This window comes from Fukomys damarensis, unplaced genomic scaffold (assembly GCF_012274545.1).
Source record: "Fukomys damarensis isolate Sample0158 unplaced genomic scaffold, DMR_v1.0_HiC HiC_scaffold_33, whole genome shotgun sequence".
NCBI classification, from domain to species: Eukaryota; Metazoa; Chordata; class Mammalia; order Rodentia; family Bathyergidae; genus Fukomys; species Fukomys damarensis.
Window position 1 is genome coordinate 40,939,030 of NW_022900945.1, and position 70,948 is coordinate 41,009,977.

A 70,948-nucleotide genomic window follows, 5' to 3' on the forward strand; every position below is an offset into this window, starting at 1 on the left:
TTCATGTGGGCCTGTCGTCTCATTCATTCCTGCAGCATCATTGAGGACTCCATGGTGAGGCAGGGAGCCCCATTGGGTGGGAATCTCTAGCAGGGGGAGCCAGAATCCTTTTTGCTTTCCACAGGTATGGCTGTATCCCATCTGTTGGGTCTTCAGGATCCTGTCTCTACTCAGTTTCTCAGATACCTGTAGGGCATCCTCTCCTGACTTGGTGCACGCCCAGGGTCGGGACCATCTTTCTTAGTTTAACCTTCTCTTCTGTGAAACTGTGAGTTAAAGCTCTACTTTTATACTTGTTAATTTTACTGTTTGTGCCTCTTCTCACTTGACAAATCGTTGTCTGTGAATCTCCCTGTGTTCAGCTCTCTGTTTTACCATTCTAAGCCTGTGACTTAGTCAATTCCTAGAGAACTCTTCAAAGATGAGCCTGTGGCAGGCAAAACCTCCATCTGCTGCAGGGATAATGTAACAGGTTGTAGTTGTGATCTGGGTTTTTATCATCTAATGGGATGGTTCATTTTATGTGTCATTTGGACTGCACTGAGGCCTCCCCAGATAGCTGGTAAGAGATTTTGTCTGGGTGCATCTGTGAGGCTGTTTCTAGAGGAGGTGAGAAGTGGAGTCCTTAAAGAAGATCCACCTTTACCACTGGGGTCAACATCATCCAGTGGACCCCACTGGGACTAAAATTCAGAGGAAGGTTGAATGGCAGGGATGCCCATCATTTACACTGCACTCCTTGTTATCTGGCTTTCATCTGGGACTTCCCTCAGCATCCCTCCACCTCTACTCTATGTCTCCCCCGGCCAGCTGACTTGGTCTCCGCACACTGGAGGCTTCCTGACTTCTCCTAATTGCAGAAGGTAGATTATGGGATTCTTCCACCTCTGTGTTGTAAATCAAACATATATAGATAGCTATAAAATATGCCTATAGCTTCCTTAGATTCTGTTTCTTAGAGAACCCTGACCAATGCACAATATAAATAAGCACACAAATTAGCGAATAACCACACATAACATACTAGGACATGTACATTTAATGGGAGGCTATTTCTTATTTGAAATGAACTGGTGGAGATACTTTAAAATACAGTTCCAAGAAGGATGGGGTTTAGGCATCTTTTGAAGTTAAGATATCTCCCTTTCTCTTGGTAATTCTCTCTGTTCGTCATCAGTATTTTAAGGACTTCTGAAGGGAAATCATCTATTGGCCTGTATATTTTTCTGATTTCCTGTCCATGAGGGTGTATGGGTTGCTTTTAAGGGTGGGTAAACAGTGGGAAAGGAGCTGGTGCTGTGGTGATTTCCACCACCTATTTCTATGACAACAGCAAGTGTTAGGTACTTACATATTCCATTCTGGATTTTCCAATAGTGTTATTAAATACAGAGGTGGCTCTAGTCAGGTCATTGTAATTTGGAGGTGGCTTGGAGTTTCAGGTACACTCTTCTCAGGTATGGTACATACCTTTCAAAGAGAAGTTCTGTTCCTCCTGTCTGGCCCTACCCCAAAACTCTTGAAGAATTACTATATAGGGGCTAGGCTCAGACTGCCTAGACCTGGAACAGGGTACTGACTGCTTGGGAGGCCAGCCATTTGGCTACCACAGTCACACCGCTTCATACCCTGTACCCTGGAAGACTGATTCTCTGCTTAATTCTCTTTTTGTCATTTCTGTCCTGCAGCCTGATGCCACAGGGGCTGTCCTCAAGGTAAGACTGTTTCTAGGTCCCTCTGCAGCAGCCTCTCACCCTCTAGTTTCCAGGGGAGCCAGTGTCTGCTCTGGACTCCCTCCTGCTAGCCAGCTTTTCTAGGGCACTGTTTTTCCATTTGTAGTTTTTGAGCCTCTTGTGGATCATAAACTAGGGTTCTTAACCTTGGGCCTGATGCCAATTTGGACCATGCAGTTGTAGGTGTTTAGTGGCAGACCTAACTTCTGCCTAGGCGATGCCAGTAGCAATTCCCAGTTGTGACAATTTCCAAAGCTCTGACTATTGCCAAATATCCCCAGAGAGGCAGAAATTGCCTTCTGTTTCAGATCAGTGTATTGGATGGAGACTTAGAGCAGAAGAATAACTAATAATTAATAATACTGGATGCTACTCATGCAAACCAGATGAAATTTTAAAATAACATTTTAATTTCAACTAGTAATATATGTAGGCATGTTCTGGAATGTGTGATAAATGTACTTCTTTTCTTTCTAACTTTTTATTTTAACATAAGACTCAGAAATTTTGTAAAATGAGTACAAGGCACTTCTGTATTTCTCAGCTGTCCACTGTGTTCACATTGCCCTTTTCCTCCATCCTCCCCGCTTCCCACCTCAACTTTCCCACCCCCTTGATTTTGACAGTGGTCTTCTGCTGTGGTAAACATGTACATGGGACACATGTATCTTCACATCTTTCACTCATTTAAAGAAGTCTATCTATGCACCTCTTTGCCAAATGTCATTTTCGTTGTTGCAGTACTGGGCATTGAACTCACCACTGAGCTACATTCCCAGCTCTTTTTATTTTTTGATTTTAAGATAGCATCTGGGTATGTTGCCTGTGCTGGGCTTGAACTTGGGATCCTCCTGCCTCAGCCTCTTACTAGGTTGGATTACAAGTGTGTACCACCTCATCTAGCTTTCCCCAAGTGTCTTTCTCAACAATTTCCCATATGACCATCCAGCCAGATCATCAGCTGCAGCCTTCAATCTACCTGAGTCTTCAATCTATCAATAGCATAGACCAACACTGAGCCTCCAAAATGGCATCATTCCCCAGGGTTATTAGCCAGGGTCCAGGTGGTGGGTTGATTATATCGGACCACTTTCATCAGCAAAGGGGAAACATTTGTCCTTACTGGAATAGGTACTTATTCTGGGTATGAATTTGGTTTCCATCCACGTAATCTTTCTTCCAAAACTACTATCTTTGGAGTTACAGAATGTGTATGCATTATCATGCTATTTCATACAGCACTGATTCTGACTAAGAAATTTGCTTCACGACCAAAGAAGTACAGCACTAGTCCTCCCATGTCCCCCAGCATCCTGAAGTAGCTGGCTTGACATGCTGGAACAGCCTTTTAATGATGCAGTTACAGTGCCAGCTAGCTGACAATACCTTGCAGTGTTCTTCAGAAGTCTGTGCTCTGAGTCAGCGTCCAGCATATGGTACCATTTCTCTAAAGCTGTGACAAACCCATAGTGACCCATGAGCAAAACTTCTGCTCCCTGTTCCTACAAATTTACGCTCTGCTGGCCGAGAAGTCTTAGTTCCACAGAGATTGGGGGATGTGTGCTTCTACAAGGGGGCACAACAATGATTATATCGAAATGGAAGATCCCTCCCTAGCCATTTTGGGCTCCTCATGCCTCTGAGTCAATAGGCTAAGCAGGGAGTTATGGTGTTGGTGGGGGTGACTGATCCAGATTTGTTCCAATTTACCAAGGGAAAGCTGGACTACTCAACAACAACAGAGATAAAGAGGAGTATGTATGAACTGTAGGAGATCCCGTAGGATACCACCTCGTATGATCACGCCCTATTATTAAGGTCAGTGGGAAACTCCTATAACCTAATTGAGGCAGAATGAAAAATGACCCAGGAATGATGGGATCAAGACAGGCTGAAGCACCCTTGGCCTTGGGGCATATAAAACAGATAGCAGAAAGTAGTTAAAAGGGGTAATCAAAATATGCAGTTAATGCTCAAATTAAAAAACTCATGAAAGTAAAAGACACATTGCCATCAGTCCCTTTTGAAACAATTCCCCCTCACTCAAACATACTTAGATCATCATTCTTGTCACTTTCTCAAGTGGTTTTGGAAGTCCTCTTTTGTATCTTTATGAGATATGAAAAAAATTATGGTAAAAGCTGCTGCCGAGTGTCATTCAACCAGAAGGCAGACTTGGAAAACATTAAGACGTGTCTTTGTTAACCTTATTCACTAGACCTGGCATCATGCGAATTCTGGCTTCTTCTTCAAATGCAAAATGGACATGAGAAGTAAACATTTTGAATCTATTAAGGACATCAAGGCAGCCAAGACAGCAGAACAAAAGACGAAAAACAACTTCTAGAACTGCTTCAGAAAGTGGCAAGAATGATAGAATAAGTGTGTTTGAAGTGAAGGTGAATATTTAGAAGAATAATGACAATGTGTATTTTACTGTAACACATTTTCAATCACACTTTATATATATATACATATATGTGTATGTATATATATGTATATGTATATATATGTATATATATATATATATATATATACTGTATACAACCATATGATAAGTTACAGAAGCAAAGATTATACATTTTATCCCTTATTTCCACTTCAGTTTCTCATACCTTTGAAACAATGGATATTAGAAAATAGGAAGAAAAGGCTCAAATGGGAAGGGGAACAAGGGAAGCTGGAGGAAAAAAGGAAAGCAGTGACAAGAAAAAAGGTGAAAATAGAAACAATGGAAACAAAGTTTTTGTATATAGGAAGAGAGGGAGGGTCAAGGGAGGGGAAAAAAAAAGAAGAGGAAGGCTATATCCTGTACAGGAACAAATTATCTACAATGAGTGTTAGTGTACCAATAAATGTTTTTCTTCAAAAAATAAAAATAAATTAATTCAATTAAGTAATTAAAAAAACAAGTGAAGTGCTACTGACAGGATGTTCTTGTGGAGTTTGTACTATGGGTCCCAGATGACACAGGGACTTCACAGGACATTTGAGTCCCTCTATCATACCACAGCCAAATACAGGTCAGGAACCAGGGCACATCAGAATCCAGGGACCTCGACAGCTGGAGGCCTTGCCCTGGCTTGGGTGTGGTCCTGTGTGGAGTCCTCAAGCGACTCCTCTGATCTTCCAGTTTAGCTCACACTCCAGCCGTGCCCACTGCCCGCATAGCCCCTGTGCTGCTGAGCACGACAATCTCTAGCGGCGGCGGGGGGGAGGTTGTAGTGGGGGTATCTTTGATACCATGTCTCCCACTCTATCTGGTTCTTGCATTTAGAGACACAAATTGGGGTAAAATTCTAATTGGCTAATTTGTGTAACCTTTAGCCAGATAACTGAAGTGCCCAGTTGCCCCAAATTCCCTAAAGGAAAACACGGAGACCACACAGTCTGTGTTTGCCCCTTGACTTGGGACTGTTCTCATTTCACTGACTCTATTCCTGTACACGGACTCCTCCTTTCTCATAAAGCATCAAAGAACTTTCTGACTTGCCAGTGTCCTCTTCTTCCAGTGATGGCCACTGAATTAAATCTCAGGTGGGGACACCCCTCTCAGGCGTGAGCCAGGCGGCCTGAGCCTCCCAGGGCCCACACTACCGAGCCTGTGAGGAGGGGCAGGGGTGGGTCAGCTGCGTTCTTCCACGGTCGGCGGCTGTCCAACTCCTTGTGAACTCAGCAGAAAGACTAGCTTCAGGGATCCGCGGTCAGATCTGAGGAAGAAGGGGGCCGAGCCCTGCTTTTGGCTTTTGAGTGTCCAGACTTTGCCCCCTGGACAGGATCCCAGGACAGACTCCTACTGCACTCGGTTTCTGGGATAGGAACCGCCCACGCGACTTCCGGGTTAGGGGCTCTCGGGGGCGGGAGGAACTTCCCAAGTCAAAACTGGCGGGGCGGGGCGGGGCGGGGCGGGGCGGATCCTACGGCGAGTCCCCGCCCCTGGCCTCCCGCTCAGCTCACTAAAAGGGCGGTCCTGAGCTGCTGAGCCCTGTCTGCTTAGTCCAGGGCTCCAGCACCATGCCCATGATACTGGGTTACTGGAACTTACGCGGGGTGAGTGGGGGAGGGAAGAGGTACCCGGGGCGGGGGTGTGAAGAACAGCTGTCGCAGATTGTAGCAATGGCATCTTCAGGGTTTGCTGGAGTCCTCTTCATTCTCTTTCAGCTCTCACGTGCCTCCTCGCGTGTGAGCCCGTGTTCCTGTTTGTGCGCGCGCGCACTCTCGAGAGTGCATCTAAAATGGGTGTTCCTGGAGTGTGGGGACTCCCCTGGAGCAAGTGAAGTCCCATGTCAAGGTCTTGTCTCTGATCTCTGCCTCACCATCTCTCCCAGATAGCTCATCCGGTCCGCCTGATCTTGGAATACACAAACTCCAGCTATGAAGAGAAGCAATACTCCATGGGAGACGGTAATGGCACCCTCCTGCCCTAACTCTTGTCCAGTGCTGCTGATTAGCACCCAGCAACCCCTTTCTGAAACCTTAACGGGTATAGAATTTGGCCTCATGACTCAGAACGCTGGAGTGGAGTTCTGGGTCCCTGTCTGTTTCCGAGCGTTGGGCTTCCTATTAGAGCTTGTGAAAATATTTTTGAAAGCCTTGATGGTGTAAGATCCTCAGCCCTCAATACTGATCTCCCCTTGAGGCTCCAAACCAGGGCATATTAAACTGCTGGCTCGGATTCCAGGTCTGCTCCTTGCTGGGTGCTGGGTGCCTACCAGGGAAGAAGGGTTAGGCACCTGAGAGATTTGCGTTCACTTCATCTTCTCCATTACAGCTCCTGAGTGTGACAGAAGCCAGTGGCTGAAGGAGAAGTTCAAGCTGGGCCTGGACTTTCCCAATGTAGGTGAGGGGTTGAGGTGGTTTGGGGAAAGTAAAGTCTTTGCTGACTCATCTCAGCATAGAATCTCTAGGATCAGAACTCCTGCTGAGCTACCCTCATTCCTGGTGTCTACCTTGTCTTTCTAAAATGTTCTGTGTCCCACTCATTCACTCATTCTGCAGTATATCTATGCAGGGCTTGCCCTGGGGAAGCTCACTGAGAGCCGGCTCTCATGTCTGCCCTAACTCAGGGAAGGGGTGCTGGGACGTGGTGTCTCAGCTGACCTTTCTTGGCTGTCCATGCAGCTGCCCTACTTAATCGATGGGCCTCACAAGATCACCCAGAGCAACGCCATCCTGCGCTACATTGCCCGCAAACACAACCTGTGTGAGTAGGGCTGGCTGCTGGGAGTGGGGAGACAGTGGCCATCCCCCTGGGCTTGGCTGGGGTCAGAGGCTGAGGGTGAGTCTCTGTTGTGTGGGCTGCAGGTGGGCAGACAGAAGAGGAGAGGATTCGTGTGGACATTTTGGAGAACCAGTGTATGGACACCCGCATGCAGCTCATCATCCTCTGCCACAGCCCTGATTTTGTGAGTTCCCCATGGATCTGGAGGAGACAGGGTTTGGAACAGGAGTTAAACTTTTGTGTTCACATCTACTCTGGGTTTATGTGACAGTTCAACTCTGTAATCGTATATCGATTCTCCAAGGTTTCCTAGCCTACCATTAAACTGACCCTCATAACCCCAATCTGTGGTCCAGTAAACACTGGGAATCGCTCCCCTCATTCTGTGATACAGATTAGATTTCCCAGCGTGGATATTCTGTCCTTGATTTGAGTGTACATTCTAAAATCCCTTTCTTCTCTCTGTCCTTTAACATCTGCCATCAGCTGTCCCTCCCAGATTTGCACACTATAAGGCTGTGTCTTGAGTACACACTCTAATCTTGAAAAAAAGCAGTACAGTATGAGGGAACAGAAAGCAGCCTGGTGCTCAGATATCTGTCAGACTCTTTCCCCAGTGCTGTGTCCTTGTCACCAGCATGCTCAGAAGATTTTCCTAATGGGCAGCTTAGTGTCTTCCAGAAGACCTTTGTCCCTCTTCTGCCTCTTTTTTCCACCCCCTTTCCTTACTGTGTATTGAAATCAGGGCCTTGTACAAAAATGGCTTGGTTCAGGAATGCTTCTATTTGGAAACAATTTAGTTTGCAAACAAAAGCATTCTGAAAAGTTTGCTTGTGTTCCCAAACTCCATGTTGGCTGACAAATAAGACTTCAGACATCTTCCCCACACAAACACATACACAGCCATCTTCCATAAAATCATAAAACAAATTAATCTTATAAACTGAGAAACCACTACACTTGCTAGACGAGTGCTCCTGAACTATATCCCAGTCCTTAAAATTTCTTTTTTTTTTTTTTTTTTTTAATTTCAAGACAGAGTCTTGCTAAGTAGCTCAGGTTGTCCTTGAACTTGCAATCTTCCTTCGCCTCCACATAGCTGGGATGATAAACTTATGCCACCAGGCCCAGCTTCCCTGCTTTTAACCTCAAATACTCCGTAGCCTTGTATACACAGCTCAAATGTCCGTTTTGTGCTTGTGCCCTCTCACTAGGTAGGACTTTGTCTCATCTCTTAATCTGTTGCTATTTGCTTCTTTGCTCAGGCACTCCACCATCTGACTCACGGAACCTGGTGTGGATCACTGGTGACAGGTTCAGGAACACTTGTATTTCTGTGTGATTTCCCATCACTCCCACCAAGTGGGAGTCTAGTAAACAGTGATGCATTAGATGGAGGCTGTGACACTGCCCCAAGGCCCAATTTCAGGGAATATAGTTGCTCACCTCTGGGCAGCAAGGGCCATGCATAGAACTGGCAAGTCTGGCCTCTCAGGGAAGGAACTTGTATCTGAGGATCATGACACCTGACTTCTGTCCCCAGGAGAAAAAGAAGCCCGAGTTCTTGGAGGGCCTCCCTGAAAAGATGAAGCTCTTCTCACAGTTCCTGGGGAAGCAGCCTTGGTTTGTAGGGAGCAAGGTAATGTGGAGGGAGATGGGGAGCAGAAGTTGTCATTCTCCCTAGGTTATGAGCTTCCAGCCCACTCACTGTTGACTCTCTGCAGATCACCTTTGTGGACTTCCTCGTTTATGATGTCCTTGACGTGCACCGTATGTTTGACCCCAAGTGCCTGGAAGCATTTCCTAACTTGAAAGACTTCATGTCCCGCTTTGAGGTGACGCTCTTGACCCTTCTCACTCTTGTGCCCTTTTCTCCTTACCCCTTTCCCTCATTCCTTTCTAGTGCTACAGGTGACCTGAGAAATAACTAATAGGTATCAGTACTGAGCACTGACTATATATGCCAGAGCCTGTGCTCAGAATTTTACATCAATTGTATCAAATTAATCATTGCAACAACCTACAAGGCTGATAGAATTACCAGCTCCACTGCACAGATATGGGAACTGAGGCTAGAGAATAAGTCATTTTTTCCAGGTCTCAGCACCAATGGAGGCTGTGTGGGGTCTTTTTTGAACCCTGGCTTCTAAGGGCAACAGTAGCCATCCCTGTGTCGTGCACAAAGAAAATCCCCAGGCCGTGTGCAGCCTGGGTTTCCAGCCCAGCAGCCTGTGTGGGAGGGAGAGCATGTGAGGTGTGAGCAGCTTGTACTGGGAGGGCTGGGGCAAGGCCGGATGGATGGGAAACACAAACATGCAGACTATTCATACCTGATCAGCCCAGCACTGTGGTCAGTCAGATTCCCAACTGTGGAAGCACTGAAACCCTGTGGTTGTAGTTGGTGCTGGATTGAGTACCCACATGGGCACCCCTGGTGGGTGATTTGGTCTTAAATTGTTCTGTTAGGTGTCCTATCTCTATCCTTTCATCCTTTTCCTCTTCCTCTTCAATATCTCAAGTGTTCTTTCTGTAAAATGGGGTCATACTCCCATTTCCACTGATATTCTCGACATCTTCCTTGATTAAGCTTGATATGAACCCACTGGCACATGCAGAAAAGACCCTCTGCCCAGTCCACCCAGAGACTGAGTTAAGAAAGAAGGGCAGGCATTCTGGACATGGGTGCATGTGGCACACTGTGGGTACTGTGGAGCATAGCTTGCCCCTGGCTCGCAGCTGATCGGGTCCCGCAGAACCCACTTGTTTGTCACCATAAAATCTATCTTATTAGAGACTTGGGAATTTGAGCCATTAATGCAACGGGTTTTTAGCTTGAAATCTGCTTGTTTTCTACATGTGAAAAGTACTGAGTTTTCTCAGCTAGTTGTCATTGGCTCTGGTTCTTGTCCAGACTGAGTGTCCTTGAGGATTGTTCAAGAGCTGGCTTGGAGGTGGGAAGAAAGTGCTGGAGGAACAGATGTGAGAACTGTAGCCTGAGCTTCAGTCCTGCTGGGCCTGGCCTGTTAAAAGTACAGGCAACTGTGGGTTTCTATGAATCCTTTGAAATTAGCTAGGAACTCAGTCTACTAGAAGGAAGGCACATAATACAACCAGGCTTATATAGCTCTGTCCAAATACAGGCGGGGAGGCTTGCCGGGGCAGCACATATACCAGTAGAAGGCAGGAGATAGGGTAGGTTGGTCAAGGTAATTCTGTTATTGACAATAGGAAAAATCTGGACTTTTTTGCCCTTAGAGGATTGATTGGAACCTTGCTCAGCCTTTCTTTTTGGATCCTGTTCCCCTGTCTCCTTTCATTCAGAATTTGCTGATTGGGCTCTGATCCAGTCTGCGCTCAAATATTCTTGGAACCTTAGCTATGCTAGATCCTTCGTCTGTTTGCAAATACAGGCAGGAAGGAGCTTCCTTGTATGAAAAGAAAATACTTGTGCAGAGAGAGAAAGACAGAACCTCCAGCAGGGAAGGCAGAACGAGAGTGCAGTGGAAGAGCTTAGAGTTGCAGAGACAAGGCCAAGTTGCATCCAGCCATGTCCCACTTACTAGCTGTGTACTCACGAGGAAATCACTGAGCCTCTCTGTACCTCAGGTTCCTTCCTGATAAAAGGTGACGGTAGGCCTGATCTTGCAAGGTTGTTAAGTGATTTTCTCAAACTATGTTGTAATTTCTAGTACATATAAATTCACCGTAGCTGGGTATGGTGGCGCACGCCTGTAATCCCAGCACTTGGGAGGCTGAGGCAGGAGGATCACTGTGAGTTTGAGACCAGCCTGGGCTACATAGTGAGTTCCAGGTCAACTACATAGTGAGACCCTGTCTCAACCCCCGCCCCTCAAATTCACCTTTTACAGTGTTCAACCTCCCAGTAGTGACAGGAAATTGAACAGTTCACTCACCAGAGCTGGAGATCTTAGGGCACTGTGTTGTGCTCTAGCCTTTAAGCCTGTGTGGAAGAGCTGTTCCTGGTTAAGGGCTGCTCAAGTTTAATGGAGCAGCAGACCTGAGCTCTGGTTTTCTCTTTTCTTTGCTCAGGGCCTGGAGAAGATCACTACTTACATGAAGTCCAGCCGCTTCCTTCCAAAACCTTTGTTTTCAAAGATGGCAGTGTGGGGCAACAAGTAGGACCCTGCAATTCCAGGATGGAAGGATATGCCATGCCTCTTTGTCCCTACCCTGGGGCATAGCTGGCCTCCTGCATCCATGCATCAGTTTTCTCTTCCCTCTATCCTTTCTACTCTTTTCTCCTCTGCAAGGCCTTTTCAGCTCCCTTTCTTCTGCCACCCCCCCAATTCATGCCTTTTATGTTTCACCTCCCCACTTTACTTTATGGAAGTTCCCTTCTCCCCTTCTTTGTGCCTGACCTGAAACTGATCAGACAGTCCTTCATTCTGATTTGAGGAGGCTGTCTGACACCATGTTCTACCTGTCTGGTTTGGAACCTGGTGTCCCCATTGTGTTGGGTTCCCTGGCTCTGTTTAATCTTCAATAAAACCTAAAAAAATAATTGCTGTGATTTTTTCTTATTTCCTTTGCCTCCCTAGACTCACCCATTGTCATTGCTAATTTGAAGGAATTGTCCTCTGATTTTGGTAGTAGTGGGTTCACAGGGCAAGTGGGATTTTGAGAATTTTTGGTTCCAGTTCTGACATGCAGAGGAGAAAACCCCAGAAGGCTCTGTGGAGAATAAAGGGACTGCTCTGGGCCCACAACTCTCATTCACTACCACAACATTACTGAGGCTTCTGTGGTGAGGCAGGGCTGCATGTCCTAGTCCCTAGGGACCAAGGGAGATTTCCCCCATTAGTCACAGAGCATAGTGATGTGGCCTCTGAGCTCCCACCTTCATCTGCAGAGCATGTCGCTTCTCTGATTTAACCCAGATGAGATGACCTCTGCCTGTTCTCCACCCCTACTCTACCCCTCACCCTGGTGAATTAATACCTTTATGAACATTTGCTAAAGATGAGTTCACACCTTGTAATCTCAAGAGCTACACAATTCCTCAAATTTTCTTCTTTTGCTGCATTTCAACTTGCCCTTTAATTTTTAAATCCATTTCATTTCTAAGCTCCACTTACCTGTCTTGGTGTATTTATTATGCTTTCTAAACTCCTTTAAACAAGATAGTCTTCTGCCCTACAGGACAGTGTTCTGGTAGGTTAATGTCCTTCTGAAGGGTACACCATTGATCCCAGAGAACAGAGTGACTTCAAAGGCCATTTGAGCTCCCAAATGTACCAAGACAATACATGAACCAGGGCAACCAGGCCAGAATGCAGAGACCTGGACATCTGGTCTTATCCTGGTCCAGCCAGCCCAGGCTGTGGTCCTGTGTGGAATCCTCCAAGATCTACTCTAGACACCCTCCTGTCTTGCCATGGAAGCAGGAGATATGTCTGGCCCCGTGGATCCCAAATCTTCCACTCTAGCTCACACTCTAGCTGTGCCACTATACTTGCAGCTAGTCAGCAGGATTGTCTTGCTATATTGTAGTATATTGTGGAGAAGTTCAAACACCCTGTCCTCTATTGTGTCTGATTCTTGGATTTGGATTTGTTAATGTAGTTCTAGGAGAAAACCCCTGGTTGGAACCTTCCAACACTGGTCCCAGAACACCCAATCCAGAAGATGAACAGCGACGAAAGTCAGGAAAAGCTTTAATCAGTGAGGCTTTGCCACTGGGAAGGACAGCTAAAGAGGCTCAAGGTCTGTAAAGACTGACAAAATTGTGGTGTTATAGAAAAGAAGAACAAAGGCAAGGGTTGGGATTTGCATGGCTGGGGGTTTGCATGGCTGGCAGAGTGGGTGATCCTGGTCTAGCAGGTCTGGTTAATCATTGTCTCAGGGCTGGTTGTGCAGATGAAGTCCTTATGGCCCGAGGGGACCATCTGGTTCCCTTGAGATGATTGTCCCTGCTTAGGACAGGGCTGGGGGTCAGCCTGTATTCAGTCATGGAATCATTGCTTGCTCATGGTGGGGGGTGATCTCATGATGGAGAGTTTGGTCTGGGAGGCTCCGCTTTTGTTGGAATCCAAGGTGATGGCAAGATTGGAGTAAGGACTGGAGATTTCTTAGTGCTGCCCCAAGGTGTCTGGAACAGGATATCATAAAACTTGGAAATTGAATGTCCCTGAAAACCTTGCTATAGCTTCCTCTCATCTTGGTACCTTCAGTCATGAAGGAGGAGCAAGATAGGTTAGGTAAATATAAGGCTAATAAACCCTGTATTACCAATTTGCAGACAGACCTTAAGCGATTAACCTGCCCATGGGGATAGCTGATCAAGAAACTGACACAGAACCGGATATAAAATGAAGGTACAGATGACAAACTTTATCTGGCTTTTAGTTGTCCACTGGGCATCTTCAGGCCCAACCTGTAAGTCTCTGTTACAGATTCACACACACACACACACACACACAAAGAATTAAAGACAACAAAACACTAATTGTGTAATTTGCATAATCTTTATCCAGCTCTCTCTCTCTGAAGTGCTCAGGCTCTCAGATTTTTCTAAGGGAAATGTGGAGAATATGTGCGCCCCTGGTGGTGGTGGCGGGGAGTCCTGGAGTCCCCATTTTACTGACACTTGTTTCCGCAGACCCTGGGCTGTCATGGATCGCACAGCTATCACGTTGGCGAGTCCTGTTTTTCTAGTCATGGGCCCTGAATTAAAGTATCAGATTGGGCGTCCCGCTTTTTGGTTGGCCCTGACCTCCCAGAACCCGCAGGGCTGCAGCAGGTAAGGGATGAAGACAGAGATGCAAAGGGGAAAAGGAGGGAGAACAGCTTTGTTCTTTCACCATCTGGGCCAGTCTCCAAGGGCAAGGGCAGCTTCCTGTGTAGCCAGCAGGATGGGGGCGAGGATCCGCCAGCGATACTGGGAGGCCCAACAGCTGAGCCCTGCTTTGGATTCTGGTTTCTGGGACCCCAGACCCGAGGTTTAACTCGCGTCCTCCTTGCCAGGACGGCTCACTCCGAATTGAGCCTTCTGGGTAGGCTGGAGCGGGGGCGGGGCGGGGCGCAGAGAAATAGGAGCGGAAACCAGGCCCCGCCCCTTCTTGCTCCTTGCGCTGTTAAAAGCAGGAGTTCTGTCTGGAAGAGCCCTGTCTGCGGGTCCATAGTGCCACCACCATGCCCGTGACATTGGGTTACTGGGATATCCGCGGGGTGAGCTAGGGGTCCGCCTGATGGGTGGGAGGGCGATTGGGTGGAGAGAAACAGAGCAGCTGGCAGACAAGATTTAGGACATGGATACTTTTCAGGACACGCTAGAGCCTTCTGCTTGTCCCACACGAGGCCTTTACAAGCTTTGAGGGTGCGTTTGTGTGTGTGCGTGCGTGTGTGTGTGTGTGTGTGTGTGTGTGTGTGTTAGGAGGAAGAGGGGTTCTCGTGGAGGAAGTGAAGGTCACAGTGTGAGTCCCTGCACCTGTAATTTCTTTCACGGGTTATCTTTCCCAGCTGGCTCACGCCATCCGCCTGCTCCTGGAGTACACAGACACCAGCTATGAGGAGAAGAGATACACCGTGGGGGACGGTAAGGGCACCCTCCTGCCCAGAAACCCCTGCCCAATCCTGATGACTGGTGCCCAGCAGCCCGTGCCCTGGTCATGTGCGGCAGATGGCCCTAGACCTCTTTGAAGGTGCTGTCTGGTCACCTAAGGCAGGTCTGTGGGAGTGGAGTGCTAGGATACCCTTTAGCAGGTGCCTAAAACTTTTGCAAGTCCTAGTCCTGTTGGGTCCACAGCCCTTACATGCACACTTAACCTTGCATCCTTGGAATGAAGGGCTCAGTGGTTCAGATTCAAGCTGTACAGTCTCAGGGTTCTTTCCCCTGACTCCTTGCGAGAGTACCATAGGAAGCAGCAGTGGACCCAAGAGAGGTTTGTTTTCACTTCGTCTTCTCCACCACAGCTCCCGACTATGACAGAAGCCAGTGGCTGAATGAGAAGTTCAAGCTGGGCCTGGACTTTCCCAATGTAAGTGAGGGGTTGGGATAGTTTGGGGAAAGTACAGTCTTCCCTACCTCCTCCCAGCAGAGAATCCTAGGATTAGAACTCCTGCTCAACTACTCTCATTCCTAGTAGTCTACGCTGTCTATGATGGTGGCTATCCCACTTCATTCACTTTTTTTACTGTATATTTCTGTAGGCTTGCCCTGGGCAAGTGCACTGAGTGCCAGGTCTCACGTCTGCCCTAACTCAGGGAAGGGGTGCTGGGACGCTGTGTCTCAGCTGACCTTTCTTGGCTGTCCATGCAGCTGCCCTACTTAATCGATGGGACTCACAAGCTCACCCAGAGCAACGCCATCATGCGCTACATTGCCCGCAAGCACAATCTGTGTGAGTAGGGTTACTTGGGAGGGGTCGGGGGGTGGCCATCCTGCTGCACTTAGCTGGCGTGAGATGCTGAGGGAGAGTCTGTTTTATGGGCTGCAGGTGGGGAGACAGAAGAGGAGAGGATTCGTGTGGACATTTTGGAGAACCAAGTTATGGATGTCCGCTTTCAGCTTGCCATGGTCTGCTACAACCCTGATTTTGTGAGTTCCCCCATGGAGCTGGATCAGTTATGATCTTCATCAGGGGTTAAACTTTTGCATTCATAGCCACACTTGTCCTATTCAGCATTTGATCTCTTTGGTGGTACTGATTCTTCTAGGTTTTCTACCTTACACTTATAACCCCAAAATTGCGTCAAATAAATGCTGTGAATCAATCTCCACGAATCCTAGGGTACAGTCCAGACTCCCCCTTTGGACAATTTGTTTCATTACCAAAGTTATGTTTTCAAAATTCTTTCCCTCTTTGACCCTTATGTCGGCCGTGGACCCCTTCTGAGTACACCATTTGCCTGCTCCTTAATTCAGTGACTCAAACCTTGAGACAGAAAAGCCCAATATATGGGAATGCAATGCACCCTGTTCTTCAGACATCTACTCAATACTTTCTCCAGTGCTATGTCCTTGATTAATCAGGACGTTTTCCTAGTCGATACCTTAGGGTCAGCCAGAGGGCCTCTGTCTCCTTCCCGCTTCCTTTCAACATGAAAAACACCGGACTTCACCCACATTACTCAAATATCCATTCCATTCAGCCATCCACTAGGTAGAATTTCTTTTTTCTCTCTCCTGTATTCTTTGCCTGCCTGAATCTACCAGGCATCTGGGTCCAGAGGCTACCATGTCCTCATGGCAGTCCTGGGTCTGACCTACAGGATCTGACTTGGACCTAAATGGTGATAGATTCAGACACAGAAATGATTCCCGTGGGATGCCTGTCAATCAATTCTAAGAGGAGAATCTTGTATCCGTTGGAATCTACTAAGTGCTAAAGTACTCAACTGAAGCCTGTATCCTGACTCAGTCTGAGTGTTAGGGAAGATGGTTGCTCACTCCTGGACAGCTGGGGCCATGCAAGGCATTGGTGAGCCTGACCTCCTCTGGCAGGGAACTTGTATCTGGTGATGGTGACACCCGATTTTTGCCCCAGGAGAAAAAGAAGCCAGAGTTCTTGGAGGGCCTCCCTGACAAGATGAAGCTCTTTTCACAGTTCCTGGGGGAGCATCCTTGGTTTGCAGGGAACAAGGTAAAGGGAACAGAAATGGGGAAGAGACATTGTTATTCCTCCCACGTTATAAGCTTCCAGCCCACTCACTGTCAATGCTCTGCAGATCACCTTCGTGGATTTCCTTGCTTATGATGTCCTTGACCAGCACCGTATGTTTGAACCAAAGTGCCTGGAGGCCTTCCCTAACCTGAAGGACTTCATATCCCGCTTTGAGGTGATGCCTCTGATCTCATTCTTGTGTTTCCTTTTCTCCTTGTCCCCTTTCCTAATGCTTTCTTGGTTCTGGAGGTGACATAAAGAATAGTTAGTATCGACTGAACACTAACTCTATATGCCACGACTTGTGCCCAGCATGTATATACCTTGTGTCAAATTTATCATTATAACATAGCTACAAGGCTAATAGAATTACCAGCCCTGCTGCACACATAAGGGAACTAAGATTGCAGAGGGTAAGGCATTTGCTGAAAGTCCCAGTGTCAGTGGAGGTTGTGCTGGGCTCCCAGTCAGCCTTTGGCTTCTAGGGGGCAACTGAGGGAGGTGGTTCTTCCTGTTTTGTGCTCTGAGAAGGAGCTTCGGGCCCTTGTGCAGCCTGGGTTTCCAGCCCAGCGCCTTTTGCAGGAGGGAGAGCGTGTGAGGAGCGTGTGCGGCTGGCGTTAGGAGGGCTGGGACAGGGCTGCGTGGATGCGATACACCGAGATGCAGACGCTATGGACATCTGATCTGCAGAGCACTTTGCCCTGTCAGACCTCCAACTGGGCAGCACTGAGACCCCGTGGGTTGTAGCTGGTGCTGGACTAAGTACACATACGGGCGCCCTGTTGGAGGCTTTGTCTTGACCCACTCTGTGGTTGGGGACATTCCTCCTGGCCCTTCTCCTTCCCCTGCTTTCTTCTAATGCCCCGATTTTCCACTTGTGAAGTGGGCAGTACACTAGGTTGTCCTAGTCTTCACTGACTCTCCACTTCCTCTGTATGAGGCTCAGAGGGAGATGCAGAGACCCCTCAGCCCTATCCTGGGACTCAGTGTAGCCGAGGACAGCAGGCATGCCGGATTGTGGGGTACACGTGTCACCATCTGGACCTCACCTCCTAGCTAATCGTGTGTCACCCAGAGTCCACCTGTGTGACCTGAGCAAGCCTATTTCATTAGAGGCTTGGGGACTTGAGGCCTTAGTCTAACTGGTTTTTCAAGAGTCTGCTTTCCTCTTGCACCCCGCATGGAGTGGTGTGCTTTCTCAGCTGGTTCTCATCAGCTCTGGTTCTGGTTCAGGCAGAGTGGCCTTGAAGATTGTGCAAGAGCTGGCATGATTGTGGGGAAGGGTGGGAGGGAGCAGAGTGCTGACATCTGAAGCCAGCTGTGCCTTACTTGTGAGCTGGAAACTCTGGATCTCTGAATCCTTTAGATTTAGCTGGTCCACCTTTCCTGAGAAGATGGCACACAGCACATCTGAATGAATTCAATGTATATTGTGCTGTACCACGGCTAGAGAGGAAGTATTTTGGGGCTTGGTGTAATTTGGATCAGGTGTCAAGTGTAGCCGTTTCAGCTTTCTAATTTAGGTGAGTGTTTAGGCATGGTTGGTCCTTTCATTGCGGGTCCTCTTCCCCTTCTCCGTTTACATCCAGGATTTGCTGAGTCACTGGGTGAGATCTGGGCTCTTCTCCAAGATACACAGGCATATTCTCAGCCCCTTTGTTTTGCTAGATCCTTCTTCTGTATCATTGAAGGCAAGCACTAGCCTCAATATGAAAAAGGAGAGTTTCTGCAGATCAGGAGGGGGTAACAGAGCCTCTTGGGTGGATAAGCGGGGAGTATAGCGGAGAGAGCATAGAACTGGAGAGACAGAGCCTAGCTAGCTTCGCCCAGCCTTTTGTCTCTTAGTAGCTATGGGAGGATGAGGAAATTGTGTTCATTAGTTTCCCTCTGACATATGGTGATGGCAGGATCTATCTTGCTGGGTAGTTGGGTGAATTTTCTACATCTATATTTTAATCTTTAATGGATATTCTTGGTGTGGGTTACTGGAACTTAGGGGGGCTGCAGACCTGAGCTTTAACTTTCTCTTTCCATTCAAAGGGCCTGAAGAAGATCTCAGCCTACATGAAGTCCAGCCGCTTCCTTCCATGTCCTATGTTTCTAAAAATGGCCAAGTGGGGCAACAAATAGGACCATGTGATACCACAACACAGAAGGGGATCCATTGTTGCACCTGCTGGCCAAGGGGCCTGGATGCAGCTGGCTCCCTGAATATCAGTTCTGTCTTCTCAGTACGTTTTTCTTCTTTCCACTCCTTTCTTTTCTGAAGGCCTTATTGGCTCCCTTTCAATACTGCTCCTGGATGTACTTCTGCAAAGTTGCCTTCCTTTTCCCTTCCCGAAATCCAACCATATTTTTCATGCTCTGTTTTGAGAAGCCCACCTGACACTGAGCTTCCCAGAACTACCTGAACGATCAGTACTGCCTGCTACTGTCTGGTGTGTAAGACCGAGCTCTCAGTGCTGTGGCTATCCAACCCCTGGTTTTCCTTGATCTGGATATTCCTCTTCTGTGTTTTCAGGATGTTTCTCCATTAACATCTCCCACTCTACTGCAGTTGGTGTATGTGTCCAACTCAGTCATCAGTTTCTTGAGGAGAGGATCCAGACCATGTTGGACACTTTCTCTGATATGTATGACATTGCCTGACATAAATCAACGTTCAGGAAATTTGGAAACTTGAAAGAATTGCTCTCAAGGAAGTCTTAGTGGGCCTGCACAGCCAATATTAGAATTTAGAGCTCTGGGAATAGCTATGTTATAGTCTGAGGAGGTACAGAATAAGGTGCAAAAGATTTCACATGGCCAGGTATTGGAGTCTGAGCTACTTGCTGTCTGTCACATGAGCATTAAGAGGCTCCAGCTGCCTTGGAACAGAGTGACTGGAGATGTGCAGGCCTAGGTTGCTGGGTAGCAGTGCAGTTTGGGGCTGTGACATTTTAGATCAGGTCAGCCATAAAGGAGAAGGATTAATTGGAGAAGCATCTGGTGAGCAGCTTCCTGAAGCAGCAGTTCTACCATGGATTCTGGCCTCGGTCAGGCACTGACTAAGTTGTAGCTAGTAACAGGAAGCAGATTTGAGGAGAGTCCTAATGAGCATTTCTCCATATGATCAATTGCCTCCTGCAGTTAAGAAATGGGAGAGCAATAGGTGTGATGTTCAGGGTCACTGTAAAATAAATGATTAATAAAAATATAAAAAACAATGTCATGAAAGCTAAAAGTTCATGAATCTGATAAGATAGAAATTACTTAAACCAACAGTTGTTAAATTTTAACTTAAAGATAGACATGATAAAATATGTAGAAAAAATAGACGTTAACATGAAACTCTGATAAAAGTTAAGCAGATAAATACAACTATTAAACCAGAGTAAAACAGATTCAGATCTATAGCAGAGGTCAGCAAACATTTTCCACAGTGGGCCAATCCTTTATAGTCCCTCATAATTCTTCTACTGGATTGTCCTCATAATTCTTCTAGTAAATGGTTATGGCTGTGCCCCAAACAGAGCTTTATTTACAAACCAAACAACTGATTCAAATATGGGCAAACAATTTGAATAGATATTTCTCCGGAGAAGATATACAAACGCCAATAAGCAGATGAAAAGTTGCTCAACATCGCTACTAATTAGAGAAATAGAAATCATTCCTTTCTGGAATTGAGCATTTCTGGTGAGAAGGTTTGTTCCAGTATGACTTGAATTCACTTGTAGACCTTTCTTTACTGAGGTTTTTCCAGACAAGAGTAGCATTTGAGTTAGTAAAGAGGATAGCCATCATCAATGTGAGTAGGCATCGTACAATCAGTCAGGGTCCTTACAAAAATAGAGAAGAGGTGGATTTGCTCTTTCTTTGCGGCATCTCTCTTCTCTTCTGGAATATCTGCACTCCTGGTTTTCTGGCCTGAAGATATAATTCGGAATTTACACCATCACACCTCAATCCTATCTTCATTCTCAGACCTATGGATTCATACATAGTACAGCACAGGCTTTCTTTGCTTCACTAGCTTGTAGATGGCACATCGCAGGATTTCTCCATCTTTGTAATCACAGGAGCCAGTTGCTAATATAGGTATGTGTGTATACATACTGTATAAGCAAAATAATGTATCTAAATCATTTTTTGTTTGCATGTAGAACTGTGTCTAGTATACCTAGCAGAAACATATACAAATTGACTAGAATAATCATGAGTGAACTGGTAAAGGCCAATCCAAACAGGAAATGCTAGAGGATACTCATTTATTTGGAGACATTTTCTGTTTGGGAGGGATTGGCTAAAATGTCTTATAATAAAACATCTTTCCTTATGGTAAATCTCCTTGCTCACTATCAATATTTTAATCTTTCTGTAAAAACACATAATCTCTCTGACTGCACATTTTGCCTATTCATGTGCACGAGGGTGTCTGGGAAGCTGTGAAGGGTGGGTGAACAGTGGGAAAGGAGCTGTGTCTTGTTGACCTTCATCATTTCTGTCCATGGCCATGGAACAATTTAGGCGCTTAATATATTCAACTTGTGGACAGTGCCAGGAAGGAGGGCATTTAATGCAAGAAGAGTCCCAGTCAAGCCATTTTAAGTTGGCAGAGACCAGTGGGAGTTTTCTGCACATATTTTTCAGTCATGTCGTACCTTTAAGAACATAAGTTGAGTTTATTCTTCCTGGCTGTACCCCAGCAGCTCTCAAAGAATCACTACACCAGGGCTAGGATTAGGCTGTTTGGCCTTGGAACAGGATTGCATGGGAGGCCAGCTGTGTGACCACCAGAGTCACATCCTCCCTAATCTGTACCCTGGAACACTGGCTGCCCAGCCCGTCCACCCGATCACCAAGTTCTCTGCCCAAGTGTCTCTCTCTCTTTCCTGATCTGTACCTGATGCCACAGTGGCTGCCTTGAGAGTCTGATGGCTTCTGGGACCCCCTGCAGCAGCCCTTTCTGCTTCCTTGTTTCCAAACAATGGCCGCTCTGGTCTTCTGCCTGCTAGCCAACATTTCTAGGACAATATTTTTCCAATTACAGCATTTGGCCCCTTCTTAGTCACTTTCTCCTCCTGGGACACATTACCTAACACTCACAATGTAATGTAAGAGAGGTTTGTTTTGGCTCAGTTTCAACAATTCCGGTCCATGTTTGGTAGGTTTAAACATGGTAACTTGGCTCTTCTGACCAGGCTCCACTTCCAACAACACACTTAGCTCTGAATTAATCCCGGAATGAGTAAAATGCTCCATGATCCAATCCTCTTAAAAAAAAAAACCCCACATTGAATTGGATCTTACTTTTCTCAGCTTTTTGGGAATGGAGGATGTGCTCTGTTGTCTCATGGAAGCAGGTTTGAATGGGCCAAGGGTGCACTATAATCAGGCCCTGCCTTTTTCTGCCCAGCTAGCTTCATAAAGTCAGAGCCCATTCATGATGGTGGCTGACTTCTGAGTCTACACCTCCCAGCAGTATGTAGTTCAGGCTGTCCTTGAACTCATGGCAGTCCTCCTGCCTCAGCCTCTCGAGTGCTGGGATTACAGGTGTGTGCCACCACACCTGGAAAATCCGTATATATTTATATATTTTACATCATATCTATTTCTCTAGTGAACACTCATGATACACTGAGATTGAACAATCTGAAAAATAAATTAAAAAGCATTCTAGCCCGGGGTGGTGGCACATGCCTGTAATCCCAGCACTCAGGAGGCTGAGGCAGGAGGATTGCTGTGAGTTTGAGACAGCCTGGTCTACGTAGTGAGTTCCAGGTCAGTCTCAACTACATAGGGAGACTCTCAATAAAAAGATAAAAGCATTCTCATCTATAATACCTACAAAAATAAAATTATATTTGAAATTATATTTTTCATTTGTAATATTTGTAATACCTACAAAAAGTAAAACATCTAAAAATAGGCTTGACAAGAGGTGAAATATCATTATAATGAAAATAATACAACACGAATGATAGAAATTGAAAACACACATGCACAAATGGAAAGGCATTTCGTGCTCATAAAATGGAAAAATTAATATCATTAAAATGCCTTTATATAAACTATATAAAAATCAGTCATTAAAATATCTGCCAAAATGCTGCCATTCTTCACAGAAATGGAAAAATCAATCCAAAAAGTGATATGAAACCACTAAAGACCTTTATACCAATCCTGAAAAATAAGAACAAGGCTGGAGGTATCACTCTACTTTGTGATAAACTACTGTACTACAAAGCCATAATAATCAAACAGCATGGTATTGTCATAAAAATAGATACAATGATCAATGAATCAGAATAGAGACCAAAGTAATAACCAACTATTTATTTATTTATTTTTTTGGTACTGGTGATCAAACTCGGGTCCTTGTGCTTGTGAGGCAGGCGGTGAAACCACTGAGCTAAATCCCCAGCCTGTCAACTAATTTTTAACACAGGTTCCAAGAACACAGAATGGGGGAAAGGAGAATAAATGTGCTGGTAAAACTGGAAATCCATTCTTTTTACTCTAATAGCTTAAAAAAACCTTTTTGTGCATTTTAAAAATTGGTACATGCTTGCCAGACATAACGGTCACATTCATTATGGGAATTTGTACCTGTTCATAAAGAAAGTAATCAATAGAGCGGAGAGACAACTGATGGGATGTGAAAGAAATATATGTAAACTATTAAACCAAAACAAACCCAAATACTCTTGATTTAAAAATAGGCAAAAATATGAATACAGATTCTCAGAAAACATACAAATGATCCATGGGATATGAAAGATGTTCAGTATCTTTTATATACCTATAGTTATCTGGTTGTACAGTTACCAGGGAAATGAAAAATCAAAACCATAATGGGATACCACCTCATCCCATGTAGAATGGCTATTATTAAAAAAAAGAGGAAAAAACTTGCCAGCACAGATGTGCAGAAATGGAACTCTTATACATTGTTTACAGGAATGTAAACTAGTACAGCGATTTTAGGAAACTGTGGAAATTCCTCAAGAAATTAAAACCATTATATAATCCAGCAATTCCTCTACAGACTCTTTTTTTCAAAGGAAATGAAATCAATATTTTGAAGAGATATTGGCATTCTTATGTTCTAGCAGCCCTATTCACAATATCCAAGATACAGAATCAACCAAAGTGCCCATCAGCACATGAATGGGTAAAGAAAATATAGTACATACGCACAATGGAATATTACTCAGCCATAAAAAGATGAAATCCTGTCATTTGTGGTACTATGGATGAACCTGGGTGTTATTATGCTAAGTAAAATAAGCCCAGCACAGAAAGACAAGTACTGCATGATTGGATTTGTTTGTGGAATCAAAAAGAAAAAAAAAAGCTAATCTCACAGAAATACAGAGTAATGTTTAGCAGAGCCTAGAGGAAAGATGAGTGTGGACTGATTGAGAATACAATGGGTACAAAATTACATCTAAATAAGAGGAATAAGCTTTAGCATTTTATTGCATAATAGGCTGATATTATTTCACACTTATACAGGATGTGTCAAAGTAAAGAGAAAAGTGATTTAGAATGTGCTCAACAAAGAAACGATCAATATTTGAAGAGATGGATATGCTAAAAACCCTGATTTGATTATAGAATGATATATCAAACATCTCATGATACCCTATAAATATGTACAATTAGTATGTATCAGTTGCAAATAAAACTTTTTAAAAATGTAAAAAAATAGTAAGCTTAAAATGTTAAAGAATAGAATAAAGCAATTTCAGGATTCATTTCATGTGGTTAATGCAAGTCTTAGGTGATGAATTAATTAATAATATATGTATGTAGATTGTGGATCACATAGTATGTGTATTTTTATAATTTTTTATTTTGATATAATAACAGACATTGGGAAAATTTGAAACAAGAGTGTAAGGAGCCCCTACATACCCTAATTGTTTGCTGTGTCTGTTGCAGAAGGAATCGGTAAGTGACACACAGAGAGGCAGCAGAATGGAAGTAAAATAACAAATTTACTCATTGATGAGGGTCGATCACACATAAGCTGTGCCTGGATTGACAACGCACTGGGTTACAACTCCTCCTTTTATAGGGTTTCACAGCCTTGACTTTATTTGAGTGGTCACATTTCATTCTCACAGTTCAAATCACGGTCACAGGATAGTTAACTTTCAATCCAGATATACTTCCTTGTAGCTAGTTGAGTTTACCTTTGAGATTCGCCTAGTTATCTATCCTAGCCCATAGGAAGGGGTGTTCAGAGTCAGGGGAGCAAATGTTAGCAATGGGTTCTTTCATCTCGACACTTTTGTGATCGTGTGGCTCCAGTCTCTTCAGAGCTCAAGGTCTTGCTGCGTCCTGTTATCTCAGGGTGGGACCAAATGCCTCATTCAGAAATTAGCGCCTTCAGTGCCTGGTAGTTCTGAGCTAAACAAAGCAAACTGCTGTTAGAGATGGCAGAAGCCATTTTACATTGTAACGCTTTATAGGTTTTTGTTATTTATAAAAGTTTTCCCTATCATTTCCACATGCCCTTCTCTTCCCTCTCCCTCTCTGTTCTCCAATCTGTCTCATTGTCTGACTCTAGCCTTAGCTGCAGTGTGCAAGTACAAATGCAGTTATAATTAAAACTTCATGTTCTTTCCCTAAGGTGCAAGGCCTTGTTCTGGATTACACCCCATAAGGGACAGTGATTTACAATCACCTGTACTCTGTTGGTTCCCCAGGCTAGGTCTTTTATGCTGGGCTTATGTGGAGTTGATGACAGTGACAGTTTATGTAACATTTTCCTTTTTGGAAAGCTGTGAAATGTCAGGCCTCAAATTTGTGAAGAGCAAGTGTACTTTTGTCTTATTATTGTTCTTTGTGATGCAATATGACCTCCATCAGATCTTAATTTCTTTCAATTATTTTTATTTTTTTGTGTGTTTGTTCTACTTGGTTGTACAATTAACATGTAGATAGGAAAAAGTGCTCCTTTAATCAGAGGAGTCATATGTACTAATTTTAAAAATTCTTTCTTAGGTCTGATTTTTATTAATTTCAGTTTCTTTTTTTGTTTTTGTTGTTGGAATAATGCTCTGTCATTACAGGCAATATTTTTGGAACTTCAACTATTGGGGTCATAAGCATATTGGTGAAAGTTTCAATATTTTCTCCTTGTTTTTTTTTTTTTATAATTTTTATCTTAAATTTTGTTGATACTCAGTTTATTTTTTTTTTTTTTTTTTTTTTTTTTTTTTGTACCAAGGATCAAATTTAGCACCTTGTGCTTGCGAGGCAGGCACGTTGCCACTGAGCTAAAGCCCCAGCCCTGATACTCAGCTTTCTGAAAATGAGTTTATATTACCATGTTCATATCTGAGACATGTAGGAAACTTTTTTCTTAAAACCATTTTGGCAGCATCTTGTAAATAGTGATTTTAATTTTTTTTACATTTAAGGTATTGTTTCTTTTCTGGGTCTGCTAAGTTTATTCAGATAGTAATTCTTAGTAACTTTTCTCTCATTGCTGAGACAAAATATGACTCCCAAAATTAAAGGAGGAAAGGCTTATTTAGCTCAGTTTATAGAGGTTTCAGTCCATAATTGGCAGGGTGGCATGGCGTACAAACATCAAAGAGCAGAAACAGTTCATGGTTGGCAGAAGGTAGCAAAGCAACAAGGATGACCACAACTCTTTCTGTCCCTTATATCTTATCCAGGCTACTTGGGCTGGGTAGCACTCACACCCTTAATCCTAGTGCCCTTGATCCTTGCCTAGCATTGTACCATGAATCAATCTGAGAGTCACACAGTCTAGATCCAGATACTGCTGAAAGAGCCCCACCTATGACTGCTTGAGGCTTTTGGGGGACATCTAAACATAAGCCATAACATTTTGCCCAGGCCCCACAAAGACTCATGCACATCCCTTTATGCGAAAGGCATTTAGTCCATCTCTAAGAGTTGCTACAGTCCTAACAGTTGTATTGTTGAAAAGTCCAAGTCCAAAGTCTCCTCTGAGATTTAAGGCAAATTCTTAGCTGCAGGAACCCATACAAATGAAAACAAAGTTAAACACTTGCAACATTCAATGGCACAAGATAGACATTTCCATTCCAAAAGTTTCCAACAAGGGGATAGCAAGGAATAGGAACAAGACAAGACCAAAACCCAGCGGGGCAAACATTAAGCCTCACAGTTCTACTTCCAGCATCCCTGGTAACCTGTGGCAAGTTGTGACCTCCAAAGGGCTTGGGTGGCTCTGTCACTATGGCACAGTCAGTGGTTATAACTCCCATGGCTTCTCTCTGGGGCTGGCTCTGCTCTCTCCTTGCAGTTTTCCTCAGATGACCCAGGTTCCTGACCTCCAAATTTCTGGGGTCTCTATTGTACCTTTCGCCTCACACTCACAGCTTCACCTACTACCCTTTCAGGGGCACACTGCCCAGCCTCCCAGGCTTTCTTCTGAAATCTAGGTGGAAGCCTGACCCCACAACTCTTGCATTCTGTATGCACCTAAAACCAGCACCATGTGGATGATGCCAAGGTCTTCTGCCAGCTGGAGCAGTAGCCAGGCTTCCTTCTCTCTTGGCTGTAGAGGTCAAGTGCCTAGGAACCAAATCCCCAGGAAAACTTCTCCAGGGTACCACCATTCTGGAAACTGGCCCTCTGGGGCTCTCTTCTTAAAGCAGTCTTTTGCCTTTGCAACTCTAGGCTGCAAAGGCTGGAGTTCTATTGGTTCTTGTAATGTCCTCAGGCCATCTTTTCTATTGTCTTCTGAAACACTTGGCTTTTTCTTGCTAGTCTCTTCAGCAACCAATTTCTCCTCTGTTCCATCTTTGTAGGCTGCAAGTTTACTGGAGCTTCTTTTTTAGCTAAACTCTCAAAATTTTGAATCACTCTGCTGGGCTCTCTGCTCTTGATTCTCAGCATAAATCTGGCTAAAAGCCCCCCACAGTAGCCATGCCACCACCTCAACATTAGACTGCCTGGAAATTTCTTCTGCAAGGTTAGTCTGCAACCCTTATTATCAGTCTCAGGCAAAGTCTCTGGACAGGAGCAAAATGCAGACAAACTTTCTGCCAAGACATAACATACATTGTCTGGAGTCCAACAGCCAGTGCAGTCCTTCTTCCCGCTGGAAACCTCCTGAGCCCAGTCTTCACTGGCAGCATATCTATCAGCATTCTGGTCCTCTGAGCTCTGATCAGAATCTCTCATCAAATACAGCCTAAGGCATTCTAATTCTACTTTTCAGCTGGCATCTCCAACCCTTTCTTAACTCTTCCCCTTCCCACAAGCCAGCTCCAAAGGCTCCTAAATCACATGGTAGGGTATAGTCACAGCAACGACCCCGCTTCTCTGGTACCAAATTCTGTCTTAGTTACTTTTCTCCCATTGCTGACATAAAATACTCAACATGCAAAGTTAAAGGGGAAAAGGTTTATTTAGCTCACAGATTGTAGCGGTTTCAGTTCATAATGGGCTGGCTCCAAGACAGGGTGGCATGGCACACAGCATCTAATAGGAGATCAGTTTAGAGTGGGCAGAAGACAGCAAAGCAGCAAGGGACCACTGTAGCACTTTCTGTCCCTTATATCTTATCCAGGCTACTCAGGACGGGTAGCACTCACACCCTTAATCCTAGTGCCCTTGAGCCTAGCATTGCACCATGACTCAATCCGAGAGTTACACACACACACACACACACACACTCTAGATCTAGGCACAGCTGAAAGAGCCCCACCTATGACTGCTTGAGGCTTTGAGGGGACATCTAGACACAAGCCATAACACAGTGCTTAAGAAATTTTGAAAAGATTTCCTGAAAGGAGGGCACATTTTAATTTGCCTATTATTTATTTCTAATAAGTTGTATTTTTAAAAGAAAAATTCTGATTTAATTTTATGTAGAGTTTCTGTGAATTTTCCTTGAAGGTGTTAGATATTAGCTGCAGAGCTTAAAGGGATTATGGAATCCAGCCCAGAGGTCATCATCGATAAGCTCTTGGCCAGAATGACCAATATATGTTGATTACCCGGCCGAGTATTTCTTTAAACAATGAAAACTGGCCCACATTGTTGGAACTAAGCACATGAATATCAAGTGTATCAGGCAGCACTGAATGAATTTCTGCAGTCACCAATGGCTACAATCCCTTGCTTCAGACCACTGCCCAGTGTCCCTAATCCCAACCACTTCCTCTTGCTTTTCAGAAATCCATGTCACCCTTCAGATGATCCTCAGGGGGGCCTGCCTTGGGAGCCTGCTGGTGCAGCCCTTGCCCTGCCTCTGAGAGGTGCTCTCCTCCTCTGAAAGGCCCTGTTCTCTGGGCTCCACCTTCCCAGCTCCTCAGTGTCCTTGTCCTGGCTAGCAAGACCTCCTTGTCTTGTGCTTGACTCTCTACCTCCATTCCTTTCAGGGTATAAAGACATAAGGATGTGTTTCACTTTCCTGAAGTTCCCATCTGACTTCTTGTCTCTAACAGCTAACTACAGTGAACTTGAAGGACTCTTTTTCACAGGACCTGTGGCATGATCTCTTTTTTTTTTTCCAATAAAGAAGGGACCAGATGAAAAGGATGAAAAGGAATGTACAATACGTGTACTATGTCTTTCAAAATTATTATTTTAATTTATGCTACTTTTAAAAAAGTTTCCTCCTGATGGAATCTATATTTCTTTTGAAATTCAAGGTGTATATAATTAAAAATAGCAAACCCTTTAGGGTTAGAACAATACCAGTTCAGAGGTCCAGGAGCTGTGCGAGGGCATGGCTCTATTGCATCTCTGTGGACAAATCTGCAGGGAAAGTAACTTGAGGTCAGAGGCTGCTTCCTGAGCCTGGTCATAGTGTCTGGAGGCCTGAGCCTGGAGGCTGATCCTGTCTGAATTGGTGGGGGGCATATGCAACAGGGACTACACTATGCTAGCTACCGGGAAGTGGTCTCTGAACTGACCATCTGATTTCTATTAATTATTGTGGATAAATTTCGATTTATTGTTATGGATAATTATTTTGGTGCACTAGTCTCAGGCCGAGGCACCCCTTATAGGCCTCACCCAGGAACTCTAACTCTAGGGGTGAAGACTGAGCAACGCCAGGAAGGGAAGGAAGGGAAAGAAGAGACAACCACACTGATTTCAACAGCCAGCTGTAGCCAAGGGCAGTTGTCAGCTCCTAGAGGACCCAGCTAGTTGGGTAAGGGAGCCACTGCCCAGGCCGGAGAGCAGAAGAACCCAGCTAGTCCTACTTTGGCTTCTGGGCGCCCAAACCTGGCTCCTGGAATCCTCCCGCCTAAGACAGCAATAATTCCTGCTTTTCCTAGTGACCTTGGCTCAAGCTAGGGCGCCCCGGGTTGGCTGGAATTGAGGGCAAAAATTTTACCCCCTTTTCCAAGTCAGTCCCTTTAATTTTAACAATGGTAGTAGAAAAAGGAAATGTCCATAACTTAAAGGAACTCCCATAACTAACTCAAAGTCAAGTTTAAAAAAATCCTTTCCACTTAAAGAAAGAAGGCACCATAAAAAATTTCAGGAATTGTTTATAGAAGTGTGTTCAATATACTCTGACCCTTTTGATTTTAATATTTGAATCCAAATCTGTCACATATTTAACAACTCATTTGTTTACAACAAAAGAAAATATATTTTATTTTCCCAAGTATATTAAACCGTTTGTCTTTCATCAGTTAGAAACTCAACTGGCTTTAACTAAATGCTAATGAAGAGGAACATAGATTATACAAATTCTTTTACATTAAAACAAATTACATAGACGTGTATACAAGCAAGCCAAATATATATGCACATATGCTACTTATACAACAAAGTCTGAGGAATTTAAACTCCTGGATCACATAATACCTTAGCTAAACTTTTTACCCATAGAATAATTCCTTGGGAGTAGATATCAGATGAAATAAAAACTTTTGTTAGAGAATTTAGGCCCTTTAATTAATGTTATTTTCTTCTTGGGTTTTCTCTCAAAAGATAAGTTGTTTACTTTTTGTATTTATAAACATCAGACTTTCAAGCCGTTTCACTACAGTTTTCTGAAAAAAAATTCATTTCTTCAGGTCTTTACACATACCTGGCTGGGAGAGGCATTAGCTAGGAGCTTTTCTGTTTCTTCCTTCAAAACAAACCCAGCAGGCCCTGGGTGTTCCTGTACCAGGGACCTCACAGCACGGCTACACAGTGAAGGCTGGTATTTTCCCTCCAACCCCAGGAACCCAGAAGAGGCTCTAGGGCATTCCTGCTACCATCTGAACTGACAATTTGATTCCAGAATACTCTCTAGCTTTCAAATCAAACAAATTTCTCCCATATATTATCTTTTGGTACAACTCCTGCAGTTTGTTCTGATGAAAACAATTCCTAAGGCATAGGACAGATGTGTCTTGTTGATTGTGGGACTGAATTAATAGCTACCAGGTTTTAGCACTTGACAGTAATTCTGAATAAATATTTCTAGATATACCACATGGTCTGCAACTTCAAAAGCTACAAAGCTATCAGATGTTCCTGCAATCTCTTCCACAACTCCCTTCAGGCAACACACTCTGTACTCTGTATTTCTCTTATCCAGGAATTGATCAAATGATTCATGGCACTGAGCTGTTAAATGTTCTTATCCACAAGACTAATTCAGTAGTGGAAGCCTCAAGCTGCCCTAGAGGATAAAGGCATAAAAAAAAAAACCTGTTACCTTCAGTTAGCAATCCACCATCACAGCCAATATGGAGAATCCTGATCCCAGAAAAAGGCTTTCCATGCTGGTGGTGATTAGCAACAACTTTCACAAGGTGTTGTGCAATGGAAATGGTACTTTTAGTTCATTCATAGAATGAAGGAGTGCACACCTCCCCACTTGTGAGCCAGAGCCAGGAAGAGTTTTACTTCACTGCTGTTGGTTGTGGTTTGTGAAACACACGGTAATTTTGACCAAGGAGATCCATAGATTTGCAATCTATTCAAATAGGAAAAGGTCATTCTATAGCAGCGGCGGCGAACCTTTTAGAGCTTTCAATGATACAACCAGCCTGCTGCAGCACACAGACCGTGGGTTTGCCACCACTGTGATTTAAACCACATGGTTCTGTACTAGTTAAAACTGTGGTTTAATCAATTGAGTCCAACACAGTTTATTCTCTGAATAAATTGTCCAAGAGTTTAAATAATGGATGTTCTATGTGCATGTCTTAACACATCTAAGCACTCTTGAGAGACTACTGGAGGAGCTTAGGGACAGACTAGCATTTCTTACCCTCATCTTACTGACAAGTTGGAGCACATGTTTTGTTGTTGTGTCTTGTTTTTAGTGTCCTGATTTTTACATTACTGTACAGGTAAACATTCTGAGATAGATAACTATGCTTTAAGTACTTTTTAGAGGTATACTTCTGTTTTTATAAGATGACTAAATTTGCAAGACACAGTAGATTTTAGTTGTCCCAAGTGTGTTACAGCCTGAATGATATCAAACGGCTGACCGGTCCACATAATTGTACTATCTTTAATTTATTCCTCTGCCAGGGAGCAGATTTTTAGCTGAGATGGTATGTTGATCAGTTTTATGTTACTGTAACTGTAAATTTGTATAAATCTGAGTTCTTTTGTCTCCCAAAATTGAAGAATGAATTCGAGGACAAAAAGAGTAATTTAAGAGGGTGTTTATTAGAAATAATAATAAGCAAAAGCTCTTGGTGGATACCATGAAGAGGGTGTTGCATCCATTCCGTCTGGGTCTAGGGTCCCCTGACTCACCCTAACTGGGCTTGTCTCTTTCTCTTACATAGAGGAAGGCCGATGCAAAGCAACTCCATTACAGGTATTGCAAGAGAAAGTGATACAAAGCAACTCCAGAGGAGTATGTGTGTGGGGGTCCAGAGCTGGAACACCTTCAAATTTGGGGCTATGGTCCTGTTTTATGGGATAGGAGCCCATTTCCACCACCTCTGAGGGTGACTACTTGACTGATTATTGGACTTGTTGCTAGGGGACTAGGTTTTGTGGACTAGGAGGATAATTTTTTTTGGGGGGAGTACCAGGGATCGAACTCAGGTCCTTGCGCTTGTGAGGTAATCACCAGAAACAATGAGCTAAATCCCTGGCCCAAAGAGGGTAATTTTGATTGAAGAAGTAACCTACTTAAAGGGGCACTTGGGTGGGTCCATGTCAGCTACATGGAAGGTATCAAGCTGCAGGCTTTTAGCTCAGTGCTGGCTGCCATCAAAAGGCTATTTCCTTTTTACTTCTTGAAGGGGTCTGGCTCCTCAGTCTAACGCTACCTAAGGTCCTGACTGTCCCTACAAGGTAAAAGTAGTCCTACATGATTTCTTTGTCTTGGCCTTACCTAGATGGCAGAGCACAAGGGCTTGTTTAAAAGAGCTCAAAAGAAAACTGGTCATCTTGCATCTATTTCTCTAGATCTGGTTGAAATCTGGGGTCTGGAGTCAACTGTTTAATCTGTTAACTAAATTAGCACTGTCCCTGGAGGGAAGAGTCTTTATCTCTATTCTCATCCCAACTTTCTATCCTCTGTTCCTGTATTTTCTGTTTCATTTCTCAGCTTAACTGGCTGCTTGCTTAACCAGCTTGTATTAGCTTTTTTATCTGACCCTATCCTTAGGCTCCATTAATCACCTACTTATAATAACTAGACTAAACTACTACATTCCCCTCTGAACAAGTGTTCCTAATTGCCCTTATGGGAGAAAGGGGGAAGACCAATTTGGCTGTTTCAAGCTGAGAAGGGTACACATAGGGGAGAGGGCATTCAGGGATTTTCTTCAGAGAACTAATCTAAGGAGGCCTAGGTAGAGGTTGAGTTGAGGTTCAGCAGCGATGGACTCGCTTTAAGGCGACAATCCAGTGGACCTTGGTAAAGCACAGTGGCATATTCATCATTGGTTCTATCTGCGTGACTGCTTGGAGTTTGACAGATTCCAGGCGAGAAGGGACAAGTTTTACCAAGAGATCAAGAATGTACAAACCAAACATGAGAACCAGAACAAAAAGGTGAAGGTGTGTTATTAGGGAAGCCAGGTGTACATGTTGTCCTTAAAGGACCCGAGTAGGCACTGTAAACAGCTGGGTCCTACACTTGCCTGCTCAAGAAGATTATCTATAAGTTTGATGTTTTCTTTTCTGATTTTAAGGTCTTCCTCGGCCTGATGTGTTATTTATCTAAAGTTGATGAGTTTTATTTATTAGTGAGCAAGCCCCTCCAGTTTCAGGCCAGTTTCAGGTGAGGATTCTGTGGTTTTGAAAGACTATTTGGCTAAGAAATTTATAGACTCTTATTGTGTCTCTGTAGCTGTCACAATGGCCTTTTATGAAACCTTGTTGAACCATAACAGTGATAAATTACTGGTTTAGCTGAAGACTTCTAAAAAGGGTCAGTATAGTGATCAGAATCCCCTTTTTATATCTAGCCTGTATTATTAATATCTATATCTATATGTCTACATATATTTATCTCTATCTCTATCTATATGTATCCTTTGGGCTATACTTTTGTGCTGGGTTTTGAAGACCAAATTAAAATGAGAAATATGGAGGTGTACTGGCCTTGTACTTGGGTACTCTACTCCCAGAACACCTATACCCTTCCCAGCCCAGGCAGCTCAGCCACCTTGAGGCTTACAGCTACTGAGAAGGTCCCCCAGCCCTGCACCAGTGCTACCCTGAACAGCCTGACTGTCCCTCGCTATTCCATCCCCACTGGGGACCCACCCCCATATCCCGAGATTGCTAGCCAGCTGGCCCGGGGGCGGAGCACTGTACAGAGACTGGATAGTAGCCTCATCTGTGCTTCCCTGTGGAGAAACAGCCATGAAGTTGCCATTAAAATGGCCCAGCTGGCCGACAGCTCCTAAGCCCCACTACAGCCCCCCGCAAAGCCCAGGGTGGCGCTGGTTCAGCTGTGGCACAGCTCCCAGCACGACCCCTACCAGCCCTGTGTACTTGCAGCCAATGTAGTGGTGCAGGGCCCAGCTCACAGCAGGGGGCCATCCTGGTGCTGTCAGCACCTCCCCACTGGCTTCCCAGTCCCCTTACAGTCTCCTGAGCCAGGCTGACAGCACCTGAGACCATACTATGTAAACTCAGCCTTCACAGAGGATGAGGCCCTGTCCTAGCACAGTCAGCTGGAGAAGCCCCTGAGGCACCCCACACTACCCGAAGCTGCTGCCACCTTGCAGTGGCCCCCCCCCTTTACCAGTGGGACCCTGTGCTGGGCGAGGCTGTTTGGGTTCCCCAGGAAAGGACAGCACAGCCTGCAGTGCCCAGCCCCCCCAGCCCTTTGAAACTGCCCCCTCTGATTCTAGGGCAGGGCCACACCTGCATGTGGCTTGCGTACATTTTTTTCTCTCCCAAGACTCCCACTAGCCCTACTGCCGCTTTCCAGACAGGCTATGGGATGGAGTGCCATGTCCAGGAAGCTATAACAAGCCCCCTTGCCAGTTTCTCCCTTATCTTCCACTTTTGCTCTTTCAAATAAACTTTGTCACCCATTATGCTTGTTTTGTTCAATTCATTGTTTGAGAAAAGAAGAACTTAGAAACCCCAGAGGTCCAGAAGGAGACTCCTGTACTCCCAAACCTGGTAACATTGTTTGGCTTACTCAGCCAGGAGACCAGGTAAGACCCAGTGGGCATACTGTTTTGCTTTTCTCTAAAGCTTGCTGAAGGCTCTCCCCGCCCTTCTTTCCCTTACTGTCTCCCCTAAGCTGGGTGTGCTGGGACTTTTTTCATAGGATGAAGTTTGTTGCTTTTCTGGCCATGGGTGATGGAAGAGGGGACTGTATGGCTTTTGTTTTTCTTCCAGGCACAATAAAGTTTTTTCTTGTGGTATGCCTTGCTGTCCGCTTGTTTGTTTGTACCCTTTTTGGAAATTATGCTGGTCTCTGCTTACCCTGGTTTGTAAATGTTTCTTCTTTCTTGGTTTGTGTTTTAGTCTGGGCCATTGCCACCAGGCTGTTCTCTGCAGAGAGCTGGAGATGGGCTTATGTCAACTGCCACCATCTTTATTTTCCCTTTTTCTTTTCTTTGTCTTATTTTTTTTTATTAACATGCCATATGAACTGAGCTTTCCATTAAAAAAAAAAATGCTCAAGGATTTCACTGGGGGAGGGTAATGCCTGTTCCCAGATGGCACTGGAGGCCTATTGTTGGGCAGCAAATGGAATCCCTCCAAGTGGCACTGGGTGGAACCAGTAGGCTGTGCCAGGGATGAGGCCCAGCAGGCTGGTACAGGCCAGGCTGCCGCAAGAAGTGAGCTGTGCCTGAGCCTCCCTGGTGGTGTGCTGGGTGTGGATGGGCCAAAGCCATCCACATACTCCTGTGCCTTGTGTGGCTTTAGCTGAGTTGGTTCCTCCCCATCTTAAAATTTGCCTGGAGCTATCGCTTCCTGACTGGATTTCTTCTTTACTTAAAAAGGAATAATTAAAAAAACCTATGCCTGATGACCTAAATAGAACAAATGAACAGTATTTAAAACTTAACTACTGAGTATATAAAACTTAACTGAGTATATAAAAGCAGAGCTGTCCTAGTTCTTAGAAAACAAAATTTGATTTCCAGCTCTACTGCCTTAAAAAAAGTACTAAAGTCTTTTTACTATCAAAATAAATGCAAGAGATTAGTTTTCCCAATTGGCTCCATTCTGCTTAAGTAGAGCCATCAAGAGGCTCAAAATCAAGTTGAGCCATCCACAGGCTCGACTGGGTGGCTACAGAATTTTCCTTGGGGGAAAAGTTCTGTCCTTTTCTCATAGGAGTCAAAGAACTAGGTAAGACTAGCCAGTGGCATAACCCCCTTCTTCCTAAGAAGTTAATATGTCCCCAAAATGGAGACAGAAGCCCTCAGGGACCTTTCTTCTATGCTTCTATGAACAGTGTCAGCATCACTCTCAAGGTTCAGACAAAGATGTCTGTCTAGTATGCATTTGGGTCTCAAAAGGGATGCTTTGTGGGGTCCATAGTATACATTTGGGTCTCAAAAGGGATGCTTTGTGGGGTCCATAGTATGCATTTGGGTCTCAAAAGGGATGCTTTGTGGGGTCCTCAAGTCTCCTCCTTCTGCATGGGCTTCCCTCAGGAGTCAAGACCTAGTTGTCTCCTTCTCTCTATAGCTTTTACACAAGCCAATGAGAAACCTCTTGGGCCTGCCACAACACGGATTTCACCATTTTTGCCACTATTCTGTATCCTTGGTGAGAGGGAAAGCTTTGATCCTGACAATTTAAAAGAGGAACAACTTCATCCACTATTGCCATATGGTTTGGGTTAAGTATGAACTTGGAGGTAGCAAGAGACAGATATGGGTTGTTACTTTTTTTTGTTGTTGTTTTGTTTTTTGTATTTTGAGACATGGCCTTGCTATGTAGTACAGGCTGGTCTTGAATTCACTATATAGCCTGGACTGGGCTATACAGTGATCCTCCTGCCTCAGCTTCCTGAGTGCTGGGATTACAGGCCAGGCAGCACCATGCCTGGCTAGGGTTGTTACTTTAAACAATGAAACTATTCTCCAGTCATAGCATTTCTGCTTAAAGCATACAAGGTGGAATGAAATCCCTTATGTACAGGTTTTTGTGACTCTTTATCAAGGGGAATGCTCAGGAACTATGATACTTAGAGTGGCCTCCAAGGAGGAAAAAGATATTCTGTATAACCCCATCCTGAGTCACCCAAACTTATCTCTTAAGGGAATGTGGGTCTTTCTGACCTGTTTGATGAGACTAGAAGGACCCCTTAACCTCCTCCCAGGACAGTAAATCAGGCCTATCTCCTGCAAGTAACTCGGGGAATTCCATTAGAGACTAGTACTTGAGAGGAACCCAGTGTTATTCAGTCCCCTCATCATACTTCTCAGACAGCTGTAAGTCCCACAAAGTACACACAGATAGCTTTAAGCCCCACAGATCAAACCTAAAGTGGTGGTTCTTACTACTCTAATTCACAACTTATTCTGCCCCTATGAGAGGCCCCAGGGTGGGTGGAAGGGAATACTTGAGTGTAGTTCCCTTTGTTCAGTAGCAGATGTCCATCAGTGTAAGGAATGACTAGGCCAACTGTCAGAGGACCCTAGTAAGTTTGCAGATGGGGTTTTCAAACTTTGACTCTTTTTATTTTGGGGGGTACCAAGGATTGAATTTGGGACCTTGTGCTTGTGAGATAGGCAGTGGCACCACTGAGCTAAATCCCTGGTTTCAAACTTTGACTCTTGCTTTTAGTTTATCATGGCAAGATGTCCAATTCATCCTGGTCACTTGCTGTATCCTAGATGAAAGACAAATGATCCTTTAGGAAAATAAAGCATGCCCTTACTCAGGGCCCAGCATTGGGAATACCTGACTGAAGAAAATCTTTCTTTCTCTATGTATCAGAAAAGAGTGTAGTTGCTTTTGGGGTCTTGACCCAAAGGCCAAGACAAGAACTCACCCAGTGGGATACTTTTCAAAAAAGTTAGATGGAGGCTGGGGATTTAGCTCAGTGGTTCTATTGCCTGCTTCTCAATCATAAGGTCCTGAGTTCGATCCCTGGTAACAACAACAAAAAAAAAGTTAGATGGAATAGCTGCTGGATGGCCACTCTTCCTGAGAGCAGCAGTAGCTACAGATGTGCTAAAATAGAAAGCTGCAAAGTAAATTTTGGGACAAAGTCTAGAAATCCAAACTCCCCATCAGGTCAGTTATTCTGGAGACAAAAGGTTACTTGTGGTTGACAGGGAAATAGCTAAGTACTAGGCCATGCTCTTAGACATTCCTATTATAAAAACTTGAACTACTATTAACCCTGCTTCTTTGGTACCTACAGGCCCAGAAGTTAGCCACTAAAAGTTAGAACAAGTGATCTCTCAGACCTATGCAAGCAGGCCAGACATCAGTGACCTGCTCCATCAAGATCCTGAGGAATCCAGGAGTGGTGGCACACACCTGTAATCCCAGCATTTGGGAGGCTGAGGCAGGAGGATCGCTGTGAGTTTGAGACAAGCCTGGGCTACATAGTGAGTTGTTCTAGGTCAGTCTCAACTACATAGTAAGACCCTGTCTGAAAAAACAAAAAAATAGATCCTGAGGAGATGTGGTTCACTGGTGAAGATATCTTTGTCCAAGAAGGACATCAAAAGACAAGTTATGCAGTTGTAAGTTCACAATAGATCACTGACACTAACCCCTTTCTCCCAGGAATCTTTGCTTGAAAGGCAGAGCTAATAGCTTTTGCTCAAGCATTGATATTAGGAAAAAGCAGAAATTTAAATAGCTATACAGACTCCAAATATGCCTTTCTGGTGCTACATGCTCATGCAGTACTCTAGTGAAGTACATGCTCATGCAGGAAAGGGGCAATCATCTATAAAGAATAGGCAGAAAATTCTACAACTCCTAGAGGCAGTACATCTTCCCAAGCAGGTTTCACTCATGCACTGTAAAGGGCACCAAAGAAACATGAGTGAAGTCTCCTTGGGAAATCAAAAGGCTGATCAGGATGCAATAAAGGGCAGCCTTGCAGACCCTAAAGGCTAATCTTATTTCCAATTCCTGAGGAAAGACTAAAAACAGTCTATACTCCCCAGGAAGATAAATGGGTCTCAGAATAAGGGGACTCTGGTGGTATTTAGAAAACAAATTGGTTCTTTTTCGAGGGACACAGTGGAAGGCTATAAAAACATTTCATGATTCTTTCCATATGGGAAGAGTTGCTACATTGGAAATGGTTATTTGAGTTTTCATAGGACTAGGGCTTGTGGAAACCACATAGCATGTCTGCAAAGCTTGTCCATTCTGTGCCTAGAATAACCTGGGCAAGCCAAACCACTTCCTTCATTAGAACCTGTACAGATGACAGGAGCAAACTCCGGGGAGGACTGGCAAGTAGGCTACCCATGTGCCACCATGTGAAGGATTTAAACAGATGTTTGTGCTAATGGTACCTTTACAAGCTGAATTGGTGCCTTTCCTGCATGTTCAGAAAAGGCTATCAGGGTGGTCGAGGTGGTTCTTAAGGAAATTATTCCAAGATTTGGACTACCCTAATCACTCCAGAGTGACAATGGACTATATTTTATCTCTCAAATAACTCAGGGGATGGCAAAAGCTTTAGGTGTCCACTTGGTGTCCTCAATATTCTGGGAAGGAAAAGAGAGCCAACCAGACCCTAAGCTCTGGCAAAACTTTGCCTTGATGAGAAATGTCTGAGTTCTGGCTCCAATTGCTGCCAAGAGCACTTATGAAGGTACATAACATGACCCAAACTGGGCTAACTTTGAGCCCATTTGAAATGGTATATGGAAGGCCATTTCTATCCTCTGATATGATAGTAGACTCAGAGATGACAAGACTGTTACAGTATCTCATTAATCTGGACCAAGTATAAGAGACTATCCAAATGTATTCAGAGTTCTGCCAGCTCCTGGGCCAGGGCGACCACCTACAGTCTGCCTTGGAGGCCAAGTGCTCATAAAAACTTGGAGAGAAGGGACACCCCCCATACACCAATTAATTAAAGCCAAAGTGTATGGGACCCTTTTCAGTGATCCTTGCCACACCCATTACAATAAAGGTGGCAGAGGTCGATAATTAGATTCATCTTTATAGAATAAAGCCAGTTCCACCTGAACTGTCTAAAGAACAAGATCACCCAGAGGGAGAAAGCTGTTCCTGTGAGCCTCTGGAAGACTTGAGATTTCTCTTTAAAAATTAAGACTCCGTTGCTGCTACAGACAAGTAAAAGGGTCTTGCTAAGGCTTTGGCTCTCAGACTCTTGATAATTTTTATGCTCTAACATATACTCGTCTCTGTAAGGAAGCATGGAAATCTGACCTGATCCTCCTATGTGGGCTAATAGTGAAGTTTCTTTCTCTCATCATACAGGCAGCTCAGTGGTCACTAACTCTTTTCCTGTTATTTTCTAACATGTTTTTCTTTTTTCAGCCCAGCTGGTGAGCCACAGGACTCCAATATAGTTGGAGACCACATAGTCTCCATTAGGTAGGGTCCATAGTTCCTTGCAACTCAAAGGAGCTATAGAAGACAGAGACCTCCATTCCCTCAACAGTTCATAAAGAATTATGGGGATTTGTGTCTCTTGGGGGGAAATGAGATAGGGGATAGGGCATGACTTAGACTGGCTAGGAAGAGAGGCATGGCAGGATCCTAGAATCTATGCAGCACTGCCTCTCAGGGCTCTGTATGTAGAAGTTCTTGCTGGTTCCCACAAGGCATAGATGGCATAAAAGGACTCAGACACCATGAAGAGCTCACTACCATGGCTTTCTTCATCATAGCCCACTGTGTGTTCCTCAGGGTGTTACTTTTTTACCTTCTTTTATTTGGACCAACTTCACTCTGCAGAGCCAGTTTCTCTATTACCTGTAACTTTTACTTTTTCAAATAAACTTTGTCACCATTTTTGCTTGTCTTGTCCAATTTACTGTTAAAGATGAGAAGAGCCTAGAAACCCCCTCCAGAAGGAGACCCTAGTACTCAAAAACCTAGTAACACTCATACTTATTTATCTTAACAATTATTTTAGAGGACTCGTGAGAACCAAGTTATAGCAGTGAACACTTTTAAGATACATATGTTATCTTTAACCAAGGAAAAGTTCTCAAGCTGTTATACACAGAATACAACAGACATTGCATTTATAAAATCAATTTTTTTTTGGTACTAGGGATTGGACTCAGCACATTGTTCTTGAGAGGCAGGCAGCAGAACCACTGAGCTAAATCCCCAGCCCTATAAAATCAATTTTTGATATTATCTTGATTGGATAACACTGATGGAAACATGTCACCAGCTTTGAAGGCATCTTTACCTTTGTCTTATTAACTAGTTTAAACTAGCTTACTATTAAGCCATGTGAACAATAAGTATTTGGGCAAATATTATGAGTGTCCACTTATCTAAAAACCTGCTAAATAGAACATATACCTAAAACTTAACACATGGAAGCACATATATTAACCAAATCATATACAACCTTTGTGCTATCAAACCTTAAGATTTTTACCTGTAAGCCACATATAAGCCCGAAGTCTATCAGTTTTCCCCCTCTATTTTGAGTGAGTTTAGTTATCCCCAAAACCTACATAATTAGTTTTTATGGAAAATCTCAAAAGAGCCAGAAGTCTATAAGGATGAATAATGACAACAACAACATTGTCAATAACAATAAAATGGTATGAGCTAAAAAAAAAAACAACTTTAATGAAGCAGCAGCAGTTATTAAAACAGATTGACAGGCAGACAAACTCACATGAAAACATATAGAACATGTAAAACAATTATGTTTAATCAGAGTGCATTCTAAATGTGTTGGCTATGTTGAATCATAATTTTACAGTTTTAGCTTTGTCACTATAAATAAATTAGTAAGAAACTTCCCTAAGGGTTATTATAGTTTTTAGATGAACCATAACCTAGATCTCTTGTAATATATTAACATCAATAAGAATCAAAAGGGGAAAGAGAAAAATCTTTTTACACCTATGAAAACGAAACATTTTAGAATGTTGGTGGTTTACCTTAATCTTTGGAATAGCTGCTACCACAATATAGGTCCCTGGGGCCTCTCTGTATTGCAGTCAATAAAATGAACTGCAGAAACTGCTCTTTTGATGGCCACTGCTGTTTTTATATAAATGTTCCCTCCAAAGGGACAGACCATTAAATGTATAGTGTTATAGTTTATGTGTTTTCCTTTGGCAACCACTTTTCCCATGTCTTGGGGGGTTCTTAGGGTATGGGTATAGAAAAAGACCAGGCAATGTTTCTTTTGTCTGAGGGTGACAAGAGTCCCAGTATTTTAGTACACATTCCAAGGAAGTGTGGAAAAGCCAACTTCATGTTTTCCATTCTGAAAAACAAGCAGAGGGTAGAATTCTTTTCACCTGCCTGTTTCATCCAATAGTGTTGGGGTTTCCCCCTTCTCAGATCCCTCCAGGGCCAGCAACAACCACTATGTGAGAAAGCGGCTTGGGCCAGAATGTCTCCTACCAGCATTCCATGTGCCTCTTTTCCTTCAATTCTCTTGGTTTATACGAAAGGAATTTCCAGCCGTCAGCATTTCTCAGTCTGGTGACATGCTGTACAGGGGAATTATGGCAAGAGAGAGGTAGTTCCTGGCTCTCCTTAATATCTGTTCTGCCTAAGCCACCATCAACTCACAGGAATCTCTGAAAACTGCTTTCTGTTTTACTAATTATCTGTACTGGAATGGCCCTACCTTAAAAACTAGTCAGTCCACTCTGCCCAAACGGTTTTACTGAGTGGGAGAAAGGAGAGAAGAGAGCAGCAAGTGCTATTTCCTGTTTCTCAGCTCTAGCCTAAAGGCAGAAAGACAGAAATTGGGACCAAAAACTTTCTCAAAGTGGGTCTGTCTGGTCTTTAGTAAAGCATGCCTCCAAAAAATAAAAAGAAAAGACAGAGAGTGGCAAGAGAAAGTTGGAGGTAAGAGTCATTTAGCAGTGAAAGAGGTCTGTCCTCATCATGCTTGTGGTGAGTTAATGGAGTAATTTGTCTAAGAGCTGTCATTCTCATCAGTCTTGGAAGACTGAAAGCATCAAGAGCTAAAATTGCTCTCTCACCACTGGAGGATCAAACCAGAAAGGAAACTGACAGCAGGCTTGACATTCCCTTCCATATACATAGGAGGGGGAATCAGGCCAGATTGCCGGTGTGAAATCTGTCCTCCATCATTTTTAGAGCAGCAATTGTGCTAGTCATCTTTAAGTGGCTGGGGGAGTCCAGCAAATTTACATGAGGCATATTATTCCCCAAGTCTACCCTACCCTAGAGAAATGACAGAAGAGACATCAGACTATAAAATGGAGAACACAAATCTTTACCTCCTAAATGGGATTATGATTTAGCAAGAACATATTGCAAGAGGGAAAGTTAATGAAACTCTCATTTGGGACTTACTTCCTAACAATCGCCAGTCTTGGTGGGACCTCCAGTGATGCAACTGTAATACTGTATAATTCTGATTTTTTTTGTCTTTCAAAATTGAGGAATTAATTTTAAGACAAATTTAAGAGAGTTTAAGAAGGTGTTTATTGGAAATAATAGGAAAAAAAAAGGCTCTTGGAGGATAACACTAAATGGGAAAGAAGTCCAACATGCTTTCTTTGTCTCTGTCTTATATAGACAGGCGGAATACAAGGGCTTGTTTTAAAAGAGATGAATTTAAAAGAGCTCAAAAGAAAACGGGTCATCTTACATTTGTTTCTCTAGTTCTGGTTGAAATCTGGGGTCTGGAGGTAGGGAGGAATTGTTAAGGCTGTTAACTAATTTAGCACTCTTTGTCTTTATCTCTCTGTTTTCTTCCCAACCTTTTATCCTTTGCTCTAGTGTTCTCTTCTTCATTTCTAAGCTTAACTGGCTGCTTGATTAATTAGCTGCTTGATAAAATGGCTGCTTGAATTAGCTCTTTTATCTGACCCTATTCTTTGGGGTCTCTAACTGCCTACTCCCAATAACTAAACTAAACTAAACAACTACATTACTCCAATGAAATATCTGAAATAATTACATTTTAAAATATTAATAGGTATTTTAATTATATTTTTGTTAGTACATGTTTGCAATATATGATGATTACATTCATGGAGGAGTTTGTAAATGTAAATAACACATCTTAATCCTTTTTGCCCCCTTTCCCTCCTCACCCCTCTCTATGCCCTCCAATTCTTGATCCCTTTCCCATTTTTTTCTTTATCGGTACATTTTAGGTATACAGTACAGTTACAATCATCATTTGGATCTTGTACCTTTACATGATGTATCTTGGTTCTTAATTTTTCCCCATTCCCCTTACCTCCTTTCATCCCCTCTACAGTTTCCTATTTACAAAGACTTTGTTTCCATTTTTTTCGTTTTCTCTTATTTTTTATGTTCCCTTTGTAACTTTCCCTTACTCCTCCCACTTTCTCTATGCCTTTAGACCTTTTTCCTATTACACAATATCAGTTATACAATTCTATTTTTATTTACACTTTTGGTTTATCACACCAGAGAAACTATTCAGTATTTACACATGTGTCCTATTAATTTCATTTAAGAGTATGTTCTCAATGTGCATCCACTTAACTACAAATGTCTCTAGTTTCTCATTCTTTTGGCTGAGTAGTACTCCATCTTATAAAAAAAAAACCCACATCTTCTTTATTGAGTGTCCGATTGATGGGCAATTGGGCTGTTTCCAAGTTTTAGCTATTACAAACTGTGCCACTATAAACATGGGTATACATATATCACTGTGGTATGATTCTTTTAATTCTTTTGGGAAGACACCTAGCAGGGAAATTGCTGGGTCAAATGGAACCTCTAATCCTAGTTTTTTGAGCTATCTCCATATTGATTTCCACAGTGGTTGCACCAGTCTGCACTCCCACCAGTAATGGAGAAGGGTTCCTTTCCCCCTGCCAGCATTTGGTATTGGTTGATTTCTTGATAGCAGCCATTCTTTCTGGGGTGGGGTGGAATCTCAGCTCTGTCCATTATTTCTTATGGGGAAGTTCATTTTGATATGCAAATGCTTTGGACTACAAGCATGTTTCTCAAAGGAATTATGCTTACAAACTAAGGTTTTATTGTACAAGTAAACTGTAAAGAGAAAAGATTTATTTTTGCTCATATATTTGAAGGATCCAGTCCATGACTGATGGGCCCTATTGTTTTATGGGAAAGTACATCATGGCAGGAACATGTGGCAGAGCAAAGCAATTCACTTTGTAGCCAGAAAGAGAAGAAATAAGCAGCCAGGATCCTATAATCATCTTCCAGGGCACACCCCAAAAACCTAACATTCACTGGACCTCACCATCTAAAGGTTCCACCACCTCCCAATTGTGTCACACAGGGCACCAAAACTTTAATATATAGGGACTCTGCAGGACATCCAACATCCAAACTGGAGGAGACAGAAATCAGATTTCTCTGTTTTGGTTTAGAGCCATAGGCCCTGGGAGTGTGCCCTCCAGGGAGATTGTGGGATCTTGGTTTTTTCTTTCTCTTTCATTCCCAGCCCTGGTGTAAAGGAGCTTCCTCTGCCATGTGCTCCCACTCAGATGTTATTGCTGTTACTGGACAGGTATCCCTGTCTCACCTGATATCAAGGATCTTTGTACCCTGAACAAAGAATTGATCAGGGCACAGAAATAGAAAGAAAGGCGGAGACTTACTAAAGGGACCATACACTTCACAGAGAGAGCGTGGCTGATGAGAAAGCTCAAGAATGAATTTGACTCACAGTAGCCCCTGTATAGTTTAGATTAACATGTTCCTGATAGAACTTTTGTAAATAATCTAAAAACCTACAAAATGTTAGAAAAATGTAAAATGACTTCTGCTTTCTCTAACAGCAACCTGCTCTGTTTAGTTCAAAATCAACAGACACTGGAGGCATTGATCATGAAGTGGGACATCTGGCCTCATCCTTGACCTTGAACACCTGCTTCCTGTGCACTAGAATAGATAGGTCGATGAATCTTGAGGTAAACTCCCTAACTACAAAGAATTGTTATGTCTGGGTTAAAGCTAACTGTCTTGTTACTGTAATTTGTACATGGGTAATACTAACTGAGAAAATGAAATGTAACCACCTGAATGAGATCATAGCTGTAAAACCAATAAAAGAGAAAGCTGCAAAACCAATACAAGGTTGATCACTGGCCTATTTGAGTGCGATCAACCTTCGCTGGCAAAATAAACATTTGTTATTCTACTTGCATTCAGCTCATCTCTATGTGCATGTCACTTGCCAAATCCTTCTACAACATTCCCACCAACTTGAACCAACAGTGGTACATGCATGACTGTCCTTTTGGGTGGCTTGTACTACTAGCGGTACAAATGGATCTAATCACTTTTATCAGTCTTTTTACTAATAAAATAAATTAAAAAGCCACTTGATGGGACAGTCATGTATATACCACTGGAGGCTCAATCTTCCCAGCAGAGGGACATACTAATTACAGCCCTGTTGTAAACAAGTTAAAGCACACTTGGGAAAGTTCCAAATGGGCAGTATCTATAGATGGTAACTACCAGTAATGAATTACATTTTCAAGTATGATGGACAGGCAGAGCCAGATATGACAATGGCAGTGAGCTCCAGGGTTAGCTTCTCTTTGGTTTTCCTGGAATTTGAGAGTGGCCAGGGTGACCACCAAATGGGCTTCTGTCTGACTAACTGTGTGTCTCCACCCCCACATTGGAAGAGGAGTTTGTAAACTTATATGGGCCTCGACGGAACCAGAGTGGCTGCCAAAGCCCTCCACAGAAGTCAAAACTAAAATGTTAACGCTGCATCATAATGACCTTGGGGTTAGCCTTGGTTACTCTGAAGCAGTTACAGCACATGCAACTTGGGCTCATGTTAGAGACTAAAGAAGTGTGATAAGGGCAGGAGCTTACTTATTAAACTCATGTCAGGATTTCAAGGGAATATCGTGAGGGAAAGACCACATTTCTCAGGCTCATGTCACAATATTAAGGAAGTACAGTGAGAGTAGGATGTTTGTATGATCTCTAAGAGCCAGAAGGGATCCTAACTGTTGCGAGCCTAAAGATAGGGTGTTTTCCAAACTATTGCTTGCTTTTTCATTGCCTACAGTCCCAAAAGTGGTGGGACCAATGGTCCATGGACTGAAATTTCCAAGATTAAGTCAAAATGAATCTTTGCTCCTTTAAAATTGATTGTCTCAGTTATTTTGTTAAAGTAATGGAAAGCTGACTGACACAGGTGGTTTTGTTTTTGAGATGTTTTAATATACTTTCGTTCATTTCTCTCGCTCTCCCTTCCTTCCTTCTTTTTTTTGGGATTAAATTCAGGGCCTCACACATGCTAGCCATGTACTCTAACACTTAGCTACACCCACCTTTTATACTAATTCTTTTTGAGTTCCATTTCAGGTCCAGAGAAAATGTAAAACATCAAAGTTGCGATTATGCTTTAAACATAAATCAAAGTTTTCAGCTAAATGCATACCTCAGTGAATGATACAAACTGCAACAGATGTTTACATATGAATCCAAAACATGTAAGACTCAAACTCTATAAAGGAAGCAAAAATACTGCCCTATCAAAATCCAAGCCATTCCTCACGCCAGCTTAAAAAAAAAGATAAAAATGATTTCTTAGCCATAAGTGGGGTTTTATGCACATTTTAAAAATAGAGCCATATTTTGGGGTCTCCTTCTTTTTATTTGCCATCTGTGTGATATAAGGGTACCAAGTAATCCAAATAATGTAAATAGTCCAAACAAGGAAAATATTGTCACTCCCAATCTGCTAGATATCTGAAATGCCAAAGTTGTGTTCTCCAAAGTCAAAGAATGAATACTAGGAACAATGGAGTTTAAGAGTAGGATATTTTTTTTTCTCCAGTACCAGGGATCAAACTCAGAACCTCGCACTTGCCAGGCAAGTGCATTGCCACTGAGCTAAATTCTCAGCCCTAAGAGTAAGAAAGATAACTTCAGCCTAAGAGACATGGGAGAGGGACTGGAAAGTGGGTCACCTGCCCACCCCGATTCTCAAAGGTATTTTATTGAGCAAGTTGATGAGGTGAGGAGGATTCAAAGCGGGATAAAACTACAGTTAACTAATAAGAATACAAGTATAGTCACGTAGGTAATATTGATTCAATTGGAAATCATGAGGTGGGACAAAACTATGATCAACCAATGAGAATATAACAAGTATAGTTGCTTAGGTAATATTGATTAAATGGGGATCAAATGGGGAAGCAAGGCATGTAGCAAATGCACATGGAATGAACAAGGATTTCTGGGAAGGAGTGGGCTGGGGAGATTCTGGTCTCTATCTAAGGTGATTGATACCTATTAAGAATATCAGCCGGGCATGGTAGCACAGGCCTATAATCTCAGCACTCGGGAGGCTGAGGCAGGAGGATCGCTGTGAGTTTGAGACCAGCCTGGGTTGCATAGAGAGCTCCAGGTCAGTCTGAACTACATAGTAAGACCCTGTCTCAAAAAACCTAAAAAGAGAATATCATTCACTGCTAATCATCTCTCAGGGAAGTATGTGAATGTGATTGTTTCTCTTTTTTGAATCCTGGCTTTTGGTAAATGGACCTCAATTATCTTCTGTATAGACTCCTTGGAGGGCCCAGCCTTGTCTACCTGTCTTATAATATTTTCTAACTAGCTTAGCTGTCTAAAATACACACACAAAGCCCCAGTAACCTGTGTCTCCTTAGAGACTGAAAGTCAAAAACAGTGAGTAAGATAAAACAGGAAATCAAAAGCCATCCACAGAAGAATAAAGGACAAGCGGGTATCCCAAAAACAAATAATTTAGAACAAACAATTGAAGTATTTTCTTCTTCTTCTTCTGAGCCAAAAGGATTTGCTGAGAAAGAAATTGATGATAATTTTAAAATTCATTTTAAAGACATAATAAGATTAACCCGAGGAAAGCTGAAGTGCCTTTCCTTTCCTTTCCCTTTTTCCTCTCATTACTCTTCTCTCTTCTTTTTTCTTCCCCTTCATCTTACCTTCCCTTCTCTTTCTTTTTCTTTCTTTTTTTTTAATGCTAAAGGAAGGTGAGACCAGAGCTGTGCATATTTGAGATATCATACCATCAGTTTCATTGATAACTTTTAATAAGCTTTTCAAATTTCTGCTACATGTCAGTTAAAATCATTAAATAAAAAAAAATTATTAAATGCAAAGAGAAAATGCAAGTCAGGATGTAGTGGCATCAAAAACAAAACTAATGGCCAGGGATTTACCTCAGTGGTGCCACCGCCTGCCTTGCAAGAGCAAAGTCCCGAGTTAATCCCTGGCGCCACCCAAAAACAAAAACAGAAACAAAACTGATTTGGAAATTAGTGGTGATGGTTGCAGAACATTGTGAATGCAATTAATGCTGCAGAATTGTACTCTTAAAAATAGTTCAAATGGCAAATTTTTAAATCTATTTTACCAAGTTTAAACATTTAATAATGTAATAGTGTTTACTTTGACAACACACATACTAAAATTTAATAGCGTAATATCCAAAAAAACATCTTACCCTTACATTAATTTTGTGGTACACAAATTGTATCTCAATAAAGCTGTTTTTTAAAACGCTGAGCAGAGGCCAGCTGATACAAACCAGGCAGTCAGCAGGACCTGGAGAATGGCAGCTGGACCAGGAAGCAAGAAACTTCCTGAAACAGGCACAGAAGTTGTGCCACCCATGATCCAAAGTTCATTCTCATAGACAGACAGGGAAAGCAAGAGACCCTCGTTGACACAGACGATGAAAGACAGTGTTTGAGTGTCATGACCTCTCAGTCACCTGCACAGGTGTGGCATGCTTCTAGCCTCAGACCCGCCATCTGTTACACTGGGAAGGTGATGCCAGAAAGGAGTCTTCCAGTCCTAAGTGGGCAACAGAGGTAGGGTAACAAAACCTCCTTATCGGCTGAGACCTCTTATTAAGATGCAGTCCTGAGATCTTGACAGGGTTAGATAAGAGACTGAGGCTGAGTATCTAACACATCCCCAGTGCCCATATTTCAGCTGGATGCCAAGACCCAAGCTAACACCTGTGTCCCTAAGATGGTAGAGTCCGGAGAGGATGTCATCCTCTTTGCTCACAAAAACAAACTCTCAGCATGAGACAAGAAGGGGATTACATCGACTTTAATTGTTTTAGGGACTCATAGCAAAGCTTTGTCTAAACACTCACTGGTCTGGTGGGAACCAGAAACCCACCAGTCTGCAGGGCCAGCGTGAAGAATAAGCTTACCTATTTCCACGCTCTTTCTATAAGCTTAAACAGCATAAAAAGACAGGACAAAGGAAATCAAAGACCATCTCTGACAAGAAAAGCATCAAATAGAAATCCAGAGTACTCACTAAACACTCAAAGTCGCTTTTACCCAAAGAACTAGTTCACATGTTTTCCCCTTTCAATCTAAATTTTTAGAGAGAGGGAAAGGGACAAAGAGTCTTACTGTTCTCGCCTTGAGGAATCAGGGAAAGGGACAAAGAGTCTTACTGTTCTCGCCTTGAGGAATCCCTGCATTCAGAGTCCAAGGTCCTGGCTTCAGCAAGGCCTGAGCAAGCAGTGTGCCAGCCAGTGAGGGAGAGCTGTGCTGAGATCAGACTCAGCAGGGGAAAGAGGGTCCCTCCACCCCCTAATTCTTATGTGGGCTTTCAGCTGGATCTAGCAACCCAGTTAATACAAGAGCTGATCAACAAGAGAAAAGCATAAAAGTTTTATTTACATATGCACAGGGATTTTCGAAGGAGTAAAGTCTGAAGAAATGACCAAAGCATGACACTTTTATACTTTTAAAGGACAAATAAAATTTTGAGGAGTAATAGGAAAAATGGATCCCTGACTAGGTTAGGAAGTTTTAGGGATGTTACTAAGAGATATATGGGGGAGGGAGGTACAAGCTAGCAGGGGGGAGATAAGGTCACTTCAGACTTTGTTTATTGAGGCTCATTGTAGTTATTGCCGGGCTGTGGTGAACAAGGCTATTTTCTGGCTTTGCTATGTGAAGGACACCCGCTCCCAAAGAATCCTTATGGCTTGCTGGGTGTAGAAATAGATAGGTCACCCCCTACCCTGTGCTTCAGCCTCCCAGAGCATAGGCCTGTGCCACCAGCAAATGGCGATCTGAAGTTAGAGTCCCTTGAGTGATTTCAGCTTGAAATAATCAGTATATCAATTCAGGCATTTTGGATGACATGTTCCTAACTCCCTCACCGCTTATGCTGTTGGACTTACCAACTTAGCTAATGGTTTTTAGAAAATCAACAATTGATGAAACAGGCATGTCAGTGGAAATTTGAATATTTTTCTTTTTAGTACTGTTTCTTGTTTTCTGCAATTTTACATTTGAACTTTTTTTTTTCTTTTTCAACTTTCTGGAAATCTTAGTTTATTTTGCTTTATTCTTAATATCTTAGGTATGTAGGAAATTTATTTTATTTAATTCACTATTAAATAATGTCTTATAAATAAAGACTTCTTTACATTGGATTTCCTAAGTTTAGTTGGATGATATTTCAGAGAACTCTAAGACATTTCCACGAAGTAGAACGATTTTGAGTTGCCCCTTGGTTTTATATCTAGTAAGTTGTAATTTTAGAACAGAATTCTAAGCCCATTTTATTTAGAATTTCCATGAATTTGCCTTAAGAGTATTAAAATGGTAGCTGTAGAGTTGGAAGGAATTACGGAATCCTGTAATATATATATATATATATATATATATATATATATTTTACTTGGAAGGCAGGCTCAGCGCCACTAAAATCCCTGGCCTGACACAGTATATTTTGATTATCCTGCCGTGCCTCTCTAAACTATGGGAACATGTCTACACCCCACAGTCAGGACAGAGCACACAGAAGGCCTGAAGATAGGCAGCACTGGGATGAATTTCTGCAGTCACCAACGACTATAATCCCTTGCTTCAGACCGCCCCCCCAGTGTCCCTAATCCCAGCTGCTTACCCTCTTATGTAGCCGACCCCTCAGCCCAGTATTAGCAGCCTAGAGTGGCACAAGCTTCTTGCCTCTCCATAATTTGGCTGTGTTACATTGGAAGTCGTCCAATGAGCTAAATTTGCTCCTAGTCAAGGTCAACTGACTCCCAACTAAATTCTTCCCTTCTGAATTAACTGTTTGTTCTCTTCAGCAAAGATATGCTTGTGCCCTCATTACTCAGTCCTGCCTGCTTGATACTTGTTATCAGCAGGTGTCCCCAAGGCCTGCCCAGTTTCCCACCCTTCCCCACTCGTAATGAATAAACACTGGATGCCCTGGGAGACCTTTGTCTTTGTTGCCCAGAGCAGTTTAGATCAGCCCAAGACTCAATTTTTCTCAAATCTCTGTGAGTTTTTTTCTGTTTCCCACTTTCCTATCTTTGAGACATCATACTGGCTTTCAGGAGACGAGGACCACTACAGGGTCTCTGGTAACATCCCCTTACTCTTTCCCTATTCTCTTTGCAGAGACCCATTTCACCCCTTCGGATGATCCGCGGGGGGCCCTGCCTTGTGAGCCTGCTGGTGCAGCCCTTGCCCTGCCTCTGGGAGGTGCTCTCCTCCTCTGAAAGGCCCTGTTCTCTGGGCTCCACCTTCCCAGCTCCTCAGTGTCCTTGTTCTGGCCAGCAAGGCCTCCTTGTCTTGTGCTTGACTCTCTACCTCCATTCTTTTCAGAGTACAGGATGTGTCTAGACCCTACGATGTATCTCATATTTTCAAAATCTCTCTCCTGAGGCTCCCATCCCACTTCTAGTCTTTAATAGCCAAACCATAGTCATTTTCTCTAAGCAAGGCAAATAGAACACAGAGTAATCACATAGTTCTTCATTTTGAAACAGTCCTTTGCTTTCTGAGAAAAAGGCTGGCAGGTAGGACAGTGCTGTTAGTAGGATGTTACCCTTCTGAAGTTGTCCTTGGAAGAAGGAGAGGTGTCTGGCTCCTGGGAGCCCCAGTCTTCCACCCCAGTGCACCCCTAGCTATAGCAACTCCACTGCAGTCCCTGTTCTGGGCAGCTGGGAAATCTCTAGCTGACCAGCAGTACTTCACAATGAGGGCGCCTCTGTTACCCTGTGACCCCTTGTCTGGTTGTTGAATTTAAATTCACCATCAGATGATGGATGGGCTGGGTCTCCCAAATTCCCTAAAGGAAAATTCAGAGACCACCCAGTCTTGTGTCTGCCCCTTGTTCTGGCCTCAGTCCCATTTCACTGACACTGTCTCTGAAGAGGGGAGGCTGTAGTGGATAGTAAAGCTTCGGTTTGACCATGTCCTCTACCAATTGTGGGTGCCAAACTAAGCTCTCAGGTTGTCTGTGCTTTTGGTCTCTCTTCAGAAAGGCCCATGGGATTTTGGCAGCTGAGGGATAAAGCCCGAGAGGTACAAGGAAGTGAAAAATGGAGAGAATATCTTTGCTCTTTCACCATCTGGCTTGTATCCAAGAGCATTGTCAACTTCTTGTGGACTCAGCGGGACATGGGGTGGGGACAGCCATCAGAGTTAATTAAGGGATAGAATAACTGAGCCCTGCTTTTGGCTTCCTGAAGGTCAATCATGCCAGCTGTGTCTCCAGCTCTTTTGAGGTGCAGTGGGGAGAGGGCTCACCGTAGGCCTCACTCCCATCTTTGTTGCTTCTCAGGCAAAGTCAGAGTTCAGTCCCATTGGAGCCGGTAGGCTCAGTCTACAGCATCAGCACGGTGTCCATGTCGCTGGGTTATTAGGACATTCATGGGGTGAGCCAGGGGTCCACGTTGAAGGACAGAATGGGAAGCAAGGGTTGAGAGTGTAGAGTAACAGGGGAGGGAATTCAAGAGACAGATGCTCTTGAGGACTTGGAGCCTTTTGCCTTCCCTCTAGTACTCGGGAGCTCACGCATGTGATATTGTGAGTGCGTGTGTGTGTGTGTGTGTGTGTGTGTGTGTGTGTGTTGGGGTAGGAGGACTGTTGGTACACTGAAGGGTCTCACCGGAAAGAGATGAAGTCACAGAGCCAGGTACTTCCATCTCTGACCCGGGGCCAGTTCTAGAAGATGGATCTGCTTCAGGACTTGGTGAGAACCATAGCTGTGCTTCTCAGGAGCTCACACTTGAGGGCTGCAGTGCATGTAGTGTGTGTGTGTGCGTATGTGCACGCTTGCGCGTGTACTGGGTGGTGTTAGGTATAGGCTGAGAATTCACCTAGAGGAGATATCATGTGGTCAGTGTCCCTTCATCTCTGACCCTACCACTGCAGCATCTCTTTCAGACGACCCATGCTATCTGCTTGATCCTGGAATACACAGACACCAGCTACGAGGAGAAGAGATACACCATGGAGGACGGCAATGGCACCCTCCTGCTCAGACCCCTGCCCAGTGCTGCTCACTAGTGGGCAGCAACCCACGCCCTGGCCACCTGTTTTTCAATTCACCATCCCTCTACCAGTTGGACCTTGCTTCCTGCTTCCTCCCTCAAACCCTTTTGAGAGCAAATCACTTGGAGTAGAATTAGGGATTCCCCTTTAGCTGTTGTTGGGTCAGATCCACTTGCACTTGCTTAAATCTATGGTAAGCCATAGTTCTGTTAGGTCCACAGCCCTTACAAGCACTTTACCCTACAGCCTTGGAATGCGGGACTCAGTGGTTCAGACTCCAGATCCACTGTCTCAGGGTATCTTGCTCTTGACTCTGGGAAGGTCCTGAGCAAATGGGGTTAGATTTAAAGGAGATTTATTTTTACTTCATCTTTGCCAGAGCTTCAGACTATGACAGAAGCCAGTGGCTGAGTGAGAAGTTCTGGCTGGTGTGGGACTTTCCCATTGTAGGTGAGGGGGTGGGGTGGGTCAGGGAAGTGAACAATATCCTTATCTTAGCTCCTTTCCCAGCTAAAAGTTTCTATGATCAGTGCTCCTGCTCAACCACTTTCATTCCTGGTATCTATACTGTCTTTCTGTGATAGATCTACGTCTCACTTCATTTGTTCTTTCTACAGTATTTTTGTACAGAGCTTGCCATGGGCAGGCACAGAGGGTCTGCCCTAATTTAAAGAAATGCTGGGATCTGGTATCCAAACTAATTTTTCCTGGCTGTCCATGCAGCTGCCCTACTTAATCGATGGGACTCACAAGCTCACCCAGACCAATGCCATCCTGCGCTACAATGCTCGCAAATGCAGTATGTGTGAATGGGGCTGGCTGCAGGGTGCCATCCCCCTGGTCTTGGCTGGGGCCAGGCTGAGGGTGAGTCTCTGTTTTGTGGGCCTCAGATGTGAAGACAGAAGAGGAGAAGATTTATATAGATAGATGTTCTGGAAAACCCCATTATGGACACCCTCGCAGCTCATCATGCTTTGCTACAGCCCTGATTTTTTTTTTTTGAGACAGGGTCTCACTATGTAGTTGAGACTGATCTGGAACTCACTATGTAGCCCAGGCTGGTCTCAAACTCACAGTGATCCTCCTGCCTCAGTCTCCCAAGTGCTGGGATTACAGGCGTGCGCCACCACGCCCGGCCAGCCCTGATTTTGTGAGTCTCCTTCAGTGGATCTGGGCCAGACAGGGTTTGGAGAAGGAGTTAAATGGTTACATTCATATCAATACTTGTCCTGTTTCTCATTTGAAATCTTTAACAGTACTGAGTCTCCAAAGGATTATTTGTCTTAACAACAGATTGACCTTCAGAACTCCAAAACTGTGTCAAATAAATAAACACTGTGTGAATCAGGTGGCACCAATCTTTGGTTACAACTCAAGACAGTTCAAGGGCTCGGGATTTAGCTCAGTGGTTCGGTGGCCTGCCTTGCAAGCGCAAGGAAGGACCCAAGTTCAATCCCCGGTACCAAAAAAAAAAAAAAAAAAAAAAAAAAAGTTCAGAGAGGGAACTCAGTTCTCAGTTCTTAGACATTACAGTTTGCATTCAGAATTTCTTTCTGCTCTTTATCTCCTGCGATGGGCCTTATCTCGTACCTGTTCACATCACCTGCCTGCTCCTGGAATGTGGAGACCCAAGCCAAAAAAGAACAAAACAGGGGAATGCAATGCACCCTGGTTTTCAGAGGTCTGCTGCACTATTTCCCCAGTGCTGTGTCCTTGACACCAGCATGAGTTGGGACAGTTCACAGGCAGCTCAGGGTCAAACAGAGGGCCTCTGTCCCTTTCCCTAAGTTTCCTTTTAACCTTGAATAATCCTCAAGTTTATGTACACTACTCAAATGTCCATACTTCGGCCACTCCACTAGCTAGGCCTTTATCTTTTCTCTTGGATCTTTTCACACTTTGCTTTTTTGATTTTACCAGACGTTGGAGTCCAGAGCCTGCCAGGCGCTCAGGCACCCCAGGGTCTGACTCACACAACATGGTTTGCTTAAACAGTGATGGATTCAGGGGCAGTGTTGTTTTCCTGTCTGACTTCTCATCACTTCTAACAAACGCGGATTGCTACCAAGCAGGAACCTAATAAATGCTGAAACATTAGAAAGAAGCCCACACCCTGACCTGGGGCCAGTCGTCAGCAGATCGCTGTATACTCCTTGGCTGGCCAGGGCCGCACATAGCCAGATGGCCTGGCCACATCTGCCAGCTAGCTTGTGTCTGAGGGTGGGACAACTGATTTCTGCTCAGGAGTACTTGGAGGGGCTTCCTGACAAGATGAAACTTCTCACAATTCCTGGGGAAGTGGCCATGGTTTGCAGGGAACAAGGTAAAGGGGAAAAGGGATGGGGAAGAGAAATTACCATTTTTCTCAGGTTATGAGCTTCCAGCCCACCCACTGTTGGCCTTTTGCAGATCATCTATATGGATTCTTTGCTTATGATGTCCTTGACCAGAACCTTGTATTTGAACCCAAGTGCACAGATGCATTCACAAACCTAAAGGGCTTCATGTCTTGCTTGGAGATGACGCTCTCAGACTTTTTCCTCTTGGATGTCCTTTTTCCACTCTCCATATCCATATACTGATTTCCTAGTGCTTGACCTGAACTAACATGTCCTGAGTACTGGCTGTATATGCCAGAACCTGTGCTCAGTATCTTACATCCACTGTGTCAAGTGTATCATTGTAGAATTACCAGCCCCACTGCAAAGATAAGGGAATGGAGACAGTAGAGAGAAAGTCATTTGCTCAGGGTCCCAGCACCAGTGCAGGCTGCATGAACTCCCTGTCGGCTTCAGGCTGCTAAGGGCAGCAGGCAGTGACTCTCCTTGTTTTGTGCCCAAAGGAAAAGCCTGCAGCCCCTGTGTAGCCTGGGTTTCTGGCCAAGCACCCTGTGGAGCTGGGACAGCATGTGTGTGCAGCTGGCATTGGGAGGCCTGGGACAAGGCTGGGTGATATGAAGTATCAAGATGCAGACAGCAAACTTCGGTACAGTGGTGATGACTGTAATCCCAGCACTTGGAAGGCTGAGGCAGGAGGATTATCACATTTGAAGCCAGCCTGGGCTACATTAAAAAAAAAGAAAAAGGATGCAGACAACATGACACCTGATCTGCACAGTGGTTTGATTAATCAGGTCCCCGACTGAGGAAGCACTGAGATCTCAGGGCCATAGCTAGTGCTGGATTGAGTGCACACATGGGATTTTACCTTTAATTGTTCTATGGTAGAGTACTTTCCTTCCCTTCCTGCCTTCCTCTCCTGATTTCTTGTAATACCCTGGAGCCCCATTTGTGAATTGGAGTCATGCACTTATTTTCATCTGTATTCACTGATATTCTGCTCTCTATGTGGCACCTTAGCCTAGATGCTTAGCTCCGGGATTTGCTGAATTACTGGGTGAGGTCAGGGCCTTCTTCTAACCTGCACTGCGATGCGCCCAGCCCCACAGATCCAGACAAGAGGGAGCCTGCCTGTAGAAAAGGAGAATGTTTGTGCAGAAGGAGAGTGACTGGGGCTCCTTTGAGGATGGGAAAGGGTACAAAGAGAACACAGGGCTGGAGAAACAGAGCCAGGATGCAGCAACCTTTTCCCACTTGCTAACTGTGTGAGCATGAGAAAGTCACTTAGCTCTCTACCTCAGGTTCCTTCTGGATAAATGTTGATGGTAGTGTTACAGGAAATAAAACAGGAGATGCAATATGAAATATTATATCTCCAGCCTGTTAGCTGTATTAATGTCGAGTTCTTGTTCTCCAAAAGTCGAAGGATGAATCCTGGGAACAACAGAGATTAAGAGTAGGAAGATATTTATTGACAGGAAAGTTCCAGAGGGGCAGGAGGAGGACCCGAGTGGGTAGCCTGGGGACCCCACTTTACAGAGGAGTTTTATAGGGTGAAACCCACATGGGTACAACGTGATCATCCAATAAGTTTACAAGTACAGTCACTTAGGTAATGGTGGTCCAAGTGGGAAACAAGTCATGTAACAAGCGCGGATGGAAAAAACAAAGATTCTCCTAGGAAGTGGTGGGTCCAGAGGTCTCTGGTCTCCCACCGGGGTGGTTGATGTCAGTCTAGACTTTATTAGGCACAGTGTTTGTTCTTTGAGGAAGTATGTAGTCTGGTCATCTTGTCTTTAGCTTGAGGCCTGGTTTTCAGCCGATGTGTCTCTGGTCACAGCTGTGGTGTGTTTCACCTTTATCCTAGTCCTCTCGAGGCCCTAGCCCTATCTGACTGACTATAATATTTCTACCTAACTCAGCTGTCTATCATAGTAGCACTGATCTTGCAGGGTCATTGATTTGACTTTTTAAAACTTACATTGTAATCTCTAGGTGGTATAGAGCACCTTGCATAGTGTAGAGTTTCCTAAGTAGTAAGGTGCGACATTAATTAAAATAAGTAAATTGTCAGAGCTGGTACCTAAGCAGACTGTGTTGTGCTATAGTACTTGAGTCCATGTAAAAGGCTGTTCCTGGAGTAAGGTGTGTGAATGCCAAGGGGGCAGCAGGGCTGAGCTTCTGCTTCCTGTTTCCCACTCATGGGACCTGAAGAAGATCTCAGCCTACATGAAGTCCAGTCGTTTTCTTGCAGGCCCTGTGTATTCAAAGGCGGCTCAGTAGGGTAACAAGTAGAACCCTGTAATGCCAGCACAGGGAGAGGGGACATATGGCTGCCCTGGCTGGTGCTGGGCTGTGGGGTACATGAGCACTATGCACCACAGCCTCATGCCACCCTCTTCCTGCTAGGAAGCTCCCTTTTTTTCTGCCTAAACTCTCTCCCAGTCAAGCTTTAGAATCTTACTCTTTTTTTTTTTTTTAAGCAAAGTCCCCTCCTCCCCTTCTTTGTCCTTGCCCTAAATCTAACTAAACAGCCCTCAGCTCTGCCTCCAGGAGCCTGATGGACCCTGACTTGAATGACCAGAACTGCCTGGTGTGCAGAGCCTGTTCTCCACTGCAGCAGCTGCCCCGGTCCTGCCCGATCCCCAGTAAAGTCTGAACCACACTTGCTCTGTGTCCTGTCTTATTGCTCCCTGCTCTCCAGACTCAGGACTGTGGTGTTGAGGCATTGGAGTGTTCTTTGTTCTTTATCCACAGCAAGGGCTGGGTGGATGTGGACGTGTGTGGGGCTGTGATGGTCGGTCTGGGTATGAGGTCACTGAAGGTCATTGCTGTCCCTCTCCGTGTTCCTGTGTTCCCCACCCTAGGATCCCTACAGAGGGGCGCTCCTTCCAAGTCGGGTGTTCACGTGGCAGTGTGCAGTGCTGCCACAGGCCCTGTGCAGCTGTGTGTCGTGCTTCAGAGAGGGGTGGGCTGATGGGAAGGGGTTAACTGCACAGGGGACCCTTCTTCCGTGCCTTTCTCACAGAAGCTTTCTCTGATCTGAATCCCTCTTCTGCGTTCTCAGGACACCTCTCCATAAACATATCTACTACATTGTAATTGATGTTGTATGATTATTTTTTCTTAACAAAACTCTATCACAAGCATTGTGCATTTTATCTCAGACATGTATGACAGTGCCTGGCATCTAAATTCTGAAAATTTGAAAAATTGAAAGAATTAATCTCAGGAAAGCTTCGATGAGAGCCTATAGTGCTAGTATTGGGATTCAGAGCCCTGGGAGTAGCTATTTTAGCCCAAGGAGGTACAGAATAAGGTGTAGAAGTTTTTTTGTCTTTTGTTTTTGTTCTTTGGCTGGTGTTCCTGGGGATCAAACTCATGACCTTGCACTTGTAAGGCAGGCACAGTGCCACTGAACTAAATCCCCAGCCCACAGGTAAAGAAGATTTTACATGAACAGGTATTGGTGTCCGAGCCAGCAGCTTTTTCTCACCTGAGCATCGAGGGGCTCCAGCTGCCCCTGGAAGAAGGTGACTTGAGATGCACAGGCCTAGTTTGCTGGGCCATGGGCAGCGATCTGTGTGCTCAGAAGGCTGCAGGCATTTTAGATCAGATCACCTGCCAAGGAGCACCAAGTTAGCAGCTTCCTAGGACAGCAGCTAGATAGATCGAGGATTCTGTCCTTGGTCAGGCTCTGCTGACCAAGACCTACCTGATAACAAAAGGCAGATTGTTGGGCATTTGTCCATATGATCACCACCGTCAGCTGCCTCCTTGTTTAAAAAATAAGGGAGCCATAGGTGCAATGTTAAAGAGCACTGTGAAATAAGTGATTAATTGAAAGCTAAAATTGATAAGATGAACATTCAATAAAACTCAAAGTTCATGAAATGGTAAGATAAAAACTATTTAATCCAAATATTTATTGAACTTAAAAGAAAAATGGGTTAAAAGAGAAAAAAGTAATAGAAACTATATGTGACAGTGTGATAAAAGTTATGTAGGGAAATAAAACATTGAACTAGAGAAAATAATATGGATCTGGAACAGGTTAGGAAACGTGTGGCCAGTAATTTAGGTTTAGAAGCCACATGGCTCTGTCAGGTTTCCTCAACTCTATGGTCATATAGAAGCAGTCTTTTTGTTTCCTTATTTTGAGATAGGTTCTCACTGAATAGATCAGGCTGGCCTTGAACTCATGGTGATCCTCCTGCCTCAGTCTCCTGAGTGCTGAGATTACCGGCATGGGTCACCACCCTTGTCTTAGACCACCCATGATGAATGAGGGTAGAACTTCATTTACAAACCTAACATCATATACAAACACAGGTGGCTGCAGCTGACATAAAAACCGATCAACCATAGTAAAAAAGTGGAAAGCACTTGAGAAAGAAGATACACAGATGGCAGCAAGCATTTGAAAAACTGATGAACACTGGTCATTAGAGGAAGGTAAATCGAAACTACCATGAGTTCCACCTCGCACACACTAGGATGGCTACTATGAATAAGCAAGAAATAGTAAATCTGGTGAGGATGTGGAAAAATTGGAACTTTTGTTCATGATTGGTAGGAATGCATAATGGTGCGGCACTGTGTAAATGAGCATGGCAGCTCCTCAAAAAACTAAAAATAGATAAAGATGGAGCAAGATGGCAGCTGAGTAAAATCCTTCATCAGTTGTCTCCCCACAAACACACTAATGCAATCAGCCATTCGCATACCAGTCCACTTCACATTAACCAGGGAAGCTGGTTGAGAGACCATACTGTTTGTTTTTAGTATAATAGTGAGAAAAGAGCCAGGCATGGCAGGGCACACCTATAATTTCAGCACTCTGGGAGGCTGGGGCAGGAGGATCATAAGTTTGAGTCTATCCTGGGCAATGTAGTGACTTAATGAGACCTTGTCTCGGGGAGGGGAGAGAAGAAGAGAGGAAAGGAGAGGACAAGACAGGAAAGGAGAAGAAAAAGCACACTGGAGAAGGCAGGAAGGAAAACATGGTCCACATCACCCCTTCCCAGATTCCAAGCGGCATAAGGAGAGATACTTCTCACTTAGAGGAAGGTGAAGGAAGTAAGTCCAGTCCTTAGACATGAAACCCAGTATCAGTGAAACCCATTACTAGGCAGAGACCCACAACGCTTGCCCCATGGCCAGTGTCTGTAGGCTGAGCTGCTAGAACTGGGCTAGCGAAGTGACCAAGGCGCGGCTTCCGCTTCCCTCCCTTCAATCTCAGGCAGCAGCGGTTGTGGGGAAGCTATGAGGGTTGGAGGACAGATTCCACTTACTGGGGAACAGGGCATACAAGCTAGCACAGGGCTTTGCTGTGGAGTGCAGTGCTGGGCCTGTCATGATTAGGTCTAGCAGTACGCAAATAACAAAGGCCCTTATACTCAGATCAGAGCTCACAGACAGGGCCTTTAGGCCTGCCCTGACACTAGGCAGAGATCTATACATTGGTGGGACAGACTCATGTTTTGACCTGCATCACTGCCTATCTTGGAGTATGCCGGGGCAGCCCCTTCCTAAAGACTGTGTTGTGAGACTCCAGTCTGACCCAGCTTAGTGTCAGTCTTGGAGGCCAACAGACTGCCATTACCAACCCCATTCCAACCTTGGGCAGCATGTGAAGTAAGACTCCACTCACTGGGGGTATGATGGGGTGGTAAGCGTAAGACTTTGCCTAGGAACGCAGGGCCAGGCTGGTAAAGTCTAATACTGGGCAGGTACTATTGGTACTCATCCCCAGGCCAGTGTCCAGGGATGGAGCCTCTGTGGATGGAGCCTCCGTGTCAGGCAGTCACATGGCCCTAGTCTATTAGATGTCTACTCTTGCCTGCATTACTTGTAGCTGGTTGTAAGGATCTTCAGCTATGAGTACTTTAGTGGTAGGTAGCTCATAGCACTGTAGACCTTGGTTCTACCCTAGTGTTGTGTTTGTCTTAGTGGGCTGTAGGCTCCAGGTGTGACCCAGAATTCTGGTATTGGTGGCCACAGGCATGGCATAGGAGCCTGGGGTAGACCCTCCCTGGCCCCTCCCACTCCGCTTGATTATAGGCTGGTAACTATGAATGAATCATCTGGACCTACCCTGGCCCCAAGGACAGGCTCGTGAGGACAGACTACCCTTTTTAGCCACTCCCCTAGTTCATGCTGAACAACAAATCAACTACAAATTTGGGAGAGAACTGGAAAGGATTTGCTTTCTCCCTCCTGTTTAAGCAGCAACAACACAGCAACACGGACTTATGGCAGACGTCAGCTTAGGTCACCATCTAGTGCTGAAATAGTGGAAATGACTACAGGCTCAGAGAGAGAAAGGCAGCTTCCTTAGAATTTCTGGAAAGAAGGGGGCATGAACAAAGCCAGATTACCAAGACTAGAATAAATACCCAAGCTTTTAGTATTCATATGATGTCACATACCAACAAGCATCAAAAACTTTCATGGAATGATGACTTCACTTTAATAGTCAAAGTAAAACACTGGAAACTGACTACATAGCACCCAGTATAGGCAAGCTGTTGGGTGGAGAATTTAAAATCCCTGTTTTGTCTGGGTGTGGTGGTGCACCTCTGCAATCTCAGCACTCAGAAGATAGAGGCAGGAGGATCTTAAATTTGTGACCAGCCAGGGCTATATAACAATTTCCTGGTCAGCCTGGACTTCAAAGTAACAGGCTATCTCAAAAAACAAAAACAAATTTAAAAGTAGTAACAAAAACTAGCTGTTTTAAGGAAACTAAAGGAGCATCAAGAGAATATAGAGAACTAATGGAAATTAGCAGAGAGAAGGAAGGAGTTAAAAACAGCAATCTTTGAGCTGGAAAACACTCTAAGCAAAATTAAAAATGCAATAGAAGTCACAAATAGAATAAATCAAACAAGAATCAGCGAGTTTAAAGACAGGCTACTTGAATATACACAGAGGAGAAAAAACAATGAAGTATGGGACAGCATTAAAGGGTCAAATATTTGATTTACTGGGGCCCTGGCAAGGCAGGCTTAACAATACCAGAGGCATAAGAAAGCTTACAAGAGAGATAATAACAAAATTTCCCAAAAGTAGAAAAACAAATACCCAGGTACAGGAAGTCAAAGAGGACTAGTAAGATTTAATGCAACCAAATCTACCCTGATATATCAAAATGAAATTCATAAAGATTAAAGATAAACAGAAGATCCTCAAAGCATCAATTCAGTGAGAGAAAATACAACTATTCCCAATAATAGAGCACCTAAATATATAAAGCAAATAGTAGTTTTTAGTTTCCTAAAAACAAAGTAGACTCCTGTACAATGATAGTTGTAGATTTTAATGCTACTTTTGGCAGGGGCCAGGGATTTAGCTCAGTGGCACTGCACCTGCCTGGAAAGTGCAAGGTCTGAGTTCCATCCCTGTGAGAGACTGCTTGGGCCTGCATAAGATGACTGCCCTCAACCTTAGCCTTTGCCTCGGTGGAAAAATCCCACTAGACTACATACGTGACTTATGGCAGGTCTAGCCCCTGGGCAAACAGGGAATCTTACAGAAAAAATAGCCCTTTGTGCTAACCACAGGGTCACGGGATCTGGAGCAGGAGGCCGGTGGTATTTCCTTGTCCTGCTTGCCCCTAGAGATTGTGAAGTTAAAGATTGCATAGGGTTAATTGTTGATGTACGCCTTCCCACTTACCCCTCCCCACATTTGGTAAAATACTGATTGCTGTATGGTTAAATGCTTGAGTGACTCATGTGATTGATTTGTTTGAACTGTCCAATAAGCTTGCTGAACCTTCCCCCTGGGATAACAGTATATAATCGTTTTGCTGAGCCAATAAAGAGCCTTTGATCAGAAACCAGACTTGGGCCGTGTACTCTAACTTCTTAAAGATTTCCTCCACAGACATTCAAGATCGGATCGGCCTCTGATGACCCACGAATAAGAGGCGGCTCTCACCTCCTATTCCCCGCGGGACGGGGTCCCCCCAGAGAGCCGCACATCCCTGTACCAAAAACAAACAAACAAACAAACAAACTAAACTACTTTGTCAATGGACAGATAATCCACACAGAAAATCAAAGAAGAAATGAAGAAATTAAACAGCACTCTAGATCTATGGAACATTTCATTCAACAATTGAAGAATATATATTTGTCTCAACAGCACATAGAACATTGTAGGGTGGCTTCGATAGTTACCCACCAAAGCAAGTCCTTCCAAAAAGATCCAGTGGCACTCCACATTTCTTACACTCCTGTAGATCTCCTCTCTAATTTTGGGAGGACTCAGAAGGTTTTATTTACCTTTCAAAGGAATGTCTTAATATTTTGTACCACTGAAGATAAAATACAAACCTATGTAATAATTCTAAGTCTCCTTCGAACTTCTGATACATTATCCTGCTTGTTCCTATTCCACTGAAAATGCCTCCAGCAGCACAGCACCTATTTACTTAAAAATAAAATATGTACACATCCTACTAATTTTTTCTTCTAGATTTAAGTTCCACATGAGTCACCTTTAATTATTTCCATTGAAAACCCCTCAAGAACATTAAGATCCTGTTCCTGCTAATTTTCAAAGGTATTTAATTCCACTTCAGCCTAAGCCAGGTGGGAGACAGACCATGGCATCAAGTAACCCACCCTCTGGCTTCAGGGTCCTCTCTGGTACTAGCGGACTTCCCTGAAATTAAAGTTATATCCTGACTTCAAGCAGTTTTACCTGAACTATCTCCATCTGTTTTAAGAACAGGCTATTCTACTTTTCTGTGTTCTATCTCTCAGCTGTAATGGAGAAAAAATTTGACAGTCCCTGAAGGTTATTGAGCACTCACATGAAGCAAATGCTTCTTTTATTCTTCCAGATCTTTAGAATGCAGGGCATTGATACATAGGTGAGAGTACCTGCTCTGAGGCAGGCTGTATGCAACCATTAAACATCATCCCTCCTCTCAGGAAGGTCTTAAAGAGTTTTCTCAGGGTTTTTGTTGTTGCTTTGTTTTGGTTTTTTGACTCCAGATCTCACTATGTAGTCCAGGCTGGCCTTGAACTCACTATGCAGACCAGATTGGCCTCAAACTCACAGTGAACCTCCGGAGTGATGGGGTTACTGGCATGCACCACCACTCCCTGAAAGACTTAATGGTTTAGTGGCAGAAACAAGCAATTAGAGTACAGTATGTTATGTGCTGATCCTGGAAAACATCAAATCCTATTAGAACCAAGATGTAAAATAAGTGCATTTAAATTAGTCTAAGAGAGGTGGAAAAGTATGGATCTCAATAAACCCAATCTCAGTGGCTTAGTACACAAGTATTTCTTATGTATGCTTCACATCTGGGTGTAGTCAAGGGGCCCCTGCTACTTCTAGTCTGTCAGAGTCCTAAAATGAGAGAGGCTTCAACTTTGTGCATGATCCTTGAATCATGACTGGATGTGGAAGGAGGCAGATATGCAATTTACACACTGACTTTTAAAGCTTCTACTTGGAATATGAGTGCAATTTCTATTCATGTTTAATTGGCCAAAGCAAACCATGAGGCTGCATTTCAGTTCAAAAAGGTCGTGAAGTTTTCTCACAGGGGAACAATCAGAAATCTTATGGGATCACCAATAATGACTTCTACAAGGACTATTAGACATAATTTCTATGCTGGGATTAGAATATTAATAGACACGCTGTTTTCCTGAAAATAAGATCTAACCAAAAAATAATCAGCCTTGAAACCTAGAGTTAAAAGAAAAAAAAAAGCCAGCTCCAAACATCCTATCCTTGTCTTACTTGCCTTACATGCAGTAGCCACTGAGCAAAAGAATAGTGATGGCAGGTAAGAAAAAGAAAGGTTGATTGGAGCTGGCACTTTTGATCTCTAGGTTTCAAGGCTGATTATTTTCTGGTTAAGTCTTATTTTCGGGGAAGCATGGCATTAGGCTGGACAAAGAGAAAGAGGTGCTTTGGGATAAATATATGTAACATTGATCTGTCCCATGTTCTAGACATACTGATTTAATGCTCATATCCTGTGGGAGAGAGTTGACTTCTCATAGAAGATGCTGCACACATGAGGCCACTATCACCTGGTGGCATAGCTGGGATTGGAACCCAGATGACTTGATTCCAGAATTCTTGTTCCTGAGTCCACACTGTGTTGCTCCCTAGTATAACTGAGAGGATCTACAAAAACTGAGTTTTTGTTTGTTTGGTTTTGTTTTGTTTTTTAAAGAGAGCTGCTTCTCCAAGCTTCTTCATGCTGGCAGTGGAACCCCACTCACACCCTCCAACCCTGGTGCCAAGAAAAATTCAACACTTCCAGCCCTATGCTGAGCCAAAGCTTGGCTAAATCTACAAGTAGATCTTTCCTTTTATTGAGGTACTTCTGTGTGCATGGTGGTGTTACCAGGTAGTCCGCTTCTAAAAGTTTCTTGCCAACTAAATGTTACCAGATTCTGGTTTGCTTGCCTCTCCCTCTGGAGTTAAGTTTCCGGGTTCTTCTCATTTTGAACAAAGAATTGAACAAAATGACCAAAAAAGGAGTGGCCAAGTTTATTGGAGAAAGTAAAAGAGAAGAGTAGGGGAGAAACTGGCTCTGCAGAGCAATGTTGGGCTGAGTAAAAAGAGGGTAAAAAGCAAAAATAAAAGTATACACTGCATCTGGGAAATGCAGCCGGGGCTATCATGGAAAGTTACAACAACATGCTCTTGACTTCAGTATGTCTTTTATTGTCCAGATCTTAAGGAAACTGATGAGAACTTCTAGATATGGGTCCTGAGAGATGGTGCTAAGGTCCCATGTCTCGGGCTGACATCATATCTAGGCCATTCTATTGAAAAGCTGCTCAAGTTTTCTTGAGAAGTCCATGTGTAGGGCTTTGGGAACTGTCCTGCACATTGTCCAGGATCTTGTAATTAATAGGCCATGCCTGCTACCCCAGCCAGCTTTGCCGTACCCTAAATTCCTATCTCAGAGGGGCAGAGGCACACATCTAACTGTCCTTCAAATTTGGCCAAACCGTAAATAAACTCATTTTCTTCCTCCTTCTCCTTCTCCCTTTCCCTTTCTTCCTTTCCCTCCTCTTTTTAGCCCTTCCTCCTTCTGCCTCCTTTCTCCTACTCTCCCCCACCTCTTCCTCCCCCACGACTTTTCCTCTTTTTTCCTTTCTTCTTCTTCTTCTCCTTCTTCCTTTTTCCTTTTTCTCCTTCATGGGCTCTTCAAGTACTCTTGATGGTGGGTAAATGAAACTAGATAGGAGAACCCAGTTTCAGGTCTGACCAAAACCTGCCAATAACACTAGGAAATTCACAAAGGCTGAACACAGAGCTCCAGAACTGGGAGACAGGGCATGGGCTAAAATATTTGTGGTAAAAAAGGAAGCAGAGGTCAGATGACTAAGGTAAATGAGAGGAGACAGTTGTTTGCCTGAGGCCTCAAAAGTCATTAAATATATTAAAGCAGGGGAGTGACGTGCACAAATTTGCACATTAGAAAAAGCACCGGTGAAATTTCAGTTCCTTTCCTCTCTCACTATTCATCTGAACTCAAGGCTTTTATCAGCATGGTTCATTTGAGCCACCTGCCCTGCAGCTGAAGGATAGGAACGTGTAATTTCTATACACAGGTAGCTGCTCTCATAAACCCTTCTTAATCTGGCTTTAGAGGCAGGCCGATGTCTATATGTATCAGTGTCTCCTGCTGCACCCACTGCATGAGGGAAACAACTCTACAGTGAATTTTTTCTAATCACATAAGCTGTTTCCTTCTGACTGGAAAACACTTTAGCCCAGGTGCTCAACCTCCAACAATGAAATGTTTCCCTAATACTTTCAGAGAAATTCTGCACCAAGATTAATGCATTTATCACAAGGTCTGTTTTTTATTACTCACACACCAAGGCTACTGATAACCCCACCATTAGTATGCTGATATCTCAAGATTTGTGGGTCTCTGGGCCTAACGGATGACAAGCTGTACCCCATCCCAACCCTACCAGAACCTGGCTCTTGTTGTGATAGCCATCTTTTCGGGGGCCTGTGTCAGAGTTAGGGGCTGACTGGCACCTGGGAAACTACCTCTCCTGTTCCCGTCAGTGGTTGGGCCAGTGAGCTTGGTCTTGGATAATTGTTAAGTGATTTTGCTGACAAACATTAAAAATAAATTACAACGTGATTTGTTCATCGTCTGCCTACTCAGAATTCACATGAAATGTTACATCTGCAGACTTGTGCATTTTACATTTCTCCCTTGCAATTAATTACTTATTCCCCTACCATGTTGCTCTCTCCTGTGACCCGTCATTCTCAGGACTCTTTATGCAGAGGACAACAGGACCAACTTCCTACTTGTTTGCCTTCTGCCCTATGATGAATAGACTGAGATGGTTCCCATAATCCCATCTCACTGTGCTCATACATCCTTCTGCAATCCTCTCAAGTGTGAACAGGACCTGTAACTTGCATCTGATAGAATAAGGGTTTGGAATGTCACTGCTATGATTTCATGACATAGGACTGCAGTGTCTCTCTTTCCAGGAGACTCCTTTACAGGCTTTGATGATACAAGAGGCCATGTTGGGTAAGTCCTCTTGCAAGGAACAGAAGGTGGCCTTTAGCTGCCCACCAATAAGAAATTGAGGCTCTCTGTCCAGCGTGGCACAAGGAACTGGGTAGTTACGTCAACCACCGCTTGAATTTGGAAGCAGATTCATCTCCAGTTAAGCCTTGAGATGAGATCACATCCCTGGCTGACACAGTTGAGTACTCCTTACAAATGAGAACTGAACTCAGCACCCAGTAATGCTATGTTGACTTGGCTCATAGAAACTGAGATGATAAATGTGTTGTTTTAGGCTGCTAAATTTGTAGTAATATCAGTACACAGCAATAAATAATACATTTCCTTTGATTTCTGGTTGTATCACCTATTTAGTCCCAGAGGCAGCCTCAACTTCTTTTGCTTCCCTTAAATCCACAAGGCACACAATTTCCTCACTCTGGAAATTCATGTCTACAGTTATCATACCAAGGAGAAACACCTCATCTTTAGTTCTTCTGCCTAAAGGCTTCCCAGACCCAAGACATTGGCCTGGACACCTAACTGGTGTTGGTAGGAGTGGCAACAAAGGTGGAAGCTGAAATATTTGCTTAACACTTTGCATTTGTACTTCTCTTGAGGTGGCCCTCCTGACATGTCTCAAGGCCATTGGGTCCTCTGTCCCTCACCAGATTCCTGACTTCTGGTGCACAGGGGACAGCACTCTGACCTGCAGATCACTCTCTTGAGGCTGGACACTTCTGAAAGACTTTATAGTAGAGAGAATGATGCCAAGTCAATCTCCACAAGAGTCATTTGCTTTCTTAAAACTAGTGAATGTGGTGAATGTGTGAATATAAATTCTCTAAAGATTTGAATCTCACAAGTCTCCTGTAAGTTACTCATGGAGTCTGGGCTTCCTTCCTCTTTGCCTGAAGCCATTACCAGTTTGGTTGTGTCCCTCCAGACCCTTTTCTGTGTATCTGCTTATGTAAATATTATCTGTAGAAATACCTTTTCAAGTCATAAAAGATGTCATGCTGTGCATACTAATCTACCAACTAATGCATGTGAAATTCAACTAATGCATTTTGAAGATCCTTCCATGTTAATTCATAGAGCTCAATCTCCTTTAACTACCATATGGTATTATGGCAGAATTAGGCATTAATATGTCCACACAATGTTATAATGAACATCTTAGCATATGACAGTGTTATATGGATGAGCTTTTATGAAATGGAATTGTTAAATTATAGGATCTGATTTGAATTTTTAAATATTAAGACAAATTGTCCTCCAAAAAAGCCTTATGAATTTACAAGTTTACCAGCGGGAAATGGCTATCATTTCCCAATCCTTGTCAACACTATTGAAATGTCTTAATTTTTGTTCATCTGAGAGATAGAAAAATGACTCCTTACTATTATAATGTGCAGGTCCTTGGGTTATAGAGATTTTAAAAACTTTTTTGGGGACATAGGTGTGGTATTTCTCTTTTGTAACTGTTCATAGATTTTGTTCATTCTTTTAAACTCCTAATGATTTATAGTTAGTTATACTAGTCCCTTATTTTTATCTCATTGAAGTTTCCTTACTTGTGGCTTATCATAGAAGTCTTAAAACTTAATCTTGTTCGATTGGTAAATCTTTCATGGTTTCTTTTTATGTGTTAGA

General features: G+C 43.7%; 2 protein-coding genes, 1 long non-coding RNA gene and 2 pseudogenes across 3 annotated transcripts; 4 read left to right on the top strand and 1 right to left on the bottom strand.

The window, feature by feature from the left end:
* Positions 1–5,672: 5,672 nt before the first annotated feature.
* On the top strand, positions 5,673–11,476 carry LOC104849515 (glutathione S-transferase B). Its single transcript, XM_010605997.3, has 8 exons — positions 5,673–5,783; positions 6,062–6,137; positions 6,505–6,569; positions 6,855–6,936; positions 7,038–7,138; positions 8,498–8,593; positions 8,679–8,789; positions 11,005–11,476. Exons 1-8 carry the CDS (start codon positions 5,748–5,750, stop codon positions 11,092–11,094), a joined length of 657 nt encoding a protein of 218 aa, XP_010604299.1. The 5' UTR covers positions 5,673–5,747; the 3' UTR covers positions 11,095–11,476.
* Positions 11,477–12,278: 802 nt separating this feature from the next.
* LOC104849517 lies at positions 12,279–13,708 on the top strand. The gene is made up of 3 exons (XR_776774.2): positions 12,279–12,678; positions 13,214–13,289; positions 13,574–13,708. It is a non-coding gene; the product is annotated as an uncharacterized LOC104849517 (long non-coding RNA).
* A 302-nt stretch (positions 13,709–14,010) lies between these two features.
* On the top strand, positions 14,011–20,902 carry LOC104849516 (glutathione S-transferase Mu 2). Its single transcript, XM_010605998.3, has 8 exons — positions 14,011–14,142; positions 14,434–14,509; positions 14,887–14,951; positions 15,233–15,314; positions 15,411–15,511; positions 16,461–16,556; positions 16,642–16,752; positions 18,618–20,902. The coding sequence occupies exons 1-8, from the start codon at positions 14,107–14,109 to the stop codon at positions 18,705–18,707; spliced, it is 657 nt and encodes a 218-aa protein (XP_010604300.1). The 5' UTR covers positions 14,011–14,106; the 3' UTR covers positions 18,708–20,902.
* A 9,671-nt stretch (positions 20,903–30,573) lies between these two features.
* LOC117283992 lies at positions 30,574–31,539 on the bottom strand (annotated as a pseudogene).
* Positions 31,540–53,407: 21,868 nt separating this feature from the next.
* Positions 53,408–59,731, top strand: LOC117283982 (annotated as a pseudogene).
* Positions 59,732–70,948: the final 11,217 nt, after the last annotated feature.

Bases quoted from the DNA above. Each gene is read 5' to 3' on its own strand.
- LOC104849515 (XM_010605997.3), top strand. From the start codon at position 5,748: ATGCCCATGATACTGGGTTACTGGAACTTACGCGGG. The intron at 5,784-6,061 runs GTGAGTGGGGGA...CATCTCTCCCAG, and splicing joins GTTACTGGAACTTACGCGGG to ATAGCTCATCCGGTCCGCCT. The intron at 6,138-6,504 runs GTAATGGCACCC...TCTCCATTACAG, and splicing joins GCAATACTCCATGGGAGACG to CTCCTGAGTGTGACAGAAGC.
- LOC104849516 (XM_010605998.3), top strand. From the start codon at position 14,107: ATGCCCGTGACATTGGGTTACTGGGATATCCGCGGG. The intron at 15,315-15,410 runs GTGAGTAGGGTT...TATGGGCTGCAG, and splicing joins TGCCCGCAAGCACAATCTGT to GTGGGGAGACAGAAGAGGAG. The intron at 16,753-18,617 runs GTGATGCCTCTG...TTCCATTCAAAG, and splicing joins ACTTCATATCCCGCTTTGAG to GGCCTGAAGAAGATCTCAGC.